The sequence below is a fragment of the Choloepus didactylus genome, chromosome 15, assembly GCF_015220235.1.
Source record: "Choloepus didactylus isolate mChoDid1 chromosome 15, mChoDid1.pri, whole genome shotgun sequence".
In the NCBI taxonomy this organism is placed as follows: Eukaryota; Metazoa; Chordata; class Mammalia; order Pilosa; family Megalonychidae; genus Choloepus; species Choloepus didactylus.
This window is the reverse complement of record NC_051321.1, coordinates 353,198-422,015: the sequence shown is the minus strand read 5'-3', so window position 1 is coordinate 422,015 and position 68,818 is coordinate 353,198. Positions and strand designations below refer to the sequence as shown.

Genomic DNA, 68,818 nt, shown 5'->3' with positions numbered 1-68,818 from the left:
ACAGCACCCCAGCCCCTTGAGGTCACCCGAGCTGTGGCTCCAGGCCTTAAGGGCCCTGCTTCAGCAGCGGGTCAGAGACCACAGGCAGAGAGAGACCCCAAAATCTCGAGACAGCCCTCGACCTCAGGACTCGCCAGGGCCTTGCCCCAGGTGCCACCAGCCAGGGCACTGGGCCAGGGACTGCACTGTCTCCCAAAGAAGGGGCGAGGCAGCCCCTCGAGCCCTGCTCACGGCAAGTGAAAAGGATTGATGCAGCAGGGAAGATTATTGATTTCTTTATCGACACTGGGGCCACCTGCTCTGTCCTGAACTGACACCCTGGGCTCCCTCCACTCAGACTTGCCCAGTTATGGGAGTTGATGGTAAAGCCAAAACCAGGACCCTCACAACCCCTCTCCTTGGTAGGCTCGAGGATATTCTGGTGTCCCATCAGCTCCTCACTGCCCCTGAATGCCCACCCCCTCCTAAGGGGGGATCCTCCTCACTCCCTGGGGCCACCTCAGGACTAGCAGTCCTGGCTGGTGTTCACCCCTTGTTTGCCCCAAGGCCCTGCTGGGTTGAGGCCTCTCGGCACCCAAAGGAGATCCTCTGTGCAGACAGATGCGTCTGTGTGGGACGACGGCATTCAGCAGCCCCTGTCTGCCCTCAGGCTCTCAGTCCTAGATCCTAGAGACACATTTCCCACACCCTTCCCGTCCCGACTCTCAATACTTGTTTGCATTTGAATGGCAGGGACTTAAGGCCGGGACTCCCGCCCTGCTCGCTTAGCGCTGCCCCTAGGTCTTTAAGCCCCAGGCCTCACTGTCTCCCAACTGCCTCAGAGCACAGCCTGGCGAGGTGTTAATTTTGTGAACTAACATATTCCTAGTACGAAACTGAATCTTGTTTGTAGTCATTGCTGACTACAAGCCCTGGATGGAAATAGAAAGTTATAAAAGGTTTGTGAAAGTGAATTTTGCTTATTGTAGTCAAGGCTGACTAAAATTCAATAAGCTTGTCTAAGGGAGTATAGTTTTGCCCTAAAATAAAATGGTTAGACAAGACCTGAATGAATATATTTTCTCTCTGCTCTTAATGAAAGGTTATAAAAAGTTTTTCTTAACCACCTGAGTACTCTGTCTAAAAGATTTTATATCAAATCAGAATAATGTCCTTCTGTTTTTTTTTTTTTTTTTTGGAAAGCAACTTCTGCTTTATTACAGGTCTCAGGAAAACAGGATTCCTCGTTAGGTACATACGTGTGGAAGGCCAACTGGATGGTTTAAAGTGATTGAAGCTGAAATTTGATGCGTTGGAGGCACTATAATTTCAAGGTTGATTTTTAAATATCCATTTATGAGAGATGATTATTCCAGAGGCACACGTGAATGTAGATAACAGTCGGGAAGGTTGACAGCTTCGCTAATCTTTTTTTTTTTTTCTTTTTAATCTTCATTTTATTGAGATATATTCACATACCACGCAGTCATACAAAACAAATCGTACATTCGATTGTTCACAGTACCATTACATAGTTGTACACTCATCACCTAAATCAATCCCTGACACCTTCATTAGCACACACACAAAAATAACAAGAATAATAATTAAAGTGAAAAAGAGCAATTAAAGTTAAAAAGAACACTGGGTACCTTTGTCTGTTTGTTTGTTTCCTTCCCCTATTTTTCTACTTATCCATCCATAAACTAGACAAAGGGGAGTGTGGTCCTTATGGCTTTCCCAATCCCATTGTCCCCCCTCATAAGCTACATTTTTATACAATTGTCTTCGAGATTCATGGGTTCTGGGTTGTAGTTTGATAGTTTCAGGTATCCACCACCAGCCACCCCAATTCTTTAGAACCTAAAAAGGGTTGTCTGTATTGTGCATAAGAGTGCCCACCAGAGTGACCTCTCGGCTCCTTTTGAAAGAATGATGTCCTTCCTGATGTTTATGCTGACTTCATCATCCTTTATTCCAGGACACAAGTCTTCTCACTCTCAGAACAGTTGCAAAAAATTTGTTCTTTCACCATGTAAAAGTGAGGTACTAAATAGTTAGTATATTACATAGGAAGTGTTTAGGAAGTATTGCAATAATTAAAAGAGATTTTCCGTCCTTCTGTTAAGTTAAATTTGTATAGGTGCAGTTTATTTAAACAACCTAATTCAGCTTTATTTCGCATAGGACCTAGAATAAAGAATAAAATCTTAATATTATGTACAAGTTAATGCAATAAACTATTAAACTTCCCCATCTGGGAATTCCTGCTATTCTCATAAGCAATAGGGGCTCCCAATTTAATAAGCCAAGCCCTCGATCCTGAGGCTTGCCCTTACGGAACATATCTCTATAATGGCAAAGCTAAGCCCACTTATAACTAATGCCCAGAGAACCTCTTTTGTTGCTCAGATGTGGCCTCTCTCTCTAAGCCAAACTACAAATAAACTCACTGCTCTCCCCCCAGTGTGGGACATGACTCCCAGGGGTGTAAGTCTCCCTGGCTACAAGGGACATGACCCCCAAAGATGAGCCTGGCCCTGGCATCGTGGGATCGGTTGACCAAAAATGGGAAATAAAGTTTGAGTAGCTAAGAGATTTCAAATATAGTAAAGACATCATACTAGAAGCTACTGTTATGTAAATTTCAGGCAGACATTGCAAACTGCCACAGTGTGCCGAGCCCCAACCAGCAGTCTTCCTGAAAACTCTAGAGAACACGCCGCGCTCCTTCCTGCTCCTGCTTCTGCTCAGACCGTGCGTACAATCCCCTCCCAGTTTGCTTCCTCCAGATGAGAAGCCTCTTGCGACAAACCCCTCCTCACTGGAGGCCGCGTGCCATTCCCCAGCCTCACCAGCCACCTTCCACAGCTCAGCCAGAGGCTCTGAGCTCCCCCAAGTCGGGCTGTGACCCACCGACAGCCTGAAGCAGGCACAGAAGATGGACCATCGGCCCAAATTCCCTAAGACTAAGGGAGCTGGAGGTCTCTGGGGGGAAAGGAGGCCGGGTTAGGATCAGGGCAGTGGCTGGCTGCTGAGCAAAGGGCAGATTCCAGAGAGCAGTCAGGCCTTGAGGACAGAGAAGAGCAGTGAGCAGCGCCTGGGGGCCAACGACCCCCTTGAGTGAGTCAACTATGCCCAAGCATCACAGAGGAGGGAGAGGGGGAAGGTAGTAAAACAGCAGTAAAAATCACAAAAGGGACAAAAATCTACGGAAGCACATGCCCCACAGAGCCGGGGCCTCTCACCTCCCTGCTCTTGCCCTCTCACACATGTACTTAATAAATTTTCTGCCTGCTTAAAAAAGAAGAAAAAAAGAAACGAGCTATAGAGCCATGAAAAAACCTAGAGGAACTTTAAATTGCATAGTGCCGAGTGCAGGAAGCCAGTCGGAAAAGCTACAGACTGTGTGAACGCAACTGCAGGACATCCTGGAACGGGGAAAGCCACAGAGGGTCGCGAGGGATGAGGGGAGGAGGAGGATGGACAGGGGGACACGAGGCATGTTTAGGGCAGCGAAGTTCCTCTGCATGATCCTGAAGTGGTGGGTCCTGACACGACACGTGTGCCAAGGCACAGAGCTGCGGGGCCCAGCGAAGACCTGGATGCAAACTGGGCTCGAGGCTCTGAAAGACTCAACCTCCTCCGTCACCGGCACCGCATGTACCCGCTGCTGGGAGATGGTCCTAACAGGGGAAGTGGGAGGGACGGATGAGCATTCTGTGTTTCTATGAAATAAAAAATTAAAAAGATGCTATGAGCCCCGAAGTTGGAAAGCAGAGTGGCGTGGGCGTGTGGCCGCTGGGCACCCAGCTGAGAACGTGCCCTGGAGCTCAGCAGTAGGAGCCGCTGCACACGTCTGGCGAGCTCTCCAGGGGGACGGAGGCTGGGTCCCGTCCACCCTGGCTCTCCAAGGTGCCTCTCACAGCATCCTCTCCCCGTAGAAGGGTCTTCCAGACCCCCATCTGCACCGCTCCCCCATTATCCAAGTGCCCAGGAGGGTGAGCTCTTTAACCGAAACTCTCCCTGAAGGTGAACAGCACAGAGAACGCATGGCACTGGGCCCACTTCCGAGTCCTCCGAGGGCCGACGGTGGAGACCCCATAGCCGGCTCTGCCCGCTGGGCCCCAGAGACCTGCTGAAGGGGGGGCAGGTGATGTGCACAGGTGTGCAGTTCACATGTGCCCACATGCAGGAGCATAGCAGGTAAGCAGGAGTGCATGTATGTGAGCTCTCGGGAGTGCATGTGCACATGTGCAGGAGAGTGTACGCCCACACGTGCAGGCGTCTGTACCTGTGTGCAGGAGTTTGTGTGTGTGCATGTACAGGTGTGTGCACGCATGTGCTGGTGTATGTTCACATGCACAGTGTGTGTCTTCTCTCCACCCCGAGACAGGGGTCCTGCAGACCCACCATGACTCCTGCCCCCGCCCACCTGGGGGCTGCACTGGAGTCCGCACCCAGTGGGCGCTCACTTCCAGGAGCCACCTGAGCCCCCCACCCACAGCTCTGGACACCCTGGTTCTCCCCTCCGGGGCTCGGTGACTGGAAAAGCACAAAAGGAAGGAAACACCAGGGCGCAGCTGCCGTTGCCGTTCTTTTAGCAGCGGAGGCTTTCCCTGAGCGCGTTTAAGGCGGGCAAGTGGGTGGTCACAGGCCACACTGGGTGTCCGTCTGTCCATCGTCAGGCTCTGTGGCTTGTGGAAGCTTCCCTGACTTCTGAGTCCTCCGGCCTTGAGGGTCAGAACAGACATGTGCGTTTCCACCCCCTTCTGCCCCGAGGCTTCCCTTGCCGGCCCCCAGGCCTGGGGTCAACTGTCTGTCCGCCCAGGCAGCCACCGTGAGGCCGAGAGGGAAACGCTGTGGCAACACCACGCTTGGCAGCCACTCACTCGAGGTGTCCCCGGCTCCAGCAGCAGCGAGCCCCTCCTGGAGACATCGCTTCTTTCACCACCCGCCCCAAACTGCAGGCGTGAATGTCGCCCATGGGGTCCCTGGGACCCTCCCCTGAGACAACACTGCCTCCCTGTCAGGCCCCGTCGCCGCCAGGGTCTGCCCAGGTGCAGCTGAGCCGGGCTGGGGCGGAGGCCCGCTCCCGATGTCCACTGCTGGCAATACACCATCGCCGGGCACTGAAACAGTCCGGGAAAGGCTGGAGCGTTCCAGAGCCGCTAAAGCCGGTGGGCAAATATCTCACTTCTGAATTATGGGACCTGCGCGCTGAGAGGCCAACGAGCAGGCGGGAGGGAGCAGGGCCGGGCGCCAGGTGCCGGTGCCGTGTCCGGACTGCGCTGCGCCCACAGGGGCGTTAGAACCGGCCGTGGCCCCCAGTGGGCAGTGCCCACCCTCCACCCACCCAGGACGGTGCGGCTCGGGGATGCTCCTGCCCAGGCCTGGCAGCGGCAGGCACAGTTGTCCACAGAACGTGGGGATGGACGGAGGCTTCTGGGAGCACGCCGCTGTCGGGGCAGGAGTCTGCGGACGGCCCTGACATGGAACCAAGGCCAGCCCCACTCCCCAGGCCTCCCCAGACCCCATGTCCCAGACCTGAAGGAGAGGAGAGAGTGCCTTTGCCTTAATTCTCACCCTGTGTGTGAGACATTTCAGGACGGTTGTGAGCAGTTAATTGAATCTGCTCCGAAACTGCGAGCCAAATGCACACTAATTAAATTTCCCACTGAAGCAGAGAAAGGGCTCTGTGTAAGGAGACTCCTCGGTGCACAGGCGAGTCCGCTTCCCAAACCGGGGCTGGGGGCTCCGTGCCGCCTCCCCTCCCACTGCCTCCTGCCTCCGGCAGAAAGCCAATTCCCAGCACATCGATGTTGCAGCGTTTTTTAAATTTTGGTTTGGCATTTTTGATGGGAAGAGTGTCTTCAAATGAAAACTGCTTTAGCAAATTAAGTCCAAATCAAGGAATAAAACTTGAAATGAATTTTTAAAGTCTTCTGTGTATAATTTTTCTGTACTCAGACTGACGGGAAGCAGCAAAGCAGGAAAAGATTCTGATTGGGAGCCGCTCGTCTGCGTGACAGAAAGCAGCCGCCGGGGCGCCGACTTGCGCTTCTCCATCCCCCAGGGTCAACTCAGCTCTCCTGAGAGGTCAGCTCAGCTCACCTGGGGGGCCGTCCGGGAGCTCGGCTCACCTGGGGGCCGTCCGGGAGGTTGGCTCACCTGGGGGCCGTCCATGGGGAGGTGGCCTTGGCATGGTTCCAACTGTTGCAGGCACTGCAGAGCATGGAGGGGCTTTTGCTCTGAGGTCGCTCCGGTGCCCCCACCGAGGGACCTCCCTCCAGGTGTGTCCTCCAGGTGACCCCGAGGCCACTCTCTGAACACACCTTGATTTACTGTCCGCCTGTGTGTAAGTGTGGAAAACATTTCAAGTTACTTTAATTACTGTGACAGTCACGTTACTAGGTGCCGGGCGCAGCCACTCCTCAGCGGGGCCCTGGGATCTTCAGGCAGAGAGCGGCGTCCAGCTCCCAGCTCTGCCTGTGGCGAGAGCCGAGGCCTGCGGACGCGTTTTGCTGATAAAATGGGAGATTTCACCTCTGCACACCTTGAGACACATTTGAAGCCACAGCTGGAGATGAGAGAGCCCCGTGCCGGCCTCTGCCTCCCACCCCCAGTCCTCGGCCTTCCCTGGAGCTGACAGCCGGCCTAGCCATGGACAGCTCGTGGCGTCTCCGTGCCTGCCGCTGTCCAGAGTTTTCTCATTTGCAGGGAGGTGATCTAGAGGCCACCGGCCCAGGGTTGACAGGCGGGAGGAGGAGGGTGGTTTCATGGCTTAGGGCCAATCTGGGGGTCCTCTCATCTACATTCTGCAAATGGGTTTGCACAATTTCCACCCCACTCAGGTTCCAGCTCAGAGACCTGCGGCCTTTGTCTCCCTGTTCCTGCTCAGGGCGCAGGTCACCTCCGGGTAAACCACCTGAGGCTTCCCGGGGCGCCGCGCAGCTGCTCAGGAGTCTGGAACGCGCGCCCCGCGCCCCCCCCCGCGGCCCGCTTGTGCACCTACGCCGAACCCCCTCGGTCCCCGCACCCCCCGTGCCCCCGTGCCTGTACCCGCGCCTGGCCCCTCCTTCCCTGCACCCCCCATGCGCCCCACCAAGTTCCCTCGGTCCAGGTGACCCCCCCAAGCCCCGCCCCTGCGCCTGGCCCCCTCCCTCCCCGCGCCTCCTCCGGGCTCTGCACATGACTCCGCCCCATGCACTGCCCCGTGCACCGCCCCCGCACCTCGCCCCGCCCCCGAGCCCCTCCCCAGAGGCGCTGGTGGTGCTGGCTGGGTGGGCAGCAGAGAGGACCCTCTCTCAGAGGGCTCCTGGGCCTGGGGTCGAAGGCCCACAGGCCCAGCACTGCCTCCCCGGTCGTGGCCGCTGGCAGGGGGTGCCCAGGACCAGGCCCGGAGCCCGCCGCCCCTCGCTGGGACCCCCGGTGTCAGAGCGCACCTTCCACTGCTGATTTTCTGACTTAGTTCTTGGTTATGTTGATGCATCATAAAAGTATAAATAGCTTTTAGGCTCTCCGTCTTCCCACCGGCCCAAATACTTTCTGAAAAGTTATTTATTGGGCCTTTTTTATCATTCCTTAATGTCGTGGTCGTTGCCAGTTCGGAAAGCCAAGAAATAGGGCTTTTTCCAAGACACTTACTTTACCAGAAAGTTGCACTCGGGCGACGAGAGCCTGCGCCCCTCGCAGGCACTTTTCCTACCCTCCGGGCGCCGCCCCGGTTTGCTGGGTCTGAGCCCAAACACAGGGCGGGGCCGGGCAGGCGAGGGGCTTCTGGCCGATACCATCCCCCAAACGCCCTCCGCAGACCCCCGCCGACCCCTCGGGCCCCAGCCTTCCTGCCGCCTCGCTCCTGCCCACACCCCACTTCCCGAGACCTGAACAGCCGCTAGGAGCCCCGGCCCTCCCCGGCTGCTGTGGGCCCCGCTGGGACCCCTCCTCCCGTGCGAGTCCGCGGGGGGGGGGCGGCACCTGCCCAGGCAGAGGCGCACACTAGGGGGTCCACTTCGGCCCCTCCCCCTGTGTGAACCGAAACCTGCTCTTGGGTGAGGATCATCCCACGGCACCTCAGGCTGTGCTGGGCCTGCCAGGCGCCCTGCCCACGGGGGAGCACACAATAGCACACCTGGGTGCACGGGGCCCAAGGCAGGTGGGACGGGTGCTGTGGACCCGGAGGCCTCCCCCGGGGGACACTGGCTTTGGGGCTGAGGGCTGGCCTGCCCCTTTTCCTTCCACCCTGGTACCCCACCCCCACCCCCTACCCAGGCTGCCCTGCGTACCCCTCTGCCCTCCGGGTCCTGAGAGCTGCAGGCCAGGTGGGTGAGCTCTGTGCTGGCCTCAGCAGGTCTGTGGGGTGAGAACTAGGAGGAGCAGGAGCGAGGGGAACCCCCGGGCATCCCCTGCCCTCTCGGGGACCTGCCCTCCCAGCTAAAGTGGGCTCAGTGGGCACCCCAAAGCCCCCCAGACAGGTGAGGCATGTTAGTATGAGTGGATCCCAGCTTCCCACTGGCCTTTGTCCATCACTGGCCTTTGTCACGAGTCTCCTCGCCCTGTCACAGTAAACAGCCCTGTCTCCAGCTGGCAGCGATGAACCAGGGAGAGAGGAATGACAGCTCCTGGCCACGTGTGGCAGGCCCCTTAGAACCAAGCTTTCAGGAACGGCATTTATAAAGACCCCCAGGCCAGCCGGGGCAGGACCCTCCGTCAGCTGAAGATTCACGTCCACCCAGGCGCAGGGGACGAGGGAGGGCTCGGCAGGTTCCCTTCCCTCCGGGAGCCCTGCCAGAAAATTCCCCGACACCTCCGCCCCCAGTGAGGGTCATCTGATGTGCTCCCAGCCTCCTGGAAGGGGCGGCCCCTCTAAGGAGGAGGGGCCCGAGGTGGATCCCCCTAGGCTCAGTGCAGGTGGCAGGGGGGCTGGGGACCACGTGGACCCCCCTTTCTGCTCCCACTCCCTCCCTCTCGAGGTGGCTGTCTGAAGCCTGATGCTTTCTGATAAGGCCAGGAGGCCCCAGCAGGCAGCTATTTAGCGCTGGAAAATGCAAACAGCATTAGCAGGTCTGAGGTTATTTGTGGATGCTTTTAGCAGTGTAGGACAGTAATTACGCCTTTGCTCCCAGCTCCTGGGTTTGGCTGGTTCTGGGTTGGCCTGTTCCTACCCCTCGTGCTTTGCTGGGAGAGGCCTGCAGTGCTCGGTCCCTCACCCTTCTCACTGCCTGTCCTTAGCAGCACCCCGCCACGCCTCCCCTGAGCCCCTCCAGCCCGGGAGAGGGTTCCCCGGCCACCAGGCAGGACAGGGGCAGAGCCGCACCGGGTCTGCTCTGCTTCCACAAGCCTCTGTGGCCCAGTGTCCGGACTTCTGAAAAGCCCATTGGCAGGGATTCCTGTGGCCTCAGGGTCTGTGGATTCCCGAAATGCCCCCTGACATGGAGTCCTGTGGTCCCGGGATCTGTGGATTTCCTGAAATGCCCCCCAACATGGGGTCCCATGGCCTCAGGGTCTGTGGATTCCTGAAATGCACCCCAACATGGGCTCCCGGGGGCCCAGGGTCTGTGGACTTCTGGGGCAGCCCACTGTGGGGCTCCATGGTCCATGGCAGGGGTGGAGAGCGGGGTCCCCATCCTGAGGCTCGCTGGCTTGTCCCGGTTACTCAGAGCCCAGCCCCTCCCCTCATGTCCTCTACTTCTCAGCGGAAAACCTGCCTCTGTGTGTGCCTCTCACCGTGCAAGTCCCGAGGCTTAGAAACAGGCCTGGGCCTGGAGCTTCCCCTGGAACGTCGGAGGGTGACCAGGTGTCTGCATTCAGCATCACCCTGAGCGTGGCTGGATTCACTGATCCCAGCACTGAGGTTGGCTTGAATTATACCTTCATTTAAATGCAGATTTTGGATGGCAACCAAATCGTTTTTCCCTTAAGAAAATGCCACATAAGAGCTCATGTTAGATTACAGCGGAATCATCCACTTTATCTGAAATCCCTGTCTCCAGCGTGTCTTCCTGTGGAAGATGTATTAGTTAGGGTTCTCCTTGGAAACAGAATCAATGAGAGGTGTCTCTGATTATCAAATTGTAAAAGTGACTTACGCAACTGCGGGCACGCACAAGTCCAAATTCTGCAGAGCCGTCAACAAACTGTCAACTCCAAGGAAGACGTCCGACAAACTCCTCGGGAAACGAACCTGCAACTTTGACGAGCTCCCCAGGAAATGCTTCACTGAGCAGCCAAAGAAGAAGTGAAGGTTCTCCAACCGTCCAGTTTATAAGCCTCCAACTGATCACCCGGACCAAATCCAGCCAATTGCATTCTCTCATTGTGGAAGGCACGCCCCTTGATGAGTCATCAGTTAGCCGCAGTCAATTGACTGATGATCCGACAAACCAGCCAGTTGGTTTATTAACCAGCCTCAAATATCCTCACAGCAATTGTCAGGCCAGTGCCCGCTTGACCAGACAGCTAGGCCACCTAGCCAAGTTGACACATGAACCCAACCATCACAGAAGATGAGCGCATTCTGCTCAGACGCCGCGATGGGCTCCTGTGCCAGAGGCCACGTAGTTAGTCCTCGACTGTGAGGCCCCCCGGTTGGGGGCTGCATCCCGGTTCACAGTCGCTAGAGGGGTTGTGTCTGTTTTGGGCTGTGGGGGACACGCTGCACAACCGAGCCCTCTGGTTGTGCCCACCTGGGGCCCACGTGGGGCTTGGGGAGGCCCGGGGCAGCTGCCAGGGATCCAGTGTGGGCGCTGACCGAGGCCCCCAGCCTGTCCAGGCTGCTGTCCAGGCTCACCCATCACCTTGGCTCTCTGGGCACCGAGCCCTGGACTGGCCCTTGGGAAGGGGGACTGCAGCCAGACCTCAGACAGCGGAGGCCCCACAGCTTACGGATGGGGAGGCCACACCGCCTGGGCCGCTCTCCCCGTGCCTGCCAGGTCTGAGTCTCCGTGGGCACCTGGAGCACCCCCTCGGATCTTCCCCTGGGGACCCTCCCAGAATCCCCCCTGGAGACCCTCTGGAGACCCCCCAGAACTTCCCTTGGAGCCTGTGCTCCCTGGAGGCTGGTGGCGTGTCCAGTTCCACCATCGAGCCAAGAAGGCGCGCGGGGGTCAGGACCAAGGACAGCGTCCGGCAGGGGCGGCGGGTGGGACTGGGCTCCGGGGGTCCCATGTGTCTGTAAACAGCAAAGGTTGAGAAAGCCATCACCCTCTGTGTTCTCAAAAAGGCTGACTGCGGAGGGCCGCGGAGACCCTCTCCATGGCGCCGGGCGCCTCCACCTTGCAGTACCCCCCACCCGCTCCCTGCAGGAACCTTCCAGTAAAGTCTCCCCTGACAGGCCCGGACTCGCCTTTTACTGGAGAGTTAGTGGTGCCGGGCCGCAGACGGGATCAGATTCAGGGAGCTTCTGGAAGCAGCGTTGATCCTGCCCCTTTTGCCAGGCTGGCGAGCTCAGCAGCCCCTCCGGCTGCCCGAGAGAGCCGAGGCCACACCAAGTCAAAGCCCTTGGGTGTCAGGGAGACCCCTGGGCTGCCTGAGCACCCCTCACAGACTGGGAGGGGGAGCACTGGAGGCCAGGGGGCCGGTGGACACGGGCCCAGAAGCCTGAGGTCAGGGGAACCACCCAGCCTAGAGAAGGCAGGGCCCAGGCCCCCGTCCAGCACGGAGGGTGGACACGGGCGGTGGGAAAGGGTGCGTGGGGGGTGCAGCAGCAGGAGGCAGAGGGTGAGCAGCCTCTCGGTGCCGTCAGACCGCAGTCATCCGGAAGGTCCTTGCAAAATGCCTCCGGCTGGGAAGGCCAGTTAAAAAGAATAAAGTAAATGAGGTCAACCTTGGTGAAACCTTGTCCAAAAGCATTTCCTTGTCCAGGCACGGCTCTTGGAGACTCCGAGGCTGTGACGGAGGGAGTGGGCAGCTTTAGGCTCCCGTAGCCTCTGGACAGTGCACCCCCAGGAGCCCCCGGAGCAGTTAGGTGGGAGACGCCTGCGGGTGCCCATGCCCCGGGACAGAATGGTCTCCCAGTGGCCCTGCTTCCCACACAGGGCAGGAGAGTGGTCCCCCCGGCCTGCCTCGTCTGGGGCCCTCTGGGGTGGGGCAGGTGCGGGGAGCTGGGAGCCCCTTATGAGTGGATCCAGGCTTCCAGGGCTGCCATGGCTCAGCCTGTGCGAGGCCAGAGGCCAGAGGTCAGAGGCCGGAGTAGAGCGCCAGATGCCGCGCTCTCCACACCCGGGCCAGGCCGCAATGGTGCTGCAGCGGGCAGCAGAGGTGGATGCAGCGGGAGAGGGTGGGGGTCCGTGGCTCCGGACGGTGTGTCCAGGCAGGAGTGGAGCCCAGCTCCGACCAGTGCCTGGCATGAGACAGTCGGACGAGGGACAAGGGGCCTCAGGTGGCCACAGCCCTTCTGGGAGCTGCTTCAATCCTCCCGTCCTTTGAGGGGCCTTGACATGCTTCCCAAACATGACGGGGACAAGCAGGCTGGCCAGGGCGCGGACCCGGTGCCACCTCGCAGGGAGAAGGGGGGTCACCTGAGGGACCTGGGACGGGGGGGAGGTCGGGGAGGTGGAGGCAAAGGTTTTCTTCCCCGAGGCGAAGCCCCATGAACGGAAAAACCCTGGAGCTGCGGCCAAGCCGTGGCAAGAGGCAGTGCCACCCAGCGGGAGCCCACACGAGACGGGATGTGGCGAGGCCTGGCCCAGGGGGCAGGACCTGGTGTAAGCAGATCTGCCCGGCCCCTGCAACTCAGTGTCCCTGCCTGCTCTGGGCGAGGGGTCTGGGGGCTGGGTGCCCACCTGACCCTGTCTGGCAGCCTCAGGAGAGACAGGGCTTCGGGCTTCAGTTCAGTGCCGCCCCCACTGCCAGCCCCTGGCAGGCTCCGTTCCCTCCTGTGGCCCCGGGTCCGAGGGCGGTGGTCACTGGCCCTCCCTCGGCGGTGAGGGTCGAGCCTTGACTCCCGCCCCCCATGCTAGTCAGGGGTCTCAGAGAAACAGGGCCAGGGGTGGGCACCCACCTGTGGCCGGACTCATGTGAGGAATCAGCTCCTGTGAGTGGGGCGGGCACATCTGAGACCCCACAGGCCGGACTCCTGGGCGGGAGTGGCCGCTGCAGGCCCGAGGCAGGGTCTCTCCTCCAGGAAACCTCGGGTTCTGTTCTTAAGGCTTCGGGATAGGAGAGGCCCCCGTCTCACCGAGGGCAACAGTCTGCGGCACCTGAAGCCCCTGCATGTGGGGCTAAGCCCACCTCCAAGCGGCTCAGGCCGGCCTTTGAGAGCTGACCCAGCCCGGTCCAGCCCCCATCGAACCGACCCACACACACCCAGAGGGAGGAGCGTCCCCCTCCTCCTCCCCCTCCTCCCTCCCCCATCCCCATCCCCATCCCCTCCTCCCTCCCCCTCCCCCCCTTCCTCCGCGTTTTCAGGGTCAGTAAAGAGCTGCATTTGCTCTGTAGCTGCAGCGTCCTGGGCCCCCCCGAGAAACGGTTACAGGAGCGAGCGTCCCCATGGCCTGCGGAAGCCCCCCTGTCTCCCCACACGCTCAGCCAACGGCTCGATCATCTTTCCAGCCCCTCGGAGAACTGCACTGCCTGGGGCTTTCGAAGGCCAGTCCCCGGGAGAGCCCTCGTTCCTCTTGTCTCTGGAAGCGTCTGGGATCGCACCCCTCAGGCCAGCGACTTTGGGGGCGCCTGTCTCCTGGGGGTCTCGGGCTCCTCGCCTCCTGCTCCAGTGGTGCCGCCCGGCCCCGCGGCTCCTCCTTCTTCTCGCCACCTCGCTCCAGCCCTTCTGCTGCGATCTCGCTCCAGAAATTGCATTTTTAATTTCAGAAAGCTGCTTCTGAGTCTCTGGTTTCTCTTTCTTGTCTAAAATCTGGTTTTCTTTCATGGTTATAATGTCTTGAATCTTGAGTGCTCTAGTGAGTTGGGTTTTGATTGGCTTTAGTTCTGCTTTCTTTTGGGGCAAACTTGCCTTTGCTCCACGGGCCAGTTTCCTGGTTTTCCCTGGCGGCCCTTTCCATCTGTCCAGGCCCTTTCCGTCTGTCCAGCCGTCCTCCAGGGAGAAGCCGGAGGGGCCCAGGGCAGGGCGTGTAGCCGGCGGCCTTGAGCAGAGAACCCCAGCCTCCCGGGGTGCAGCACCCACGCTGGGGGCTTAAAGCAACAAACACTCATTCTCCCCCAGGCAGGGGGCAGAAGCCCCAAGTCCGAGTGTAAGGAGAGCTGCCCCTCCCGGCTCCTGGGGTCCTGCCCCTGTCCCTGGACCGTGTCCCCTCTCCTGAGCTCACAGTCATTGACATGCTGGGGCCTGGGGCCTTGGCGCACGTTTTGGGGGGACACGATTCAACCCGCGCCCACTGGGGAAGGGCCTGGCTCTCGCTGGGGCTGGGAAGCCGGGGAGCAGAAGGCCTTTCTGTTACCGTTTTTAGAGTGGGGTCTGCCCGTTTTTCACCAAAGTTTGGGGACCGGCCATCCAGGGTCTCTTATGCCCTGGAGGTGTGGGGAAGGGGCTGGAATGCAGCACACTTTGGGGTCACCGAGGCCTGCACTCTGGTGTCCACGGGGAGGTGGGGAGGTGGGAGGTGGGAGGTGGGGAGGTGGGGCAGCGGGGAGGCGGGGAGGCGGGAGGTGGGAGTGGGGAGTGGGGAGGCGGGAGTTGGGGAGGTGGGGAGGTGGGAGTGGGGAGGTGGGAGGTGGGCCTCCTCAGCCTGTCCCCAGACCCCCCCGGGCTGGGCTTCCTGCCCCTCTGCTCCCACAACGGGGGTCTCACGTGGATTTTCACCTCTTCACTCCCCCCGCACTCTGGAGACCGGCCGTGGGTGCGTCTGCGATCAGCCTCCTGCTCCGAACGCAGCTGACGTGGGCGCGCGCCCGGCACTTCTTCCGTAAGGACCGGCTGTCCGGCCCCCCTGCCCACCAGCCCTGGGTGCGCGGACTGCTCGGTGTTTCCTGCATATTCGAACCAGGCACAGGACAGCGAGGGCCCGTCAGAAAACAGCAGCATCTGCTTGTCTTTGTTTCCATTCCCATTTCTTTTCTTTCCGTTTCTCCCAGAATAGTGGGATTTGGAGCGTTCTACCTTTTCTCTGAGAAACAGAGAGCTCACCGTAAGGGTAAAGCAGTGATTCTGAATAATCTGAGTGGTGAGTCGGGGCCCCTAGTCAGCGTGTGTGCGCCCGGGGGTGGGCGCGGTGGGTGACGGGGCGAGAGTGTCGGGTGCTCCTTGGACACCCGTGCTCAAGCGCGTCCTCGCAGCCGGCGAATGGAAAGCACATTCTGGGGGAACTCGGGTTTGGTGGGGTCTTGGGAGCTCCAGGTCTTTACAGAAGAATCAAAGGCAGTCATTTAATTCCTTTATTTCCTCATTTATTCAGTAACATTTATGGAGCGCCTGCCGCAAGGCCGGCCTGCAAACCTTCTGCAAAGGGGCTGCCGGCAAGCGCTGCCGGCTCTGCGAGTCTGACCGTCTCGTAGCAGCTTCTCCATCTGCAGCAGCACAAAAGCAGCCGAGGGGACACACACAAACGGGCGACTGCGCCACAGCGGAAGTTGTCGACACAGCAGGTGGCGGCAGGAGTGGGCCGCCGGCCAGCCCCAGGCCTCCTGGGTGCCAAGTGGCAAAGGGACAAATGACAAACCAGCCCCTGGCCTCTTCCCAGCCGTGGAGTGTGTGCGTGTGCAGGTGTGGGTGTCTGCCCATGCGCGTTTGTGTGTGTGTTTGTGCACGTGTCTGTGAGTGTTGGTGAGTGTTCGTGTCTGTGTGGACACATAAAACAATTAAGTGTTTGTTGTCTGTCAACCCATAGTGTGGCGTTTGTCATAGCAGCCCCGGCAGACTGAGAAGTTCCCCCAGAGCACACCTGCCTGGTCCGTAAGGACCCACGAGGCTGACATGCGGGGCAGGGTCTGGTGATGCAGATGGCGGCTCCTCTGGAGGCTGGGCCGGTCAGCAGGGACGCTGGGAGCTTCCTGACACTGTCAGTGGATGGAGCTCACCCCAGGCCAGCAGGGGCGTCAGGCTGATGCTGGGGCCACTTCCGTCTTTCGGCTGCTGACAGGGTCCAGGGTACACCTGGGACCTCCTGGGATGTCCTCACTGATGAGCAGCATGTGGGAGGCGCACAGCTGGGCTGACCTGGCCCCGCACCCGGCATGGGGGCGGCTGCTTCCCCCGGGCACGGGGCCGGCTCTGCCCTTGGACCCAGGCACCGCGTTGGCGTCAACCAGAGCAGCCGGGAAAGGGCTGGTCTTTGAAAGAAACTGCTAGGGTAATAAATGTTCCAGAGAGAAGCAAATGAACGCATGCTCGCTCTCCACCTTTTACCAATCTACAATGGGGTCAAGAATCCCCAAATGTGAGTGAGCCACCAGGAAAACAGGGCCTGCAGCAAGCCTTCAAGGTCACCCCACTCGCTAGGCCCCCCAGCAGCTGTCACCTCCCCCTGCCCTCGGCGGCTCCCCGCTGCTCACCAGGCAGGAGGCCGGAGGCAAGGCAAGGCCAGCGGTCGTGTCCATCAGCCGAGGCTGGACAGCGATGGGGTGGGCGCCACCCCGGGGGCAGAGCTCAGAGCAAAGCAGCCTATGGGAAGGCAGCACAGAGGGGGCTCCCTCGGTGAGCGGGGCTTGCGCCTGCCGAGAAGACAGTCCCCACACCCAGGGGGTCAGGGTGGAACTGGGCCACCAGATGAGGGGCCTGCAGGTTAGCGGACACCCCACGCCACGCAGCCCCGGCCATGGGCAGGAGAAGAGGTCAGCACGGGGCTCCAACCTCAGGGTTCAGGGCTGGCAGGGCCTGGAGCCGGCAGAAGACGGGGCTGGGGTCCCACCCCCCACTCGGCCCAGAAGCCTGGGCACAGGATTGGAGGCGGCTTTGTCCTGTGGCCAGGACATTGGAGGTTCCCCTAAACCTTATCCAAGCCCCTGAGATGGACAGATGGACACCCCTGTGCAGCCACCAGGACGGGGGTCTAGGGGGACACGGGAGAGCCTTAGGGACACGAACCGCAGCAACTGGGAGAGGCCCCTCAATGTCGAGGGGTGAAGTTAGGATCTCCCAGAGGAAAAATAGTTTTTAAAAACGCTGAGTGATGAAGATGGGTTAGAAAAGGCTCCCCCAAAACCCCAAGACTCACCCTGGAGGGACACTGTCCAGGCCAGAGAATAGCAGTCCCGGGAGGAAAGGAAGATGGGGGGGTCGCCAAGTCGGGGTCCCAGAAAGTTCCCAGAACCAGAGACCCTGCTCTCCGACCCGAGTGGGCCTGAGGACTGACCACAACAAGGGACGAAACTCAAGCCCCGGGAGGCTCCACCAGATGCCGCAACACTGAGTGGTGGGAGCAGAGGGCCCGTGGGAGCTGGGGGGGGGACAGTGTGAACCAGAGTGGGGGGAGAGGGCCCGTGGGAGCTGGGGGGGGGGACAGTGTGAACCAGAGTGGGGGGAGAGGGCCCGTGGGAGCTGGGGGGGGGACAGTGTGAACCAGAGTTGGGGGAGAGGGCCCGTGGGAGCTGGGGGGGGACAGTGTGAACCAGAGTGGGGGGAGAGGGCCCGTGGGAGCTGGGGGGGGACAGTGTGAACTAGAGTGGGGGGAGAGGGACCGTGGGAGCCTGGGGGAAGGCGGGGGTGCAGAGATGCAGAGGGAAGAGCCGAGAGCCTGGCAGGGGGAGGCAAGCGGGCACCGGGCAGGTGTCTGGGCACCAGACGCTGAGTGTGATGGGAGGCCTGTGTGGGCTCCGGAGCCTGCGTCCCTGCAGACTCTGAACAGGGCAGGAGCTCCTTCTGTTTGCAGGGCAGGGGGTCACCGCAACCCTGGAAGTACATGCCTCCCCCCACCCCGGCAGGGGCAGGACGAAGCAGAAGCTCACGGGGTGAGGAGGTGGGTGCTCATTGACAGCAAACCTCTGGGGGAGACAGGTGTGGACCCTGCCTGGGGTCGCCGGCTTTCTCTGCCTCCTGCACGCTCTCATCCCCCATGTGGGGTTTTGCTCCTCCTGCCCTAAAGCGGACAGAGCTGAACCTTGGCCAGTGTAGCCCGGGTGTGGCCCAGGTGTGGCCCAGGTGTGGCCCAGGTGTGGCCCAGGTGTGCTTCAGGCCCGGACAGGTATGCCCCAGGTTCTGGGTGTTAGAGCACCAGGACCTGATTCAGGGAAGCTCCAGCAACCTGACTTGTCGCCGCCGATGAAAGGTCAAGATCAGAAACGGCCAGAGCCGCCTCCGCCTCGCCGTGGACTTGACCTCCAGGCGGCTCCAATTCCAGCTCCCGCCCCTGTGCACGCCGGGCTGGGCCCCGAGCTCCAGATCTGCGCGCACGCCGGGTGTTCCCAAGTTCTCCGAGGCTCACGGAGTTTCCAGGAGCTTTATTTTTTTTAATTAGTGCACCGAGGTTCTCGCCTTCCTGTCACTTCTCCGAAACCAGGCTTTGGGGCTCCATCGAGGGACAGGGAGAGATTTTCTCCACCGTTCAAGCACTGCCTGCAGTCGGCTTGGCCGATTTTTAATTATTGCAAAATTCTTTGGTGACTTTTCTTCTGTTTCAGACCCAAACCAATAAGCTGATGTGTCTGTGCCTGAGGGAGGCCCCACGCTCACGGCAGTAACGGTGCCGGAGGACCCTGGGGGGAGATCGCTGGCACCCCTCACGGGCCTCGGCCCTGGGCTGAGCCTCAGTGACCTCCTCAGCCTGGCCCGGACTCCAGCTCCCAGGGGTGGTGCACTGGGCCTGGGAACCCCGTTTGCACGGCGGGGAAGGGGGAGCAGGAGCGCTGCCCGTGGCCCACTGTGCGGGAAACGGAACGAGAGGTGTCCGTGAGCAGAGGTGCCGGGTGAGCCCCACTGACCCCCGAGTCTGGCCCGCACTTGCCACGTGGAGGCCTTCAACCAACGTTGGATGAACCGCAAATGAATGAACGCGTGGAGGAACGAGCAAATGACGAATGAAGGGAGGGGTGAACAAATGAACAAATGAATGAATGAGCAAACAGAAAACTGTCTTTTGAGGAATCAGTTGATGAATTTTGCGTTTGCCTTGCTGTGGGATGTTTAAACGGCCCTGGGGCAGCCCAAGAAAATCTGCCCGATCAGCACCTGGGGACGTGGACTCTTGGAAGCAGAAGACGGTGTGGCCCCTTCTCACCGTGTGGGGCAGGGGCCTGGGCAGACGGGCTCACCCCCCAGGCCCCTCGGCAGGCAGCGCTGGCTGTGCTGTCTTCTGGCCCTCGGAGCCCCGTGGAAGGAGGAGCTCGGGCAACACGGCAAGAGGGAGGGAGGGAGGGGAGGAGGGAGGAAGGGGAGGAGGGAGGGAGGGGGAGTGAGGAGGAGGAGGGAGAGGAGAGGGGAGGGGAGAGGAGGGGGGAGGAGGGAGGGAGGGGGAGGGGGGAGAGGAGGGAGGGGAGGAGGGAGGGAGGAGGGAGGGGGAGGAGGGAGGAGAGGAGGAAGGGAGGGGAGGAGGGGGAGGAGGGAGGGGGAGGAGGGAGGGGAGGAGGGGGCTCTCCCTGAGTCCCGGCTCCCACTGTGAGGACGACACAGCCCCCGGGGGTGACCGTAGAGAATCCGGCTTCCCTCTTGCTCTCGCCGACCGAGGACACCCTGCCCGCCTGCCGGGATGCGACCACCTCCATGGAGACCCCGCAGCGGAGACCCAGGTGTGCACGTTTGGGTGACATCCGTCACTGTGAACAGTGTCGCCGTGCACGTGACCCCTGTGAGGATGCAGGGCCGCGGGGTGGGGGGCGCCCAGGAGGGCTTCCGTGTGCCCCAAGTCCCGTCCACCAGCCTTGTGAGGCCCCCCACTGTCCTCAGACTGACACTCCAGGCGGGGGGCTGCGTCCCCTGCCCCAGGGTCTGTCCCGGCCTCATGCTCTGGATGCAGCAGGTGCTCCCTGAAGGCCGGTCCTCTTTTTAATTATTATGATTGCATTTCACGTTTCCAGGGCGGACACTCTGCCCACCAAGCAACAACCCCCCCGGCCCCGGCGACCTCTGACCTGGTCCCCGTCCCTGTGATTTTCCTCCTCTGGATCCCGCACGTCACTGCGACCACGCAGCGTTCACCCTTCCGGCTGCTCCCCTCGCCCCCTGGCGCCTTCCAGCTCCCCGGGCACCTCTCCCGGCGCCTCAGTCTGTCTCACGGCGAACAGCGCACCCCAGGGTGGGACTGCTCAGCTTTTAGAGGAGCTGCCGTGTTGCCTTCACTGTGGCCGCGCATTTCCCGTCCCCCCCTTTCCCGTCTGGTTCCCACGAACCCCTGTTGACTCACTGCCCAGGGACCCCTGAGGAGCCTTCTCCCGCCCACCCTGGGGGTCGGGGTCTCACTCGCTGAGCGCCCTCTGGGTCTCCCCGCTCCCCTGTCCTCCCCTGGCTGCCGGGGGATGGCGAGGCCCTCGGACGGGGCTGCAGCTGCAGAGGTGGACGGAGCCCGGGCCCCGGGCGGCAGGTGTCACCAACACACACGTTTGCTCTTTACTGCGACGTTTCCAGGCACGGCCGAGGCCCAGCCAAGGGCGTGAGGAGACCCCGGCCCCTCCCCGCCTGCGCAGCTTCTCTCCGCTCTCAACGCCAGTCCTCTGCCACTGGGTTATTTCAGGGCAAATCCAGCCATTTTGTGATTCCATCTCAAGTATTTCATGATGCGTGGCTGAACGACAGTGATTTTTGAAAATTTAACCCTGGTACTGGTCTCGTACCTCAGGAAACTAACAGTGCGGTTCCTTTACCTAATCAAACGCTAAGCGCAGGCTCACGTTCGCGCTTGTCTCCGTGGTTCAGTCTGTTTCTTGCCGGGTCCCGTGGAGGTCTGTCCCCTGCGTCCGGTGGCCGTCTGCATCCTCCAACGTGCAGCTCCTCCTCAGTCCTCCTCCCTTCTCCTTGCAGATGCTTTGTGGGGAGCCCGGCGTCTCCCCGGTCTTGGGGGCCCACGGTGGGGGCCAGTGTGGTCCCGAGGCCCCTGTGCCAGGCAAGCTGGTCGCTGTGCTGGGTTTTGACAGATTCCAAAATGCTTTCCAGCACAGACGGTGCCGCGTGTGTCTCAGGAGGTGCGAGTGCTCCGGCCGCCTGTCTTGGGCAGTGTTGGTGACGTGAGTGAGTGTCGCCGGCATCAGCCGACCTGCTGGTGGCCACACAAAACGAGGCTCCCATCTCCCTGGTGCGGGCTGCAGTCCTCGGCAGCGAGAACCCCCCAAGGTGGCTCTGGGTCCACACAGGTGGGAGAGGCTGGCTCCACCTCCCTCTGCCCACTTTCAGGTTGGGAGTTTGTTCCTCGAGTCCGGGAGGGGCGACCACGGCATTGGGTGACTGTGGCATTAGGTGACCGTGGCATCGGGTGACCATGGCATCTTGCTCAACCGGCCGCAGCCTTGTCCGTGTCCTTACGGCAAGAGCCCCTTGGGGCGGGCCCAGGTCCTCCTGCAACGACCCCACAGGCTCTGGTGTGACGAGAGGTCTGGCTCCTCTTGGTGGAAGATGGTGCTTGGGGCCAACGTTGGGGGCACTGGGGGTGTCCCTGGCACTGGGCTGGCCACAGCCTCTTGGCTTTTTCACGGGGCAACCAGGGAACGTCGAGGCCACCGAGGCCCGGGGATTGCCAGATGGGCAGGAGGCAGGGACCACGGAGACAGCCTCCTGTTGAGAGTGCAGTGGTGCCTCCATGATGAGGCTGCTGTCATGGAGAAAGGGGACTTGGGGGGCCAGAGAACACCCCAGAAGGGTGAGGCCAGGCCAAGAACCCGTCTCCCAGGAAGTGCCCTGGGGGCAGGCTCTGAGTGGGTCAGCCCTTCGCCCTATGGGGCAAGTTTTGTGTGAACCCACAGGTGGCAATCTCCAACCCGGGCATAGGTGAGTGCCCAGGTGAGTGCCCAGGTGTGTGCACAGGTGACAGCACAAGTGGTAGTCTCCATCCCAGGGCACAGGTGAGTGCACAGGTGACAGTCTCCAACCTGGGGCACAGTGCCAGCACAGGTAACGTTCTCTAACCCAGGGCACAGGTGGGCGCACAGGTGACAGTGCCAGCTCAGGTGCCCCTCCCTGGTCACCGAGAGCCTTGAAACGTCCAGGAAGGCCACAGTCCACACCAAGTCCTCATCCTTAAAGCCTGCCCCAGAACATTTTCTCAGTAATATTCATTTCTAATGAAACATCCTGAAAACAGGGTCTGAGGACAGGCCTCGGGGGGCTGCTTGTGTTTTCCAGGGGACCTCGTTTTCTTCGGGACCCATTGGGTTTCAGGGTGAATATGCAAATCAACCTGCAGGTGATGATTCCTCCCCCAGGGACTGAGCTGAGCATCCAGAAGCAGGGGCCCCCTGGTCTCCAGCTCCCGGGAGAATGGGGGGCCTTTGGGGAGCAGCCCGCCAGCTGGAGGGGCGAGCAGGTCCACAGCGAGGCACCTGCCACTCAGGCTGTCACGGAAGCCCCAGGCCCAGCCCTGGCCCCACATACCTCTTGCCCCCTCATCCTCATTGTAGAGCAGGGTCAGCGGCCACCCCTGAGCCCCGGCTGCACCAATGTGTCAAGTCCACTGAGGCGCCAGCCCCGACAGATTTCCACCCATCTGCACACTCCAGATGGAAGCAAATGTTCCAGACATAACTTAACCTGTTCTTTCCAAAAGCTCTTGGCCCCACTGTCTCCAGCACAGCAAATAAATTAAGGCAGGGGTTAAAATCCAAGGCCTCCAGATCATCCCTTCCTCACCGTGGAGACACACGGCCACAGGTCACAGCCCAGCCAGGGGCTGGCACCAGCGTCCTGCCCGCCCTCCCCACGCGGTGGGGTCTCTGGATGGCCTCTGATGGCCCGTGGGCAGGGCGTGGACATCCCAGGTGCCCCCAGGCCCCAGGGGTCTGGTCCAGGAGGCGGCTGATTGGGGGCTGTGAGGCGGCCCTGCCCCGGGCTCCTGTTGAACTTCCCACACGGTGAGCCCCTCCGCCCGGGTCTGGGGCCTTCGGGGCCCCTCCGGGTGTGGCCGGTGTGGAGTGGCCTCCACAGGCACATGGGCCTGCTCCGCCTCATCTGGAATGAAACGGGGGGCTGGGAATTTGAGGGAGAGATTTGAAGGTCGCTTTGGAAGCCTGACCTGATGGGTCCGACGGTGCCCAAACTGCATTTGGAGAAAATTGCTTAATCAGGAAACTTTTTTTAACCAGAGGCTTGAGACGCTTGTTTTGTCGGTAGTTGGGAGTGATTGCAGGTGGAAAGGGCCCCGGGGCGTGATTCCGGTTAGAAGCCGGAAGGCTGACTCCCTCGCTGAGCGGCTGCATGGGGGTCCCGGGTCCCCTGAGGCCCGTGGCCCGGCCGAGATGCAGCCCAGCCCCTGCCGCTCCAAGAAACCACCTCAGCGTCGCTCTCGTGCCGCTTCTGCCGAGCGTGTGCTGCACGGAGGGTCCCCACGTTCCCAGCTGGGAGGACGTGGACACGGAGTCGTCCGGCCACAGGAGGCCGGCCCTGGCCTGGGCACGATTCCCCCCTGCAGGGTGACCGAGGGCCCGTCCCCCTCGCCATTTAACAGGGGGCCGGCCAGGGCCCCAAGGCTCAGCTCTGACATCCGGGCCCCCATAGATGCCACGCGGGCCTGAGCCACGTGCCTCCCCAGCACCCCAGACTAGGGGTGGCCTCTCGGCATCTCAGGGTGCCGGGATGCCTCCCTCAAGCCTGGAGAGCAGCTCCCCAGAGTCCAGCCAGCCTCGGGGGGCTGTGGTCCCCGGTGGGGGAGGTGACGGTGCCCTCCCCAGCCTTGAGTCCTCCTGCTTGTCCCATGGCCCATTTGTGCACAGCCGTCTCCCATGACGGTGGCCCTGGTGGTGCCTGGGTTTTCACACCAAGGCAGGGGTGAGATGTGCATTCGGGGCCCCGCGATGGGGACAGCTTCAGCCGGCCTGTGGGATGTGAGGGAGATGGAGCGATGGCCTAGTTAGACTCTGGGAGGTCGGCAGCCTCGGCCCTCGGGGCCTCCCGTCAGCAGTGCCGGCTCCGGAGCCACTGGGACCAAACCTGTGCACAGGTGTGCCGTGCACCTCAGAGGCCAGGTGGGGCTCCCCCGCCTCTCAACCCCCCCCACCACGCCGCCCGCACCGTGGTCGGAGCTGCCACGAGGCCTCCAGGTGTACAGCCCCCCAGGGTCACCAGCAGGGAGCACCCGCTGCCTTCTCAGGGGCAGCTGGGGGTGGGTCAGCGGCCACCCTCCTCAGCCAAAGCCGACTCCTGCTTTGAGGAGCTGACGGTGCCAGCTCCAGCATCAAGGCCAAATGTGAAGGCAGCGGGTAAGGACGAGATGCTCCCTGCATGCAGGCACAGGGCCACAGTGTACACGGCACAGGGCTACCTTCTGGGGTAGAGTCTACATGGGCACAGGGCCTCTTACCAGGACACAGTCTACACGGGCACAGGGCCACCTCCTGGGTAGAGTCTACACGGGCACAGGGCTTCCTCCTGGGTAGAGTCTACACAGGCACAGCGGGGCACAGGCCAGCAGCGGCCCCTGGCGTGGGGCCCGTGTGGGGAGTGGAGTGGTGCTGGCAGGGGCTGGGCCCCCTCACAGACAGTCCCGAGGAGAGGCAAGTGTGCCCAGGGCTCCTTGCTCCCCTCCACCCGCTGGGCCCCCTCTGCCAGGCATGAGGACAGGCCCCGCCGAGCCCTCGGGGTGCAGTGCCACAGGGAACCCTGGCGGCACAGGAAGGAGCCACGTGTCTCGTCGAGCACCCCCCACCAGCCCCCTCCTCCCACACAGCCACGTCCTCCTCAGAGCCTCTCCTTTGCCTGCTGCTCCAAGCTGAAAACAAGTGCTGAACATATGGACATACTGGTCAAATATTTGGAGTTTGTAAACGGTACTTTGAAATTAATGAGGGTTTTAGACTTTTATAGAATTCTAAAATACATAAACATGCCAACTTATGACAGAAAACTCAAATTTCAGTGTAAGGCTAATTTAGCCTTCGCCCGACTATTTTCTGTCTTGGTGGAGTCGGGGGTCGGCCTTGGTGGAAGCCCTCCTTGTTCCCCAGCGCTGGGCCACGAGTGTGCATGTGAGGGTGTGTGCGTGCGTGAGTGCAGGTGAGGGCGTGTGGGTGCATGTGTGTATGTGTGTGTGAGTGTGTGTGAGAGTGTGCAGGTGAGTGTGTGTACATGCACGTGCGTGTGAGGGCGTGTGTGTGCATGAGTGCAGGTGAGGGCGTGTGGGAGTGTGCAGGTGAGTGTGTGTGTAAATGCACGTGCGTGAGGGTGTGTGTGCATGAGTGCAGGTGAGGGCGTGTGGGTGCATGTGAGTGCATGTGTGTGTGCGCGTGTGTGTGAGTGTGCATGAGTGCAGGTGAGGGCGTGTGGGTGCATGTGTGTATGTGTGTGTGTGTGAGTGTGCAGGTGAGTGTGTGTGTACGTGCACGTGCATGTGAGGGCATGTGTGTGCATGAGTGCAGGTGAGGGTGTGTGGGTGCATGTGAGTGCATGTGTGAGTGTGTGAGTGCGTGTGAGGGTGTGTGTGTGCATGGGTGCAGGTGAGGGCCTGTGGGTGCATGTGTGTGTGAGTGCGTGTGTGCACGTGAGTGTGAGGGCGTGTGCATGCATGTGTGCCGACAGGTTCGTGGGTCCTGGTGTCCGTCTGTCCTTGTTCTCTGGAGGGCCATCATTGCCTCCTTCACCCTGAGGGGCTCCCCCTCACCGAGCACTTCTTCGTGCGGACGTTCCCACGAGGACCCTCTCACTGCGGTGTCTGCCCCTGTCCCCGGGGCCCTCTCCAGGGCACCCTCCCTGCCCAGCCCGCCCACCCCTAACTGCCGAGTCCTTCTTCCTACCTGGAAAGGAACTACTCATTTGCGTGTGCATCGCACCTACCACTGTGTGCATGCACTGAGCGGGCGGCAGCTCCTCTGTTGCACCCACGCGTGCCCTGCCCGGCTTGGCCTCACGCCCACACGTGTGCCAGGAGCGAGCGTCCGGCCGCAGCTTCTCACAGGATCAGACATTTTGGTTTTGAAAATTTTTATTTGCATTCACAAGTTGTGTCCCTTTTTCAGAATTTGAGGGTTTTTCTACTTTTGTTTCTGTTTATCACAATGTTTGCTTTTTCCTTGTTTCTTGATTTTTGGCTTTTGCAGTTAACTTTAGTTATTTTTGCTGCCTGCCTTGAGACGTAGGCAGATATTGGAACAAATCAAATAACCGCAATGAAGGAATTAGCTGAAACAAGCCTACATGTCACAACCATAAACAGCTCATATCTTCTTTTATTGTGGAATTTTATTTTATAGGTTTTTTTTTAATAACAAAATAATACATAGTCAAGAAAGTAACACCTGGGACTATGGAGACGGGAACCTGCTGTCACACCCAGCCAGAGTCACCAGTCCTGACCCCTCACCTCATCCTCGCAGAGCCTTTCACACACACCAGAAACACACTCACAGAAACCCACACATGCACACATGCTCACACTCACATTCCCACAAAAACAAGCTCACACACCCACTAACACTCACAGTCTCACGCACTCACTGACGTAGACACGCTCATCTACACGCTCACACACGCTCACATGAACATTACGCCGCACCTGGAATGGGGGTGATCGGGGGACTGCGTGCACTGCCCGTCGGGACCTGCTCGCCCAGCCCTCTGCCTGACGGAGGGGTGTCTGCTGCAACCCAGCCCCTGCCTTTAGATACGTAGATTGTTCCAAACTTCTGCCTTTACCAACAGCTCAAAGCTGAAATGACTGGCTCCAAATGATTAGAAATTTAAAAATAAAAATACAATTTTAGGCCAAAAGATATTTTGAAGGAAGGAGAAAGAAACTTTTAAAGATATAAAGAATTGCAAAACTGTCCTGTGGTGTCCCAGAATTGCTAAAACTAGAAAAACCCATGACTCACGAAAATCAATTTCAAACAAATAATTTTTTAACAAAATCGCCAGGTGGAGCGACTTGCCTTAAGCCACAGTTAATTCGGTAAAACTGCTCTGGCGGCTGGCTGGGAGCCTCGGTAGGGACCCCCCAGGGCAGTGTGGCCGGTGGTGAGGGGCGAGGAGCGGACGAGCCAGGCTGAGCAGGGGGAGCCAGACGGGTCGGCGCCGGGCAGGTTCCGGGTCGGGTGATGGAGCCACAGGCTGGAGCTGGCCAGGGGGCCTGTTCCGCCGGGTGGGTGGGCTCGGGAGGCCGGGAGGCTGTCGGGGTGGCGCCGCCCCCCAGGCTTAGCGCTGAGGCAGCACCGGGGACGGCTCCCGCCCCAGCCGCCAGCTCCGGCCCCTTCAGGGCTACACAGGAGGCTAGTCTGGGAGGAGGCTGGCCCGGGGGTCCCACAGCGACTTCTGAGTCCAGGAGACATTATCTCCACGACACTGAAGCATTTAGCCGTCTGCCTCGCATCTTTGCAAAGCAAGCGTCTCGTGGCTGTAGGTGGCCGCCTGACTTTCCGGGCCATCACCGGGAGGGCACGCTTGCCGCCACCTGGCCAGGACAGGCCTTCCTCGGCTCACTTTCCTTCTGACGACCCCTGATGAACAGTCTGTGCTGCACGGGAAGGCTTTCTGCAGCGGGATCACACGTGTGTCCAGCGTCTGGACCCACTCCAGCCCTGGGGCGGTGGAGACAGGGACGTGCACTGGCCACAGCTGGCGCAGCCAGCGTCAGCCTGACCCGAGTGGACACACCCCGAGCGGGTGCTCAGCTGGGAGCTGCACCTGAGGACCGTCCCCTCCCAGCTCTGACTGGGTTCCCCGTGGCGCCCCTGGAAGCCGGCTCCGTGCCGAGTGACGGGCCTCCCAGGCCGGGGCCTGAGCATCATCCTTGCAGAGCCCGGTTCTCGGAGGGGGCGGTGGGTGGAGGGGACCTGGTCCTGCCCCAGGCTGAGAACAGCGTCCGAAGGTCCGCGTGCAGGTTTGCTGGCGCCCTGTCAATCAGAAAGCGCTTGGTGTTACAATTAACAGGCAAAAGTCAAACACAGACTTACCTGACCGACCCCTGGGAAGCCGGCACTGCCGCCACACGGCAAACGCACGTCCAGGCCGGCTGCACTGCCCTCCAGGAATGAGACCAGGGTCTTCCAGGGTCATCGGCTGTGTGGACACCCCCACAGCGCCTCCGTTTTTCTCTCGAGCACAGTCTTCCACCATTTTGGAAACAAGCTGTGGATTCTGCTTTCTCAGGGTCAGGCCTTGAGGCAGCATTTGCTCCCAAGTCCACACCCCTCAGGGAAGCTCAGGCAGGGGGACCAGAGTGGAGTCCCACTGGCTGACTGAGGACACCTGAAGGCCATCTTCTGGGTGGAGGGAGTGGTGTGGGGGCCCCAGGAAGAGGGACTGTGGAAGCCGGGGGGGGCAGGCTGGTCCCGGGGGTCTGAGCAAAGCCAGAGCACGTCAACACCATCCTGAGGGCAAAGGCAGACCTGCCTCGCTCTCCCTCCAACACCCGCCGTGACTCCCCAGTGCCCCCAGAATGAGCACCCACTCTCCCCACACTGGCCTAACAGCGTCCCCAAGTCCAGACACCTCCAGGAGGGCAGGGCCCTGGGTGAGCCTCTGCTCTAGTCCTCACCACACCAGCTGAGGCTCAGAGCCCCCCAGCCCCACCCGGGCCCCCCGCCCAAGCCTGGAGCCCCCAGCCTGTTTCCTGGCTCCCAGGCTCTTTCCCAAGAAGGCAGGAGGCTGAGGATCTGGGTTCTCCCCACGTCGGAACCAAGAAGGAGAAAAGAGAATGCGGTTTTGAGGAGAGAAGGGAATGAAAACTCGGAAACGAAAGAGAGAAAGGGGTCGTGCGTTTTAACATTTAAAGCATTTTCCTTCTTCAGCTTTCCTCCTCCTCTCTCTCTCTCTTTCAATATCTCTCTCTCTCTCTCAGCTTGTTCTCCTCAAAGGCCCCCTCGCCCCTGGCCCTGCAGCAGCGGGTCCCACAGTTGAGCAGCCCAGCAGGAGGGGGCTGGGGGCCGCTCACTCCCACCCCCTCTGTGAAATGGGGATGACACCCCCGGCACCCCTTCTCTCCACCCCGGGGATGAAGCGGGCTGGGGGTTCTCGGCCTCAGGGGCTCCTCAGCCCCCTGGGCACTGCCTGCCCCCTCGGTGCTGAGGGAGGGGCTTGCTGCCCTCCCCTCTGCCCGGGGCAGGGGCACCCATCCCTGGCAGCCCCCTCCGCAAACTTCCCTCCTCTCCAGCTCTCGGTCCCTGAGGGACTGAGCGGCTCGGCCCTTCCAAGCAGCGCAGCGTGGAGCTCCAGCGGGGCCGGCGAGCTGGGCGACCCCGGGCCCAAGGACGAAGGGCACCGAGTTTCCAGCCACCTCCCAGACCTCCGCTCGCCGCCCGCCCCACCGCACCCGCTGCCCTGCGAGACAGGACGGCCGGGGCCCACGCCTGGCAGAGGACATCGGGGGGCACACTGGACGCCGGCCCCACGAGCCCGGCCTCGGAACCCCGCTGTGCCAGGCCCCGCAAGCACCACCCGGAGGCATCGCCCGCGCAGACGGTGGTTGGCTCTGGACTGGCGGGTGCCTGACGGGACTGGCATCCCCGGAAACGTTTTTAGTTTGCTAATTTTATTACTTCGCTCTTGAACCAGGCTGTATCTCAGGGTAAGAATGAATTTGTTGGCTTAAATCTTTGTTAGAAATGGTCTGTACAAATTCAAACGGATGCCGTGGGTGGGAGACAGCTGGTTGTCATGGCAACCGGGGAGCCGTTTTTAATTCTGCTCCCTGAGCAGCGTGGCTGTGGCTGCACTCAGAAGGCCCGGGCATCAGGGGCCCCCGGGTGGGCTGCACGCCCCCCACACGCCCCCTGCCAGTTCACCCCACCTCACGCCCCAGCATCCTCATGAGATGGCTGGACACTGACTCACTCCAAAGGCCTCTGAAGGTTCTGGGAAGAGGCAAGTCCAGCCTGAGCCCACAGCGGCTGATCTGTGGCTGCTCTTGCTCCAGAGCCACAGAATTTTCAGGAAGCCCCGAGGCCGCGTGTCCCGGGGTGCCACTGCCCCTCTAGATGTGGGGTGGCCGTGTCCTCAGGGAGGGAGGATGGTGCTTCGCTGTGTCGGACTGGCCCGTCCTGGCCTCGACTCCCCCAGAAGACCCGGGGCTTCTTCGGCATCCCCCCTGTCTTGCGAGAACCCCAGCTTCGTCTTCGCACCGTGTCCTGTCTCCCACAAACAGCCCGAGGCTTGTGAAGCCGGAGGTGCAAGGAGAGCCTGGACCCTGTGCGGCTGAGCCCGGGATGCGACAGGAGCTAGGCCCAGCCCAGCATGAGCCCCTGCCTGAGCGTGGCCCTCGCCACGGGGCCTCCCCAGGGAGGACGTGCCGACAGCCAACTGAGCCCTGACCTGCACCCCAACAGGCTCCCCAAACCCCAGGGGGAAAGAGACACACATCAGTGTTCAACAGGAGACCCAAAGGGATGACCACCACCACTGCAGAGCCTGACGCAAGGCGGGCAAGGTTAGGGCGAGGCGGGCACAGCTGGGGCGAGGCGAGCATGGTTAGGCCAAGGTGGGCACAGTTAGGGCGAGGCGGGCACGGTTAGGGCGAGGCGGGCACGGTTAGGGCGAGGCGGTGGGCAAACCCTGTGCACAGTGAGGAGCCTGTGGAGGGACACTGCACTCACTACGCGGGGCCGGGCACCGAGGGGCACTGCTGGGTTCCTGCTGATCCTGCCAGGTGCCACGTCCACACCTCACGGGTCTCAGAAGACGCCTCTCCGTGCTCTCGGGGCCTGTGCCTAACAAATAGATTTGTCTCTGACGCACTCAACTCTCAAACTCCTGCTAATCCTGAAGTCGGGAGGAAACCCAGGAGGTGGCTCAGGGAGGGGCTGAGCCTTGGGGAAACCTCCAGCCTTTGCTCAAGAGCATCCCCTCCCGCACCGGGTCCCGCGCCAGGGGCCAGCCAGAGCTGAATGCTTTTCAGTCTTTAGATGATAGAAAAAAATAAAAAGAATATTTCAAGACACACAAGAGCTGTGCAAAGCTCCAACCTCGGGCCTGTAGGCGCAGCCGTGCTGGACGCAGCCTCCGTGTCCCCGTGCGCAGCGGCGAAGTCGGGCCGGCGGCTCCCAGGCAGCTGCTCCCTGCCCTCCGGGAACACAGGCCGACCTCCGTTCCCCGTGTGGCGTCAGTTTCATGAGTCCGAGGGGCTGGGCCGCAGCCCCCAGCCATTTGGCCTGTGCCCCCGGGGGTGCCACCAAGGCTCCTTTAGACGTGGTCAGCGTCTACAACCAGCTGACGTATGTCCCTCACGGCAAGGAGGTCATCCCGGGAAATCCGGGTGGGCTGAACCGGGGCTGGAAGGCGTCGGGAGCGGAACTGAGGATGCTGCGAAGAAGAAATTCCACGCCAGCCCCTCCCGAGACCCGCCTGGCCCCCCACGGCTGCCTGAGCCAATCCCTCGCCCTCTCTCCACGTACGCACACGGTCCGCGCGGGTTCTGCTCCCGGGGGTCCCTCTGGACAGCTGATAACAGGTGCAGCTCCCCGGGGGTCAGTCCCCGCGCTGGACGGCAGACAGCGGCTTTGCCCGGCCCAAGAATTTCTTCTTCTCCAAGGTGAGGACCCTTGTTGACTTGTATTTTGAAACAGCTTTAAGCTTCGGTTTTGTTTTGTTTTGCTTTTTGTTATTGTCCTAATGTTTTCAGTCTTTTCTCCTTTTGCTTTTCTCTTTTTGTTCGGGGTGGAGGAAGCCAGAGAGATCCCTCAGACACGTACCTGTGTGACCAGCGGAGGTCGAGCAAGTGGGTAGAACTGCCCCCGAGGAGATCTGGGTTCCGGAAAGCAGAGTCTTCTTGACAAACCACTGGCTACTGGGCAGACGGAAGGCCCTGGACGGGCACCGCCGTTTCCGTGCTCTGTCTGGAAGTGGCAGGGCCCGGGTGCAGCGGCGGGCTGGCCTGTGTTGGCCTGTGCACCCCGTACCTGGAGCAGACAGAGGAGCACCCCATCTCCTGATGAGGCGGTGCATATTAAGGGCGGAGGGGCCGTGAAGGGGTCGCCCGATTCGGGTCAGGGCAGCCGGCTCAGGACCCAGCGCCCCCACTCCGGAGCCGTTCCACCTGGCTGCGACACTCAGCCGTCACCTCACCTGCAAACGGAAACCAGATCCCCCTTCCTTCCATGGAACAGGCTTCACAGCAGGGTCTCCGAGCCTCTGGGTGCCCCTTTTGGGGGGTGGGGAGGGGTCCTGCCAGACATCAGATGCTGACAGCCCCACTGAGGGTGAGCCCTTCTGGCCTGCAGGCCAGAGCATGCAAGAGGGGCCTTGTCAGGAGGGGGAGGGGCCTTATCCAGTGGGGGTGGGGTCTTATCCAGAAGGGGTGGGGCCTTATCAGGAGGGGGTGGGGCCTTATCAGGAGGGGTGGAGCCTTGTCAGTAGAGGTGGGGCCTTGCCAGACAGGGGCGGGGTCCACTGCAGGTGGGGGGGCAGCTCACGTGACCAGGCTGTCCTCCCCTGGCCCAGAGCCCAGGTGTGCAACCCCTCAGGGCTCCTTGCTCCCTAGCACACGCGTGTTGTCGTCTTCTCTCTCCTTCCTCCGCCACACCAAGCTCTGACTCGAGCCTCTGTCCTCCCAAAGGCCAAGCAGACAGGTCACTGCTCTGCTCTGTGCAGCCAGCAACGGGGGCAGCCCCCCTCAGGCATCAGGTCTTGAGGTGTTGACCCCACATGCTTCACGCACCTGCACACGCTTCTTGCAGGGGGCCAGCTCCGGAGACCACCTGCCCTTCTGTCGGGGGCAGGAATGGGTGGGCTCCTTGATAGACAAGAGGGTGGAGCTGACTCAGGGGGTCTGGGGGTGAGTGGACCTGCCAGGCAGCGCCCACCCCCCGGACCCCTGCAGCAAGGACACCGCGTGCCTCACTCACCCACTCCCCTTGGCCGCTCCCCAGGGTCTCGGCACCCCCTTCTCCCAGCCGGGCCACGGCGGGGCTGCCACCCCCGACACCCCTTCCCCCGAGGCCTGCCCTGCAGGTTCCGGAGGCCTCACCTCCACTCCGACACATTGGACCTGTTGGACTCAAGAAGATTTTAACCAAGAAAATAGAATTTCTCCAAAACCAGTCTCCTTTCCCTGTTTCTGTTCTTGGGGCTCTCAGCAGCAGGGGTCTCCGTGGAGACTAAAGGAGCCCCCAAGCTTGCTCCGGCCGGCCGGGAAGCGCCCTCGGTGCGCGGCCGCCTCACGGGAAGCGGGTCCTCCCGCCGGGTGTGTCTTTAAATCGTGGCCGCGGCGGGCAGCGCCTCCCCCCGCGCCCGGCCGCGCCGCCGCCGCGCTCCTCCCTTCCCGGTGGCTCCGCTCCCGCCTCGGCCGCGCGTCCTCGGCCGGAGGGGCCGGGCTCGCCTCCCGCCCTGAGCCCCGGAGCGCCGCGGATTCGCCTTTGACTTTCTGCTCCTCCGGGCAGAGCCGCGCCCCGGCCCCCGGCGACCCCCGGCCCCGCCGCCGCCCGGCCTCTGTCGCCAGTTCCTGCCGCCGCGATCGCCGCCCCCGGAATGGAGAACTCTGCCCGAGCGCCAGGGACGCGCCGCAGCGCGCCGACGCCGCTCCAGCTGCTGGTGCCGGAATAGGTGAGGAGAGGGGCTGCGGGGCGCGCGGGGGGCCGCCTCGGGGCTCCACAGGCCGGCGGTTCTCGGCGCCCTGCGAGGACGCGAAGGCTGGAATCGCTGGGCGCGAAGCCGGGGGCACCGGGCGGCCTGGGGGGCGGACTGGGGGGCGGCCTCGGGGCCGGGGCTCTGCCTGCGGGGCAGCTGTTGGAGGCTCGGTCACGGTTGCTTGGATTCTCTTGGTTTCTGCGACTGGGGCTGGACAGCTGTGTTGGTTTGGCTCCGTGCAGCCTGAGGCGGTTGTGTTAGTTCCTCTGGCTGCCCTGGTGATCGCTGATTGATTTTAAATATGGGGAAGGCAGGGTGGGGGCTGCCGGTCCCGAGCTAAGCCCTGGCTGTCGCCCTGAACCCTGGCATGCCCCAGACAGAGCCCAGGGTCACGGATGCCAACCAGCTGGCCTGGGCTGAGATGGACCAAGAAGGGGACACATCTCGGGGGCAGCCGGCCACTCCTCAGAGGGGCTCTGCCGGCAGGGGCCGGGGACTGACCCACGGCCAGCCCAGGACACCGCCCTGCGCCTCTGACCCTGCGCTGTCTTCGCAGATGGGTGCAGCCTGGAGACCCTCGTCCGCCCCGCCCCAGCCGAGGTACAGTGCCGGGGCACGACCCCGTGACGGCCGCCTGGGGTTTGACCTTCCGGAGGGTCGTGGAGGCTGGCGGGGAGAAGGGTGCCACCTGATGGGCTCGCCGGCCACACCGCCTCCTTTGGCGCCCCCGCTTCGGTAACTTGGCAGTGCTCATGGTGAGTAGCCGCACGCCCACCCCCACGGGAGGGGACGTCGCCGAGGGGTCGCGGTGGGAGGCAGGACGCCGGAGTCCATCGGGGGCAGGGGCAGAGGGCCCCCGGGCCGGGGAGGGGGCGCCCGGGGTCCCGCGGTGTCTGCTTCCGTTCCTCGCTGGCTCACTCGGTGCCGATCATACTAATTAGGTGCAGACGCGCCGCAACGTTGAATCATTTAATAAACGGAGGAAGCAGCGGCTCCTGGGGCCGGGCGGGAGCTCCACCCCGCAGCCTCCCTGGGCTCCGGCGGTGACCCGTGAGAACCCGAGAACCTGCTCCACTTTTGCAGGCAGGGTCTGTCCGGGCTGGGGTCCCTCCCGCCCCAGGGGCTCCGGCAGCCCCGCTCACCCCAGCCCCTCCCGCCCCAGCCCCTTGGCGTCAGAAAGTTGGCCGGACGGCATGGGGGTCTCGGGGGCTTTGGTGGCTGGAAGCCAAGAGGGGCGGGAGGGCAGCGTGGGGGCGGCACACGGCAGGTGCAGGAGAGCCCTTTTCCCTCCTTGGAAGAGGGGCCGGTGTTGTCAGCCTGGAGCCGCGGGCAGGGCCACGCAGGGGGTTGACTGGAGGCTTGGGCCGCCTTTCTTCCGGGGGCGCTGGTGCACGCGCCAGGAAGGTTGATGCCGAGGAAAGAGTGCCGTGTGTGTGTATGTGCGTGCGTGTGTGTGTGTGTGTGTGTGTGTGTGTGTGTGTGTGTGTGAGAGAGAGAGAGAGAGAGAGGACGGCCGGCAGAGGCAGCAGGGCATCCAGCGCACGTGCGGGAAATGCTGATGGCCCCAGCAGACCCAGGGTGGCCACAGTGGGCGCCTAACTGCGGGCATCACTGTCCGCTTCCTGAGGCCGCGCCATCTGAGTCACCCGCTCATTATCTTCTTGCTCCATTCAAAGCGTCCAAACAGGAGAGAGGCTGTTTGCCAAGAGCCAGCCTCTCACGCGGCCGCTGCGAGCCCCCGAGGCTGGGAGGACGTCAGCGAGCCTGCCTTTCAGTGGTCTGACAGGACTGCGTGTTCTCGGCACAGCGGCTCCCGGGAGAGGGCTGGGGGGGGTCCTGGGGTCTCTCCTCCAGCCTTTGAGCCCATCACCTGTCACTCCCGCAGGGACCAGGCCAACGTGGCCGCAGGCTCCAGGGGGTCACTGTCCCCGGCTTTCCACCCTCCAGTTTAGGTCCTTATTTCAATCCGGAAGTGGTCATGGCAAACGCAGGGCGACTCGGTTTCCCGCCGCTCTGAGGCGCTCCAGGACTGTGGCCACCAGCTCGCAGGGTCCAGCCGGGTGGCCCATCTGCTGTGTCCAGCCCCCACGCCCCCTGCCCTGTGTGAGCCCTGTGCTTGTGCCCTCTCCTCGCAGCTCAGACCCCGGTGTCGCGTTCGTGCTCCGGGGCCTGCCCCAGGCTCCCTGGGTCCCCGCCAGGCGATGCCACCTCCAGGCATCCTGCTCACCCCAGGCTTTGCAACCTGCGTGGAGCATCAGAATTTCAGCTGCTTGTGTGGCTTTTTATTTCTTAACAAACAACACTTACACTTGAGAGAATCTCTGGAAGGAATGGAGAGAGGATTCTCTGGAGGTGCACCCTGGAGTGAGCACTTGGCTGCGTCCATCTCTGAGTCTGTGGTCTGGACAGCCGGTCACCCTGGGGCAGGCCGGAGCCCGTGGCCAGGCCCGGGGCCCCTGACGGCCTCTCCCCGACACGCCTGGGCAGGACTGTCCCGACTGCGGGGGCCGGAGGCAGCTCTGCCGGCCACACTGCAGCTTAAAGCAGCGCCGACCACTGGCCTCCCCCAGCCGGCTGTGCTTTTCCCCAGGCCTTGTTTCCCGGTGCCCCTTGATTCCCTTGTGACACTCCAGAGGCCCAGGAATGGGCCGGAGACGCTGTCCACCCCTCCGGGGTCGTGGCCCTCAGGCGAGGCCCTGGCAGTCAGAAGCCAGGGTGCCACCTCCCGCCCCGCGAGCCAACTCCCCCCCCAGCTCTTCATGGACGGGAGCCAACGTGCGCTTGGTCATTTCTGCAAGGGCTGCTGTTAGCATTTGAGCGCAAGCAGGGAGCAAGTTTGACATGATTTTGTGCCCTGCACTCTGCTCGGAGAATGTTCATTCGGCAGAAAGGGAGACAAAATGACAGTCTTTGAAGTTAGAGTAAAATATCGTGCAAAACTTGGAGCTTTCTCCTGTTTCCCTTCACGGTGTTGGAGTGTTGCGGCTCGACTGAGAGGCAGCTCTGTCCTGGGGCAGGGGCCAGCCTTCCGCCTTCCGGGACGCTGTGGTTCTCCAGCAGTGACGTGAGATAACATGACCGACGTGGTGTGGTGTGCGGGCCGTGGCGGGTGAAGCACCTCGGTGAGGCATGACAGTGTGAGGTGGGGTGGGTGACGTGACACGACGCAGCATGCCACAGGGTGACGTGACGTGGTGCGATATGACGTGGTCCGATGCGGTACACAGCATGGGATGATGATGTGGGATGACGTGATGGGACATTAGAAGGTGAGGTGGTGCATATGATGTGGTGTGAGACGTGATGACGTGACACATTAGGAGAGGTTGGGGGTTGATGTGTACAGACTGTGCGATGGGATGTGACGGCGTGATGTGACATGACATGGCGTGATGTGACATGAGGTGTCGTGACGTGCCATGACAGACGTGGTGGGGTGCAATGGGCATGGGGTGATGTGGTGTGGCGTGACGTGTCCCCCACTCCCCTGGGGTGAGAGCCTAGCTGGGGGATGAGCTCCCTCACAGGGCTGAGGTGCAGGGTGGGTGGCGCTCGGCCCCTGTCCCGGTGGTTCAACTTCGGGGCAGCCGCCAGCAGCAGTGGGGCTGGGGTCACCCCAGGCGCCTGGCAGGGCCATGCTCACTTCCGGGCTGACATCAGGTCATAGGGCCCCGAAGCCAGGGGAGGGTGCGAGGCCCGGGCTGGCCCAACCCGCCTTGGAGCAGAGGCTTCCGGAGCCACAGCGGGTCTGGAACCCTCCGGGGCTGTTGTTTCCTTCTCCACACGTAAGTGCCCCACATTCAAGTCGGACTTGGTGAAACCCAGACCCCAGAGAGCCCGGCGGGGACGGGGACAGGGGGTGGGGACCTGGGACGCTGGAGCTGCCCCCCGGGATGCAGACAGGCCCGAGGGAAACGCCACCTCAGCGCTGTGCCCCTGACGGGGGTCAGAGCTCACAGGGGTTCCCTGGAGCTCCCAGGTGAGGCTCACTCTGGAAAGAACCACAGTCAGAACCTGCACCAAAAGTGCTTTGTGCAGTGTTCCTGTATCTGAGCTATTAAAAATAAAGCCCTGGAGGCACAGGTTTATTTCCATCCTAAACACACACTGCGGCCCCTGAGCATGGAGGATTGGGTGCGGGCAGCTGGCGAAGGCCACGCACCCGTCAGGACTTTCCTAAGGGCTCAGCAAGTATTGTGTTGGTTGATTCTTATGTGGTCTAATGTTTAGGTTGCTAAAAATTTGTAAAATTTTCCTCGGTCTCACAAGTGGAGAGCTTCTCGTTCCACCTGTTTTTCATTAAATGAAGAACTTGAAACAAGTAACAGCCCACCTGGAAGGGACGTCCCTGTGATATTTCACGTGTATTTTTCTCCAAATCTTTTCATAATTTTATGAGTCCTTGTGGCCCTCCAGAAGAGAACCGTAACGACCTAGATTAATTAGGGTCAGTCGTCTTCCAGGGGATGAAGTGCGTCCCGGTGCCTTCCTCCTCCCCCAGAAGCGCATTCGTGGATGGTTGACAGATCAGTAAGGTGTAATTATCATTAAAAAGCAGATGGGCGGACTCTCCGGGGGGCTAATGAAATCTGTCTTTGCTGGCGCAGAACCACCCAGAAGGTCTTTTCCTCGGCCGTCTGGGGCCTGGGGGACGGCCAGGGACCCCCAGTGTGGGGAGGTGCCTGCTGGGACCAACGCAGCTGTGGGTTTGGGGAGGGGGCTGCTGAAGCATGATGCACAGTGGGCAGAGGGGCTCCATGTTGATGGACAGATGACAGAGAACTCGCCAGGCCTCTTCCTTCCCAGCTTTCCTCGTCTTTCTTGACACCCTGCCCCGTGTGCTGCAGCGTCTGTGAGAAGGGACACGTGGAGACGTGATGGCTCGAGAGGACAGGAGCAGACAGGAAGACACGTCCTCTGTGCATGGCCGGGGCCGGGGACGGCGGGCACTGAGCTCCCAGCTCTGCAGGGCGAGGGAACGGCCATCGGGGGTGATGCTCAATTCCAGGGGCAGGAGCCACAGAGTCTGGTGGGGCCTAAAGGCCTGTCCCATGGAGCTGCGGGGTCGGACACGTGGGCCAAGCCCTAGGGCCGCCTGTCCTCCGCGTCAGGCCCGGGTTCTCTGTGCTCCCCGCAGCCCCGTGGCGAGGGCTCACGCCTGGAGGCCGCCGCCGTCTCGGGGAAGCACCCGTGGCCTCCGGGGAGCACATCTGCCGAAGCTCATCGTGCTTTCCCAGGGAATGTCTGCCGGGCAGATCCCCGGAGAAGGGTGGATGCGTGTAACTGTAAAGGTGTGAATGGCTCCCTACTTAGAATTTTAACTGTCACCCTAAGGGCGTTCAGGGTCTGTTGGTGACTGTTCTAATTTGCTGATGCTGCCAGAATGCAAAACACCAGAGATGGATTGGCTTTTATAAAGGGGGTTTATTTGGTTACACAGTTACAGTCTTAAGGCCATAAAGTGTCCAAGGTAACACATCAGCAATCGGGTACCTTCACTGGAGGATGGCCAAGGGTGTCTGGAAAACCTCTGTTAGCTGGTTAGGCACGTGGCTGGCGTCTGCTCCAAAGTTCTGGTTCCAAAATGGCTTTCTCCCAGGACGTTCCTCTCTAGGCTGCAGTTCCTCAAAAATGTCACTCTCAGTTGCACTTGGGGTATTTGTCCTCTCTCAGCTTCTCCGGAGCAAGAGTCTGCTTTCAACAGCCGTTTTCAAACTGTCTCTCATCTGCAGCTCCTGTGCTTTCTTCAGAGTGTCCCTCTTGGCTGTAGCAAGCTCGCTCCTTCCATCTAATTTTATATAGTGCAGCAGTAATTTAATTCAGACCCAGCCCATGGGTGGGCCAACACCCCCATGGAAATTATCCAGAGTCATCACCCACAGTTGGGTGGGGCATATCTCCATGGAAACATTCAAAGAATTACAATCTAATCAACACTGATAGGTCTGCCCACACAAGATTACATCAAAGATGATGGCGTTTGGGAGACACAATATATTCAAACTGGCACGGTGACCTATTGGGGGACGTAAAAGCAGGGCTGCCAGTGGAGGCTCGCTGGTGTGAGGTCCCTGCCCGTGGTCGCCAACGGCCTGTCCCAGGAGCCCCCCTTGGGGACACTCTGGCCACTGAGACCCCTGCCGCCTCGCCCGGGCGCAGCTGCCAGCCTGGGGTGGGATGGGAGCCCACGCAGGGGGCCACTGGGATCGTCGCAGGGCCCGGCCCCTGCCGGCTGCCCCTCTGGGACGTTATCCCCCCGCCGCAGGAGCAGCTGTGCCTCCTCACTCAGCCTTCGGTTTGGGTTTTGCCCACAGGGCAGTGTTTTGAGCGTCAGTGCCCCTCGCGGCCCCGGCGAGGGCGGGAGTGACCCTGACTCCCAGGTGGATGTGCTGGGGACGGGGGCGGCTGGGGAGGGCGAGGGGTGGCGTGCTGGGGGGCTCTCAGGGGCACACGTGTACGCTGAGCCAGGGCGCCCTGCGGTGTTGGGGGTGCAGCTTCAGGAGGCCCCGCCATGCTCAGCGTCCCCCAGCCCCGTCCTCGCTTCTTCAGCCCAGCAAAGCGTCACGGGTTAGAAATCGGCATGAGAGGCGCGGGGCTTCAGGGTCCCCCCAGAACACTTGCGGCGGCTCTGCGTGGGCACCCCGAAAGGCCGCCGGGAACGGACTGAGGGAGCCTCGAGGAGCAGACTCCAGCCCCACGCTGACCCCGAGGGACGCGCCGTGCGGACTCAGCGAGGAGCAGGCGCAGCCGGGGCCCGACGGGGTGTCAGCTGGGGGCCTGAAGCAGACCGGGGGTGGGAAGGGGGGCTGGCTGTGGACCCCCGGCAGCTCCCCACACAGGCCCGCTGCGACACGCCTGGGCAAACCCTGGCTTCTAGAACGTCTGGGCACTTCCTCCACCCCCCAGAGGAACCTCGCCGGAGGCGGGGGCGGGTGGGAGAGCCCGGCCTGGGGCTGTGCACAGGGAGCCTGGCTTCCCGCGCTGTGTGGGCGGTTTGCGTCAGCAGGCGGCCGGCACTTCCCAAGCAGGCAGGTGTCAGGGGACCCCCAGGCCCGCAGCCACCCGTGGTCCACGGCTCCAAGGGCCCGCTGGAGGCGGACACCCCTCCCGGCAGCCGCCCCAGGAACCCGCCGCCCGGCTCGCTGCAGCCGGGAGCTGTGGCCGGGCCCCTCGCAGGGCTGCCCTGCGCATCAAACCCCTCCAGGGCCAAGGCTGACCTGTGACCTCCCAGCTCCGCCCCGGAGCCTGCGGCTCCCTCTTTCCTACAAAATGCTTGTACTCTGCCAGCGGGCAGCTTTGCCCCCGGTCCCAGCAGCTGCCCCTGCCGGCCGGTGCAGCACAGCAGGGTCAGCTTTGGGAGGGACCCCCACGCCTTCCTTGTACGGCCAGCGGGTCGGGGGTCCAGACCACAGGCCCCTCCTTGGGCCTGGGCCGAGGCTCCGCTCTCAGGCGGGGGGCCCCGGGCCATTGCCTTGGAGTTTGCTGCCCCAGGGGGCTTTCTGGCCAGATGTGTGAGCAGCCCCCCACGGCCGCCCCAACTCCCTGGACACGGCGGCTCAGCTCCCAGCGCTGCTCCCACGGTCTCTTCCGGAGCGGCCCCGGCCACTCCATGTTGCTTTCCTGGTGACAAGAGCCCCCCTAGCCTGGCCGGGTCCTAGGGGGAGCTCCCCACTGAGGGGCAGCGAGGCCGTGGGCAGGAGGGTCCAGGGCTGGTGGGCAGCTCTCGGCTCTCCCTGGAGGCCCCTGGAGGGCGTCCGGCGCTCCCCGGCTTGGCGGGTCTGAAAGGAGCCGGCTGGAAGCACCTGAGCCGTGACCACTCACTTCCCGTCTCCCGCCGTGACCGGGTCAGGCACCCACACCCCTGGTCCTTCGGGGGCTGCTCCTCCACCCACTCCCGGGATGCGGCCCCCAGCCCCGTCCTGTCGGAGCGGCCACTGCCTCCTGCTGCTCGGGCTGCCCACAGCCAGGCAGGGGTCTCCTGTGGTACCGGCTCGGCTGCCGCCCCCGACTGTCCCCCTTCATCGCAGACGCGGCAGCCCAGCCTGAACTCCCAGGGCCCCCGGCCACCCAGGGCAGTCACGGCTCGGGGGGCCCCTCCTGGGCTGAGCGTGACTGGCCCAGCGCTTGTGGGGTGAGCGTTTAGAACGGGCCTGACGCGTGGCTGAAGCTGCTGCCCCCTCCACAGTCTTCTCCGAGGCCAGAGGTCTCCTGTGGGTCTGGGGGTCTCCTGGGCCAGGGTCTCCGGCCGCCTCCTTGCAATGCCGGTCCTGGCACGGGAATGGGGCTGCTGGGGTTTGCTCTCTGCATTCCGGTGCCTGACACACAGCGGCCCTCTCGTCTGTGGGATGGAACGACAAAAACTTCCCTCAGTACCGAACGTTTGAGACCTGGGGCGTTCTCCCCTCGATGTGACCCTACCACAGGGAAGACAGGGCTCTCCTTTGAACTCTGCCTTCTGACCCTTTACGTGCCGTGGTGGACCGTGGAGTCGGACGGGGCCCGGCACTGCCCTCTGCTCGTAGTGGCCGCAGCTCCTTCTCTGCCGAGCGGGTCTACTCAGGGGGACCTCGGTGGGCGCGAAGCTGGGCCAGGTGCGGGTGTCTCCGTCTGCTCCTGCCTGCAGGCTCCACGCCCACACAAACATGGTCGGGGTCTGGGGCCAACGTCGGGGTGCACGGAGCCACCCCTGAGCACCCACCTGGGGAGGGTCTTTTGTAGCCTCCACTTCCCAGGCCGAGCGTCCGTGTCTATAAGGACGGAGGTCACAGTCAGCGCATCGCTGGCCACGTGCATATGGGGTGGGGGGCTCAGACGTACGGTGGGGAACTCGGGGCCACCTGTGTGGAGGACAGGGGCCGAGACAGAGGGTGGGGGCTCGGGGCGCCCTGTGTGGGGTTAGGGGCTGAGACAGAGGGCGGGGGCTCAGGGCACCCTACGTGGAGGTGGGGGGCTGAGACAGGAGGTGGGGACTTGGGGCACCCCGGGAGGTCCCTGGCCGCGCGGGTCACCACGGCCTCGTCTGCTCTCCCCCCAGGATCTGAAGACGGTGCTGTCCCTGCCCCAGCTCCCGGGGGCACCCCTGCACCCCGTCGTGTACGCCTGCACGGCCGTGATGCTGCTCTGCCTGCTGGCCTCCATCCTCACCTACCTCGTGCACCAGAGGTGAGGCTGCGCCCCTCACGGGCCCACGGGGGAGGCCGCGACCCCACCAGGGGCCTCAGGGTGCTTCACAGCCCTGCTCGAGCCCCCCGACAGCGGCCTGGAAGGCGTCTGTGTCCTGCTGGGGCAGGCGAGGCTGTCCCCCCATGGGCAGTGTCCACTGTGCATCCTCAGACCACGTCCAAACGGCTCCGAGGGGAAGGACTCGGTCCCGGGGCCATGGACGTGACGCAACAAGCCACAGAGCCTCACAGCCTCGGTGTCCTGTCCGCAGAGCGACCAGGTCTCCCTTCCGGGTTTCGACCACAGTCCTTCCCATCGAACCTGCCGTGGGCAGCCGGGTGCTTCGGTTGTGTCCGTCCGTCCCTCCTCCGGCCAGCCCTCCCTGTGTCCCTCCCAAGCCCACTCCCCGGGGTGGGGGAGCCTGGCGCTCGGGGAAAGGGCTCGCGTCCCTCCTGCCCTCCGCGTGCCACTTCCTAAGGCAAACTCTCTTCCCGCAGTGCCATCCGGATCAGCCGGAGGGGCCGGCACACGCTGCTCAACTTCTGCTTCCACGCGGCGCTCACGTTCGCCGTCTTCGCCGGCGGGGTCAACCGCACCAAGCACCCAGTCCTGTGCCAGGCGGTGAGTGCCCACAGCTCCGGCTCCGACAGGCATCGGGCTGCGCTCGTCCGCTTCCCGCCGAGGGGAAGCACGTGTGAGACAACCACTTAGCAAGTCTCCAGATGTCCCCAGTGGAGGGGGTCGGGGGTCCAGGGGTCTCCTACGGCCTTGCCCACGTGAGGCTCGTCGTCCACTCAGCATCGGATCATATAACAAGTTTATTTTTACACCGAGCCACGTGCGCTGAGGCTGGGGATGTGGCAGCTGGACTCCAACTGCCCAGCAAATGTGCTTCTCCGGAAGACAGTGGGCACGGGGTGGGAGGGACCCTCCGTCCTCCTGTCCCAGGTAGGAATCTGCGGGTGCTGGTGCGTCTCACAAGCAGGGGACGGTGCTGTCGCCCACACATCACCAGGCCATGCAGGCCCCAGGAAATAGACGTGGGGGCCCACCCACTCCCCCCGTGGGACCGGAGCTGCCTGAGCTGCAGGGGGGGCTGTGGCCAGAGGCTCCTTCTCCCACCTCGGGGAGAAGCCAGGCGGCTCAGAGCTTCGAGGAAAACCTCAAAAAGCTGCCAGAGCAGGTCTCTCTCCCTCCCTGGGGCTGCCTGGAGGAGAAGGTATAAATTAGCCTTCAGTTCCCCTTGTCCGTGCTTTCCCGGGGACGCTGGGCCCCCAGCACACTCACCTCGCCCCGTTTCCTCCCTGAGGCCGCCCCGATCCGATCTGGCTGCTCCTCCTCCTAAGGCGCATCTGCAGCGGGTTCCCGCCCATGGGGGCACGGATCGAGACTGGAGCGTGCTTTGGGGGCATGAGTCAGCCCTAACACCCACCCCCAGAAGAAGAGGCTGCCTCCTTCCCTTTGGGGTGGCGAGAGGCCAGCGAGCAGGGGCTCAGCTGCCCCGTCCTGCGGCACCTCACGGGCCCCGGGCCCCAGGGCAGCCCCTGCACCGCCAAGTCCTCGCTCTCCTCCCTCCAGCGCCCCCAGCCGGCAGCACCCCCGACACAGGGTCAGGTGAGGGGTGTGCCGTGGACCCCAAACAGCCTCCGAGGACCCACCGCCTGTCCTTCTCTCAATGTGCGTCTGTCCAGCGGCCGGGAAGCCACTCTCAGCCGGGCTTCAACAGGGTGTCGAGCTTCAGGATCATGAATCCAGCAAAGATGAACTCAGGGTTCTGGGGACATCGCTGCCTCGTTACCTGGGCCTGAGCCTCCCACCAGGTGCTGCATCTGCCCAGGTGACGCCGAGGGCCAGGCCAGCTCTGGAGGGTCCGTTTGTACAGATGCGTGCCGACGCCCAGCAGGGCCTGCAGCTCACACAGGGGCTCGGTGGCACTGTGGATCGGACTGCGCCCCCAAAAAGGTGTGCAGGGGTTCCGCCCTTGTGGGGTTGTGACAGGCGGAATCGGGCAGGTTAAGATCTATGGTGCTGTCATTGCAAGAAGGGGGACTTGGCCACAGGCAGACGGAAGGGAGGTGCCACATGACGATGGGGACACAGAGCGCCGCCTCCAGAGCTGGGAGTGGGGCGTGGACGGAGCCCCATGACTTCCCGGGGAGTGCGGCCTCCAGGACTGGGAGAGGACAGGGTCCGATGTTCCAAGCCACCTGCTTTGTTAACAGCTGCCCTGAGAAGCTACAGCCCAGGTGAGAGTCTATGCCCGCAGTGGCGCCCAGGGCACGCCCACGAGACAGAGCCGCAGCTCCAGAACCTTCCGTGGCCCACACACGTGTTCTGGGCCCTGGCGTGGCCCGGCAGGAAGGTCCCTGGGACACACGTGACAATGATGTCAACATGCAGAGGCGCTTCCCGGGTGCGTGACAGGCTGGAGGCAGGCCGCTGGCTCTGCGGGAAATCCGATTTACGTGCTGCCTGTGGGCGCCTGCCCGGCCGGGCCACGGGAATGAGCTGGAAAGCAGTAAACCAGGTTGTTAGCTTTGCGTCCACACTTGGCAGCTGAGTGCATCCCCTGTGAGGACCTGTTGGTGACAAGCCCGCCGGAACCATGGGTCAGAGCCACCGCAGCAGCCCCTGCGCCTCAGGAAGACGCAGCCCCCACGGCCCTTTGAGCCGGAGCCTCGTGGAAAACCTGGAGCTGTCCCTGCCCCCAGGACCCCCCCAGAAAAAGGCTCCCGGGGACTTCCTGCTGATGGAGGAAAAACTTTTCGTGCAAGGCAGGATCTCGCCACTTTGTCAGCTGATTTGACGCGGGTGCAGCCCGTCCACAAGGGGGTGGGAAGGGGAGGCTCAAGGAGGGGCAGCGCGGAGACCGCAAGGACATGTGCCAATGCTGACGGGACGTTTCCGCTTTGCTTCGGGGGCCTCACGGGGTGCGGAGCGGGCGGCTGGTCGGAACGAGGAAGTTGGCTGGAGATGGCTGAGGAGGCCCCGGCTGAACGGCGAGCCTGGCACTGCCGGAAACAGAAACTGCCGCGTGAACAGCGCGGGCGCCTCAGCGTTGGACCGTCTAGATCTCACTGGTCACCACTGAGCCCAAGGGTCCGGCCAGCATCAGCCCGGGGACCCCTGAGAGGTGCCTGGTGCCCCCAGTGTGGCCACCCTGAGGCCCCAGACGAGGGGAGCATTTGGTCCCGAGGTGGGAAGGATGGTGTCCTGTTTCCAGAAGCCGTCCCGGCCTCCCTGACTCCATCCGCAGAAGGAGGCTGCAGGATTGTCTGTCCATCTGTCCATCCATCCATCCATCCGTCCACTCAGCCACGCACACTGGGAGCTGGCCCAGTGCCAGCTGTGTGGGCACCGCCGGGGTTGCATTTGGGAACAAAATGGACACTCCCTGCAGTGGTGCCAGGAGCATCCCGGGGGGTGGGGCGCAGACAGCGGACCCTCGCCCGGAAGCCTCAGGGTGTTCCGGGGGACTGTGGGCACCAGAGGGAAGTGGGGAGCCGGGGGGCACGGTCAGCACCAGCCCACAGTGACATCTTCCTGTGACACCGGGGGTGTCTTTAGCCCCGGCCTGTGCTGGACACTGCAGGTATTTACAGTGCACCCCCAAAAGCCAAGGCCCGGCCAGGTCCTGTGTCAGTGGCCTCACGGGAAAGGGGGAGCCCCGTCCAGGATGCCTGGGCAGGTTCAAAGAGGCACGAGGCCGGCCCCTGCCGGACCCTGGTGACCAGATGTGGGGCAACGCGGGGCTGCCTCCCCTCCCCGGTTCCGCTCAGCGTCCCAGCAGCACGGCCTCGGGAGGGCCGCAGAGCGCAGCCGGTTGCCATGGCAGCAAAGGATAACCGAGAGATTCATTCAGTGTTGAGTGACATCACGGGCGTGCGTGACAGCTGGCCTCATCCCGCAGGACACACGAGCATGTCGTCAGCACTGGCCATCTGCTGCCTGCCTGGGGGCTGGATGCGCTGGAAGCTGCAGCCACTGGTCACCCACGCCATGTCACCTCCACACTCGGCGTCGGGTGACAGCATCCTGCTCTTGGTCCCTTCCAGGGACCCCCAAGTGGGCACGTCCAGAGGCCTGAGGCAGACAGACAGACAGACAGTGGGCCAGCTCCCCCGTGCATGCTCTGTGCCCCGCTCCAGGCCCGTCAGCCCTGCGTGGGGCCGGACTCCCCCCAGGACGCAGCTCGAGGCCACGAGCGTCGCCGGGAGGAGCCTGGGGGAGAGACAAGGGGCCAGCTCCTGGGGTCCCTCTTCCTCCATCCTCGGGGACAGAGAGTTCCCACAGCCCCGGCCGGGCCCAGGGCGAAGACCGCTGCTCAGGCCGGGGTCGGAGCCGCCGCCAGGGGGCAGGTATGGCCGGGAGCCCCAGGCAGGGCACGCGGATGAGCATGTCCAGCCCCCGCCCCGGCCCCGTAGATCCTGGGCTCTGGGCCTGCTGGGTGGCGGCGAGGCCGTGGCAGGTCTGTCGGGAGAACCTCGGAATTCCTCGAGCCTTCATGTCCTTTCCAACCACGACGAAGCTCCATTTGTCCTTGCAAAATGTCAGGTTATCATGCAAAAGATAACCTCTTCTGGGGTCACACGGAGACGGAGAAGCGATGGGCGGCTCCGGCTTGCGCGGCCGCCGGGCAGGCATCTGCTCACTCGCAGCGTCTGATCTTGCTCACAGCACCACGAACGATGACATATCAGGCGCTCCTGCTTGGACTCGCACCCGCTTCACTAGGTGGGCCTGGGTGCGGCCCCCAGCTCAGGGCAGTGCCCATCTTTCCAGCCCACAGGGGAGCTGCCTGAGCCCCCAGGGCAGGTGTGTGCAGACCCACCCGTGTGCTGGGGACGTGGGTGCCCCCAGGGAAGAGTGCCTGCCTGTGCCGGTCCCAGGGACGCAGCACCCCCACCCCTCTGACACCCCCCTCCCAGGCACCCCAGAAACACAGCCCCCCAAACCTCCAGGACCCAGCCCCCCAGCCCCCTAGGAACCCCCTCCCCCAGGACCCCCACCCCCACCACTCTGCTGGGAGAAGCCCCGGGTTGCAGGGCTGCAGCTTGGCGTCTGCGAGCTCGGAGCCTGGGAGTGGGCCGGCCCTGCCCACGGCCCCTGCCCTCCCGTGGCCTCACCACTGCCCGTGAAGCTGCGGAGGGAGCCGGGCGCTTGGCCGTGGGGAGCCCCAGGGGCCGGCCCGGCTGATGGCCCTCCCTACCCCTCCTCCCGCAGGTGGGCCTCGTGCTGCACTACTCCACGCTCTCCGCCATGCTGTGGCTCGGTGTCACCGCCAGGAACATCTACAAGCAGGTGACCAAGAAGGCCCCGCCCTGCCCGGGCACAGACCCGCTGCCCAGCCCCAAGCAGTCGCTGCTCAGGTACCAGCTGGCCGCCCCGAGGACCCCGGGGCCGAGCGTGGCGGGGTCGGTGTGGGTGGTGGGGTGGCAGCTCCGAGCTCCAGGCAGGGTCTCCCTCCCGGGCACTGGGCCTCACCCATGGGACCTTGCCGGGCCCTGGCGGTGGACGGCTGGAATCAGAACCAGCTGGAGCCTCTGACCCCACGCTGACCCCAGGCTGGCTGTGCCCTGGCCCCTTGGCGGGGGCAGTGGTGGCAGCAGAGACCCAGCAGCCTGGGAGCAGTTTCTCCCTTTCCTGAGTCCTGGGCCTGGAAATGCTGGGTTAGCTGGCTGGGAAGCGGCGAAAAATCGTTTCACTTCACTTAGAAAGTAACCGCGTTAAGGAGCAATCGAAAGTTCTTTTTACAAGAGCACAGCGCACGCTCGACTGGGCCGTCACGAACGGTGGAGTCAGTGGAGTGGCGGCAGTGTCGCGTTTGCTTGCCCCGAGCCGAGCCGTCCGAGTGTCCGTGACCCCGGGTGTGGGCGAGCTCTGGCCGCCCTCTCACTGCCCTGGGGGGCCTCGAGCCTTGAGGGTCCTCAGCCATTTGCTGCATGTCCCAGGGACGCCCCCGTCGTGGGGCCACAGCCAGAGGCCGCCCGGACCCCGTGGGGTTCCTTGTGGGACGTTCATTGGGGGTCCCCGTGACTGCCCCTGCCCAGGTGGCCCCACTGGAGGCAGCTGCTGCCGGGCTGGGTGAGGGGTGGTCCGGAGCCCGGGGACGTGGCGCCCAGGCCCTTAGACTCGGCTCGTCCGGCTCCAGGTTCGGAGGGCTCTCCGGCGATACCACCCCCTTCTGGAACTGTTGGAGGGGCGGATGAAACAGTGCGCTGTGTCGCGGAGTTCAAGGTTTGCTGACACGGTTTGATGTCCAGATCCGAGCAGACACGGTCCACGTAGCACCCAAGGCCTGGGGCCATCAGGAGGGCTGGGTAGAGAACTCCGTTGTCTGTCCTGCGGGACACCCCAGGTCCCAAGTTTAAAATTCCCTCTCGTCTGTAGTTGATGGAAGAGCTGTCTGGCTTTTTGACAGATGCCACGGGCCCCTGGCACTTTCCAAATCGCTCTGTACAGCCGGGCGTCCCTGCTGGGGTCGGCTCGGCCACGGGTCCAGGGGGCCTCACGTCGGCAGTGCACGGATAGGGTTCTGGCTGGGGGGCTCGGAGAAGCAGGGGTCCACACGGGCTGCCCGCTCGGAAGACACTCACTCCCCCCCGGCACACTTGGAGACCCCCACCCTCCCCCTTGCTCCCCTTCCTTCGGTACCAAAGGCCCCGGCATCATGGGCTGCTCACACGGACAGTGACCCCTAGAGTCTCCCCACCATCCTGGGTCAGCTGAGGGTGAGGACAGCGGTGGGGAGCGCGTGTGATCCATCAGGTGCGGTGCCGGGGGTGGGGGCTTTGGGCCCCGCTGTTGGCCGGCTCTCCTGCTGAGCGTCGGTGACGGCCGACAGGTAGGTGGGCATGTCTGGAGGCGAGCACGAGCCTGACGGAGGCTGCGGAGCAGGCACTCGGGTGCGGCTGTGCCTCCTGCCCTCGGGCGGGGGTCCCACCGGGACGGGGCTCCGGTCCTTCGGGTCTTCCCGGCAGTGGCACGGGGAAGGGCACAGGTGGCCTGATGCCAAGCCCACCCCTGCCTCGCCCTCCGTCCGCTGCCGGCCTCTGTGCGAAGGAGCCGGTGCACGTGAGACACTCAGAGCAGCTGGTGGAGGCCTGCTGGGGGCGGGTCCTGGCGGAAGACGCTGGGCTCCTGCCTGGGGGCTCTCGCTCACGGCCGGCCCACGGAAGGCTCTGGAAGGCCCACGGAAGGTTCACGAAAGGCCCACAGAAGGCTCACGAACGTTCACGGAAGGCCCATGGAAGGTTCACAGAAGGTTCACGGAAGGCCCATGGAAGGCTCTGGAAGGCCCAGAAGGTTCACAGAAGGCTCTGGAAGGCCCATCAAAGGCCCATGGAAGGTTCACGGAAGTCTCTGGAAGGCCCACAGAAGACCCATGGAAGGTTCACGGAAGGCTCTGGAAGGTTCACAGAAGGCCCATGGAAGGTTCACGGAAGGCTCTGGAAGGCCCACAGAAGGCCCGGTGCATACTGGCTTGCCAGGAGGAGCCCAGCTCAAGGGCAGGGGTCTGGATTCTCACGGGTCCCCCCGAGCTCCAGTGCCAACACTCCCCCACAATCATGTCCAAGCAAGGCCTTGGGGGGCCGTCAGACCTCCAGAAACGCAGACCCCATAACTGCTCCTGGCAGCTGGGCCTCCATACGGTACAACCTGCCCCGAATCCCACTGCTGCCTGTACCCCGTGGTGGCCTTGTGAAGGGGCCCCAGGGCCCGCCTGTCTCCACCTGGGGGCCACGGGTCACTCTGAGGGCGGCTCTGCCCTGCGCGCTCTCAGCCTGGCCGGAGTTTTCACCGGCACCGAGCCTCCTGCCAGCTCCTCGCCTGCCCCTGCGGCTCCCTTCAACCTGCCTTGTCCAGTCAAGGGGCTTGGAGACTGACCGGATGGTGGCCGGCCCTGCCCACCTCCATGGGGGCTGCCCATCCACAGAGGGTGACGGCACCTGGGCTCCGTGGTTGGAGTCCCCGGGACCCCCACACCCCTCCTACCGATCCCCCCTGGGTCTTTACCGCATTGCGAGGAGCTCCTTCCTGCCTCGTGGCCAGTTCCCCTCCTCACGGACCCCCACCCGCCCACCCCTCAGTCCTGGGCACCCGCCTGGGCTGTGGCCTCGGCCCCCTCCCCCCAGCTGCTCTCCCAGGGACCTGTGGTAGGCGACCCGTCTGCTGCTCCCCAGCCCCTTCCCAAGGCTCGTCAGGAGCCTGCGCGTCATCAGCACCCTCAGTGAGGTCCCAGGTCCAAGCACTGCACATCCCGGGGGGACCCCCAAGGCCTCACGGCCCGTCTCCCACCGTGGCAGGGGGCGGCGACCGTCTGCGGAACGTGGGGTCCTTGTTCGTGGCGAAGGCAGCCCCGGCCCCCCAGACGAGGGCTGGAAAGAAATCAGTTGCCAAAGAGACGCTTCTGCATGGACTGATGGTCGTGCGGTGTTCGATATTTGAGACATGGAATTGGCTAAATGTCGACTCCTACACGCGTCCGGGATTCCGGAAGCCCTGGGGTCTGCTCAGGAGGAAGGCGGTGCCTGGGGGCTCAACCTGAGGCTCTGTTCTGATTCGCTGAAGCTGCCAGAAATGGACTGGCTTTACAACAGGGATTTATTAGCTTACAAGAGACAATTCTAAGGCCATGAAAATGTCCAGCTCAAGGCATCAGCAGGACGATACCTTCTCTGAAGACGGGAAGGCACCTGGCACGTCTGCTGGGCCTTCGCTCCCGGGTTTTGCTGCTTTCAGCTTCTGGCTCCAGCGGCCTCCTCTCTCGGCTCCTTCGGGGGCTTTCTCTCTGAGCTCTCGGGGCATTGTGTCTTTTATCCTCATAACGGACTCAAGTAAAAGTATTAAGCCCACCTTGAATGGGGGGGTCACTCTCGATTGAAACAACCAATCAAAAGGTCCCGCCCACCACAGGGCTGCCCCACAGGAGAGGATTAAAATAACGTGGCTTTTCTGGGGTGCGTGGCAGCCCCGAACCAGCACAGGGACCACAGGGGCCTGCTCTCTCCTCAACACAGTTCTCTGCTCTGACCCTCTTCTCGGCTTCAGGAAAACCAAGCCCATTTCAAAGAAAATACAGCAAAATAAATCTCGCAGGACTCTGGAGTGGGTGGACACGACGAGCACAAACCTCCCATCTGAGCAAAGCTTTCCCGCAGCCGGGCTGGAGAGGATGGATGGACTCCACTCCCCGTAAAGGGAGCCTGGCACAGTCAGGCCCCAGGTGCTGGAGGTGGGCCTCGGGGCGCGGGGCAGGAGCGCCACTGTACCTCAGGCTCACCCACGGGGCACGGAGGACAGGGGTCGCACCCCCAGCCTGCCCCGCTCAGTGGCGTCCCTGGCCCCCGCCCCAGGAGGGAGACCTTCGGAGACGCGGAACTCTCCAGATGAATTGGCCTTGTAGCCGAGCTAGAAGTCGTCATCCCACACAGAGAGAGCTGGGACCTGGGGTTCCCATGATGATGGACCGCCCAGGCCCTCGGGAAACCAGAGCTCCCCCTCACTGCCCAGACGACAGGCTGCGTCTGCCACAGTCTCCAGCGCCCCAGGCGCGGCCCCACAGGGGTGCACAGGGAATCGCATGCTCCTGTCCCAGAACTCGGGGGCCTCTCTCAGCAGGCTATGCAGAGATCTGGTGGCGTTCACAGGCCTGATGCTGGGGCACGTGCATACACACGCACACCTGTATGCACGTACACACACAGTGCGCACACGCACACACTTGTACACACACAGTGTGCACACGCACATGCACGCACACGCACACCTGTATGCACGCACACACATGCACACACAGTGCGCACACGCATATGCACACACGTGTACACACAGTGCACACATGCACATGCACGCACACGCACACCTGTATGCACTCACACACATGCACACACACGCACATGCACACACGTGTATACACACAGTGTACACACGCACATGCACACACATGCACACATGCATATACACAGGAGGCTTCTGTCTCCTTTTTAAGCTGGGTGTTTGCTTCTTGCTAAAAGTACAAGGCAACTGCATATGGTTTGAGGTCAGATGTTTCTTGGCTATTTGTTCATTTTCAAGTCAACTGGTTAGAGAAAAGGAGCATTGGGTTTCCAGGGACAGACATCTTCTTTAGAACAGTGCTGACAGTTTTAGTACGATCTGAATGAAGGGAATTTGGGGTCAGTTGAAGTGTGGCACGTGGGCTTAGCCGGATCATCGCTGCACAGGGGTCCCCTTATGAGGACAGAACCTGTGTTCCCTCTTTCCTTCTCTGTGTTCAGAAATCAGCATCTGCAGCTCTGTGGCCGGGGCCCAGGCCCGGGGGAGGGAGCGGGGAGGGGAAGTGGGGACCCGAGTGAGAGAGGGAGCAGGGAGGGGAAGCAAGGCCCCGCTGCCCACGGGACCCTGCAGCCTGAGAGGACCCTGCTGTCAGGGCCCAGTCCCGTGCCGTTGGGGCCCTTCGCCCCTGACTCGCGGAAGCTGGCGCCCTCGGCTGCCCCGGACCCCTCAGCAGTGCACCCACAGTGGAGCTTCCGCGGCTTCCCAGCTCGGGGACCGGCACCAGTAGCCCTGGTCATCCTCGCCAGGAAGCCCCCTCCCCAAATCACTCTGTAGCCCACCCTCTCCCTCCACCCTGACCCTCCCCCGGCCGAGACAAGTCCCCGTCCCCCAGTGGGCTCAACGAGCCCCAGGCTCAGCAGCCTCTGTGCAGCCAGCCCCCCGCTCCAGAACTTCCCTCTAAAATGGACCCCCAGGCACCCCCCATGCCCGCCGCCCTGCCACAGGGATGCCCACCCCTCACCACCGCGCTCGTGCCTTCCCGACGAGCCCAGATCCTGGGGTCTGTGCACTCACCCGAATCCCCAGGCCCCACAGACCCTGTCAGCCCCCAACCCAGGGGCCCCCCACAGGCGCCGTCCCACAGCCATCGGCTTCCTCCCTCTGGAGGCTTCTGCTGTGCTCTCCCCCAGGCTGAGGGAGGCTGTGTCTTCCCTTTCTCCTACTCTCAGGGCTTATCGGCAGCTCCTGCTCGTTAAAGGTTGAAACAGTGAACAGTTAAATGACTGGTTAACTCGACATCTGCACAACTGGCCCCGAGCGAGTACAAATAACCTCATTGCCAACCGGAGGCTGAAGGAAAGTGACCTGACTAAAGGCCTCGTTCTGCAGTGGGGGCAGCCGGCAGGCTCAACCCTGCTGCGGTGCTTCGGGCTCCTCGTGAGCACCCCACGTGCAGTCCCCGGGAGGACGGACAGGGCTGAGGCAGCTGATGTCACAGCTGTGGTTTCTCTCAGCAAAGGGTCAGCAAGGGGGAAGGGCCCAGGTGCAGTGTCCGGAGGGGCCCAGGTGCAGCGTCCGGAAGACCCAGGTGCAACATCTGGAAGATCCCAGGTGCAGGGTGCGGAAAATCTGAGGTACAGCGTCCAGAGGGGCCCAGGTGCAGCGTCCAGAGGGGCCCAGGTGCAGGGTCCAGAAGGGCCCGGGTGCAGTGTCTAGAAGATCCCAGGTGCAGCGTCCAGAGCGGCCCAGGTGCAGCGTCCAGAGGGGCCCAGGTGCAGCGTCCGGAAGATCCCAGGTGCAGCCTCCAGAAGATCCCAGGTGCAGGCTTCCAAAGTCCCCTGGGGGCAGGGGAAGGGAGGAGACACGCACTGCAGGCTCCTGCTCCAGGAACAAAGTGCCGCGACACGTGTGTAGTGCTTCTGCCAGGGAAGCCACTGAGTCTCAGACCCCGGGACCCAGCTGGGGCCGGCCACGAGGCACTCACTGGATTCCAGACTCCGAGGAGGAAAGCAGTGGGTGCCACGAATCGCGGTGTCTGCCGGGCAGTCCTGGCGAGCTGGTCCCGCAGGGGCCGGAGCCCCAGGCAGGCGAGAGCCTGATCGGTGAGTGACGTGGGGAAGGGGCCGAGCCCGGGTCCCACCTCCGGGGGAGGCCGGTGGCCCTGCCCTGGGAACCCTCTCCTGACCGTTCCGGAGAAGCTGCTGAATCTCTGTTCGTACCTGACTACACGGGTGAGAGAAGAGAGAGAAATAGAGACTGGGTAAGAAACTCTGGGAAAGACTGAAATAAAGAGAGCAAGAACGGATGACACCTACCTTGGGGGATACCCACCCCCCAAAGAAGAGTGAACAGCTTGGCACTGCTTCCAGAAGATGACAAACTTGCTTAGGACTTTACATCAAAATTTACGGTCTGGCGTTGTCATTTCCCCGAATTCCCTTTTCACCTCTGTTCGCTCCACGTCCCTGCCCAGGATTTCGGGTTGACGGCCTGATCTCACTGCCATAGTCGATGGTGCAGCAAAATTTAATAATCACATGTTGCCGAGCGCGCAGCTCGGGTTTTTAAGCTTAGCTCCCCGCCCGCCCCTTGTCAGCCTCCATTAGACGAACTCCCTGGGAACGCGGCAGAAATGGCCAGGTCACCCAGGACGGGGGGTTCAGAGGCTCCGGGGGCTCCGACGACCCCACACCCTGCCGGCCAGCGGCTCCCAGGAGGGCACTGGACAGCGAGCTCTTCCCACGTCCTCTGCACTCTGCATCAAAGGGAAACCTCTCCAGAAGCAAACAGGCCTCCTCACTGCCTTTCCTAGATGTTCAGCGGCCAGTTCGTCCCTGGAATTTTGCCGTCTGTCTTGCCCTTTCTAATAAGGTGCACCTAAGTGTTTCCTACTGTTCGAGGTCTGCTGCTGCTTTTTCTTTCTGAAGAATAGAACTGCACCAAGTCGTGCGAAGGAGGGACGTCAGGAATCTGGCCCTGGTAAAACCCGTTCGTTCATTCATCTAATATTCAGCAGGTGCCAGCTCTGGTCCCTGGGGGGCTCCCTAGCCAGGCACACCTTCTCAGGCCACAGAGACAAATTTTGAACCTGCCTCAGGCTTGGTTTGCTCCAGGATCACGGGTCTTCTGTGAGCTCATGGCCAGGAGGGGGGCTGGCCTGGCCGTCGTGCAGAGCTGGGGGACCCCGGACACTCCAGCCTCAGAACAGCCAACAGGACAAGTCCACTCGCACAGGACAAGGAAAGCCGCCCTCCGAGCCAGCTGGGGTCACTGCGGGAAGGAGGTGGTCGGAGCCGCCCAGCCTCTTGGCCGTGCCCCGGGAACAGGGCATTCACCACACTTGGGTGCCGGGTCTCATGGGCCCTGCAGCAGCTTCATAATCCCGTCACAGAACCCTGAAAGATGACCCGGTCCAGCCCCCAGGTGCAGGCAGGTGAGGTATACCTGCTCCTGTGTGCCCCTCCCTGCCACTCCTCACCCCGCAGACCCCGGGCACCCAAGTACCCGGGGACAGAGCCTGGACCCTGGGGGAGAGACCCTTTGGGGCTCAGGGGCCCCAGGAATGAGTCCTGCTGCTCCGGCTGCCTGCAGCCCCGAGGGGGCCCCTGGGAGGTGCCTACTGGGGTGCTGTGGGCTCAGGCCCTGCCTGCAGGAAGCCCCCAGCCTGGGCCTGCCCACCCCACCCTCGTCGTGCCCTTCCGCAGCCCCTGGGCAAGGTGATAGGGAGGTCACTGCCCGCTCTCCATTGCCCCGTGTCCCAACCCCCTGCTTTCTTCCTTCTCTCCTGGAATTCTGGCAGTTATTCATTTGGGAGATTATCTCAGCCCCCAGGGGAAACCAAATGCCCAGGCATACCCCCTCTCCCCAGACTGCCAGGCCTTGCCCTTGGGCTGGGGATCAAGAGGGCATCTGGCACTTCTCCAAGATGGTCTGAGAGCAGGGAGGGACAGGGGTCCCTGTGGGGGGGGTTCACGGGGCTGCAGGGGGACGGGCAGAGGTGTGCAGCCATGGCCTTGAAGCCCCCCGACGCGTCCCGGCCCCCATCCGTCGGGCCACCTGACCTTCACACATTGCAAAGTCACCTGCAGATGTCAGGACTCATCCCCACAAACGCTTCAGCTGCAAAATAGTTCAGTATTCGCTTACAGTTTTGTGTATTATTTAACATTTACGTACAATGAAACACACAAAGCACATGTGTACTTAACGCAAACTGTTACTGAGAGAGACAACGCGACCGTCCGTCAGTCCAGAAGCTTCCTTCGTGCCCCTCCTTCGGGTCTCACGTCTCCGACTCGGCGTCAAGTCTTTGGGATTCGGCCTCCGTCGTCCTGGCGTAGCCGAGCCCCCCTCGGTGACGTGGCCCCGTTCCTTTATCCGTTTTCCTGCGACTGCACCCTGAGGCTGAGTCCGGCTGGGGCCGGAGTTACACACAGACCTGCTGTCGACATTCTCATTCAAGCCTTTTTTTACTGTGGAAAACGTAGATGGCATCGTACTTGCCGTTTTAACCGTGTTCGCTCTGGCAGCAATAATGAGCCACGATGTTGTCTCGCCTTCCCCTGGCTCCCGGGTCGGGACCTTCCAGCCCCCCAAGCAGAAACCGCCCTGGAGCGCACGCCCACTGCCCGCCGGGTCTCCTCGTGGACGTGGCTGCCAGGCCCCTGGTGAGCACGTCCAACCGCGATGTCCGGGTTACAGGGCAGCCATGTCTTTCATTTTCTAAGAAACTGCCATCCTTGGTCCAAACCGTCTGCACCGTTCTGCACCCCGCAACAGGGGGCAAGAGCCAGGGGTCGGTGTCCTCGCCAAGACTGGTGGGGTGTCTTCTGAACCCCAGTGATTCTGGCACTGGCGGCGGCAATGCGCCTGATTTTCTTTGCGTTTCCCTGATGACCAATGACATCACTTCATGCGTTTGTGTCATTTGGATATCGTATTTTTTGAAATGACTATTCAAACCTTTTGCCCACTTTCATTGGATTTTTAAAAATTATTTTTTAGTCGGTTCATTCTTTATAAGCTCAGGATACCATTCCCTTGCCAGAAATAGGATCCACAGCCTTTCCCCAGCCCCCAGCTGTCTCATTTTCCCAGCGGTGTCTCTGGGGAGAGCAGAAGCCGTGGATGTGGACGGCGCCTAGCGTAACCGTCTTTTCTCTTTTCTGGTTATTGCTTTCTGTGACTTGCCTAAGAAACCTTTGCCTACTGCCAAGTCATGAAAATATTCTCCTGTTTTCCCCTGAACACTCTATGGCTGTGACTTTTACTCTAGGTCTAGGATCCATCCCAAATCCATTTTCTCCCCAAGGCCTTCCATGCCGGCTCCTGTTTGGCTGGATCTCGCCACTTGGCTGCTTACCTCGAGACACTGAAAATGCTCTCGGTCCCCATGAGCTGAAAGCTTCACTTTTCCTTGAATAGCAAGTGCGATATGATTCCCAGAGCCCGGAATTGCAAGGAGTACGCTCCCCGGCATCCACGTTCCCATCCTGCAGGCTCCAGAGAGGGCAGTGGGACCCCCAGCACGAGCCGGGTCCAAGGGGGACACCCCCATTCCCGGGCCCAGGGCAGGACTCGGTCAGGCTCGCTGAGTGAAGAGCCGACACTTGTCAGTTTTCAACATGGCAGGTGCTGGGACTCCCCGTGGGATCAGAATCGACTCAGGGAGGACGCTGGGGACGGGAAGTGGGAAAAATAGTGGGGGCCCATCGCCGCCCTGGGATCCTGCTCACCGTGCAGCCATCCGGCCTGACTCCAGAGAGTTGCATGCCCCCAAGTGACACCCCTCAGGTGAGGCCTCCAGGTGAGGCCCCCAGGTGACACCCCTCAGGTGAGGCCTCCAGGTGAGGCCCCAGGTGGACCGGCAGCCTCTCAGCACGTGGGGATTCCCGAGTCCCGGCTGGGCCTCTTCTCTCCTCACAGGGGCCGGGGCGCTTCTGTTCCAGCCCCCAGGGCAGCTGAGGCCCGAGTTCGGTTCTCCCACCCGCCTGCTCCGTGTAGCCGCCGCCCAGGGCACCTGCGGCACCTGACGGGCACCCAAATCTAGACTGTTTCCTTCGCTAAACAGGCTGAGATCTCCACCAGGCGGTCCTGCAAGTTAAGAACGCAGATGCGGGAGTAACCTCGGGCCCCCGTCCTGCCCCTCGAGCCTGCCTCCCCACGCCGTCCACGCTGCCGCCGACAGAGCCTTTCCTCACTGGCCGGGCCCCCTGCCCTGCCGATCTCCCTGCCCCGGGCCCCTGCCCCGGGCCCCCTGCCCATCTGCAAATGAGGGCGGCAGTGTGACCTTGGCTTCCCCTGGCCCCGGTGGTGACCCATGTTCCAGTCTCGGGGGATCCCTCTTCCTGCAGATCGTCAGCTGCTCATAGCCATCTCTTGGGGGTCCCCAGATGAGGGGTGCTGTCCCCCCACCAGACTGCATGTCCCTCCTTCCCTTCCGTATCATCTCCATCCTCGTCTTTTCACTCGGAGCACCTAGCCCAGGGCTGGCAAAGAGTAAGATGCAGGAAACGTGGGACGGCCACGGGAGGGTGGGCAGACAGCCGGCGGGTGGGCGCTGTGGAGGCCCCCCAGCTCCCTGCTCTGGGCCTCACCCTGCACCCCGCCTCGCGCTCCTCTCTGGTTCTTTCTCACGCTTCCGGGGGCAGCAGGGCATGGAGACTGGGACGGGCAAGGAAGGTGGTGCACTGTGGGGCTCTCACAGGCAAGGCCCCAGCTGAGCCCCAGGGTCTGTGGGGCTGGAGGGGGCTCCAGAGCTGCCCATCCGAGATGAGGGGCCACAACTCCATACGCCCCATTTTGAGCAGTCGCTGCTGGCAGCCCCGGGAGGCAGCGGGGTCCTGGGTGAGCAGCTCTCGGGGTGGAGACCCCCCCAGGACCAGGTGCAGTGCAGTCAGCAGCCGGCACACCACAGCGTCCCCACCACCCCACTTGCTGGTCCACCCCACCCAGGGGCCTTTGTCCTGCGCGGGTTATGTCATGGGGGAACCCAGAGCCCCGGCCCCCCGGCCTTTGCCCCACTGGGGGTCTTCTCTGGGTGTGGGGTGCAGAGTGAGGGGAGGGAGGGCCTTGGGGAGACCTGGGGGGGCTTCCTTGGTCAGGGCACGTGTGTTCCTGAGCTGCTGCGCCAGCCGGAACCTGTGTGCAGCTGCGCTCCTGGCAGGCACGGAAAGATGGAAATAGGCGCGTTCTCTGCAGAGGTGCCAGGCCGCATCCCGTCACGGGCAGTGAGTGTGCGAGTGTGCCTCTGCTCTTCGGCAGGTTCTACCTGATCAGTGGAGGGGTCCCCTTCATCATCTGTGGGGTCACGGCAGCCACGAACATCCGGAATTACGGGACGGAGGACGAAGGTGTTGCCTAGTGAGTAGCTGGCAGGGCGGGGAGCGCGCAGCCTGGGAGTGCGGGGCGGGGGTCAGCGGGGTGCTGTCAGAGCCCCTGCACGGGAGAGGCCCCGCCAGCCGCCTGGCCCTGGCCTCCCCGGGCCCGCAGCACCTCACTGCAGGTGGCAAAGCCAAGGAAGGCGGGGGGCCTGCAGGCGTCCGAGCGGGCACCAGCGGGCACCACAGTCTGCGTAAATCACTAGCTCTAGAACGAGATAGGACACAGACTCGGGGTCACCCAGGTGGGGCTCTGGGGAGCCCGAGAACCATCCCCACTCGGTCCACGAGGACACAGAGCCCAAAGCCCCGGTGCCTAGAGCCTGGTGGTGCCCACACAGTCACCCGGTCCTTCCCCCTCCCCGCCTTGGACCCGCCCCTGTGCCTTCCGAGCAGACCCAGGCCCTGCCTGCACCCTGCCCTGATGCCACGGGCCAGCTGGGGAGGACTGGGGGGGCAGCAGGAGCCACAGCACCCCCACCCGGGGTGGGGATGGCCGACCCTCTGCGTGCCCCCACCTGCCCCCGTGCCTCTTCCTGTGCTCCAGCCTCCTCCCACCCGGCCCGGCCTCCCTGCCCTCGAGGACATTCTGCCTCCTCGGACCCTCCTCAGCCTCCAGCAACCACGTCCCGAGGCGGGTCCCGTGGGGATGGGGGAGCGGCACCCCCACCCCTGTGCTAGGGCCCTTTGCCCTTTGCCCTTTGCCCATCCTCCTGTCGCTGAGGGCGGCTGTAACTGACCCCATAGGCACCGGCAGCTGCAGGACACCCTGGCCACACCTGTTGCTGGATCTTGTGGGCCCCTCTAGGCGGTGGCTCCAGGGGCTTCTCGGGCTCGGCAGGTCCACCCTGAACAGCTGACACCCCCAGAAATGGGAGTCCCTTATTTTAATCTTATGTTCATGTCCTTATATTAAGCTAACTCACTGTAGAAAATTCTGTTAATCCAGATGAGCCCAGGAAAACACAACGACCCCAAGAAAATCAAGGCAGTCACTCTGCCAGGAGGTGTGCACCAGGGGTGTACATCTGTGTGCAACTGGGTGTGTGTGCCAGGAGTGCATGTGTGTGCAACTGGAGAGTTGAGCACCAGGGTTGTGTGTGTGCAAATAGGGTGGGAAAGTGTGTGATGGGGTACATATGTGTGTGCTGGGGTGCGTGGGTGTGCAAGTGTGCAACTGGTTGCATGTGTGTAGCAGGGGTGTGCACTGGGGGTGGTGCATGTGTGCACCAGGTGGTCTGTGTCCATGTTCACCTGGGGGGCACCGCTGAGCCCTGGTTCACAGACAAGTGTGCATGTGCACTGGGAGGCACTGAGTCCTGGCACATGACTGGGGGTGCATGAGCAACAGAGGGCGTGCAACTAGCGTGTGTATGTGTGCACCAGTGGGTGTATGAGCACACAACTGGGGAGTGTGAATGTGCACCAGGGTGCATGTGTGTATACCTGAGAGTGTGTATATGCAACTGTGGGTGTACATGTGAATAATAGGATGCATACATTTGCATTGAGAGTGTGAGTGTGCACCAGCGGTGTGTGCGTGTGCAGTGGGGTGGATGAGTGTGCATCAGGGGTGAGGGAGTGTGCAATGGGGTGGGGCATGTGTGCACCAGGTGGTCTGTGTGCATGTGTACCTGGGGGGCCCTGAGCCCTGGCACATGGCTGGGTGTGTGTGTACAGGGCTGCGTGTCACCTGGGGGGCTCACGGCCAGGGGTCCGTCGCTGACCCGCTCTCCTCCCCACAGCTGCTGGATGGCCTGGGAGCCCAGCCTGGGCGCCTTCTATGGGCCGGCTGCCTTCATCGCCCTGGTCACCTGTGGGTACTTCCTGGGCACCTACATCCAGCTGCGGCGCCACCCCGAGCGCAGGTACGAGCTCAGGGCCTGGACGGAGGAGCAGCAGCGCCTGGCGGTGCCGGACGTGGGCCACAGCCCTGGGGCCGGGCCTGTCCTGCCACCTGCTGGCAACGCGCTGGTGGCCTCGCTGCTGCAGAACGAGCACTCGTTCAGGGCACAGCTCCGGGCGGCCGCCTTCACCCTGCTCCTCTTCGCGGCCACGTGGGCCTTCGGGGCGCTGGCCGTGTCACAGGGCCACTTCCTGGACATGGTCTTCAGCTGCCTGTACGGGGCCTTCTGCGTGACGCTGGGGCTCTTTGTGCTCATCCACCACTGCGCCAAGCGGGACGACGTGTGGCGCTGCTGGTGGGCCCACTGCCCCTCCGGCCGGGACACCCACCCCAAGGCCGCCGCCAACGGGGACGCGCGGGGCCACGCGGCCTGCCTGCAAGACTCCCCGTGCCCCGGGAGGCAGAGGGGCTTCAGCCCCCCACCCGCCGGCCACCGCAAGATGACCAGCCTGCAGGCCGCGCAGGGCCACGTCCGCTGCCTGTCGCCGGCCACACCCTGCTGCGCCAAGATGCACTGCGAGCAGCTGATGGAGGACGAGCCCCCCGTGCACCAGCAGGACGCCTTTGCACACGACCTGCACCTGCACACGTGCCTCCAGGCCAGAACTACGCCTCCCTACTTCAGCCAGCCCCGCGCGGCGGCCGAGCGCGAGTACGCCTACCACGTCCCCTCGAGCCCGGACGGCAGCCCCCCAAGCTCGCGCTCGGACAGCGCCCCGAGCTCACTGGAGGGCCCGGCGGATGCGGCCCACACGCCGGCGTGCTGCGCGCAGGGCGGGCCCTTCCCCCTGGCAGGGCCGCCCGAGGGCGACGACGCCAGCCCCGGGCTCTACGGCTGCGCCCACTTCGAGATGCACCGCAGGACCCAGGCGCTGCCCGCGGGCGGCCCCGGCCAGAATGGTCCCCTGGTGGGGGAGGCGCAGGGGGGCGGGCCCTACGGCCCCGACCTGGCGGGCAACATCCGCACGGGGCCCTGGAGAAACGAGACGACCGTGTAGCCGCGGCAGGGGCGCCCCCGCGTCGCCTTCCTGGGAGGGGCTGGGGGGGCTGGGAGGGGCCGGGGGCGGCCTCTCCCCGGAAGGTCGCGCCGCGCCGCCCTCGACGGAACGGAGCTCCTGAGCGGCGCGCGGGGTCCCCCAGCCGCCCCTGCCTTGCGCGGACCAGGGCGGGGAGCCCCTCGGGTCTCTCCTGCCAGGCTGGACGCGGCCTTGCCACCGGTACCTTCTCGCCCTCCGTTCCCGCCAGCAGTCCCCGGGGCAGCTGGGGGCGCAGGACCGCATCAAAGGGGCCCCGCCCCATCCCGAGACCCCTCGCTGTCCCACGTGGATGCCCGTGACCAGGGCGGGCTACTTCATTGGTGTTTTCTAAGTGCTCTGTTCCGAGGGGCTGTGCCCGCCCCTCTCCATCCAGGATGCCGTGGTCCTCCTCCTCGTCCGTCTCTGGGACCCTCCTGCATCTCCGCTACGAGCCTCCCCCCCGGCGCCCACCTGGCTCCATCTCCCCACCTTCTGGCACCCTGCGGTGGGCAGTGGCCTTGTCCACCGTCGGCCCACTACCTCACGACCGCTCGAGGACACGGCCACCCCCTGGCAGGTGGCAGCCCTCCAAACACCCTTCAGCAGAGGCCACCTTCTGGTCCCACCTGGGTGCCTGGGAACAGGGTCTCGTCAAAAAGCCAGAGGGGCTGGCGGGAGGGCAAGGGTCGTGTACGGATCCACTTTTCCTGTTTTGCGTTTTCATGGATGGCCAGGCCCAGGGCCTTGACCCCAAGGACACAAGTCGACAAGAGACGTGCGTGGCCCCATTCCACAGCGGGGGGGGGGGGGTTGTGGGTCCCCTTAGCAGAGCCCACGTGTCCACAGGAGCGTCCCCAGGAGAGCCATGACTGGCCCCTCCCCCCAGCCCAGGTCTGTGGCACACACACGTGCACACACGTGTACACACACTGAGGTCTGTTTTTAAGCCATGCCAAGCGCCAGGTTTAGGTTCCGCTGTGCACTCTGCAACGGCCTCCATCACGCTATTTGTCAAAGTGGTTCTGACGCCCGGCGGGGGGCTCGCCAGGAGCCCATCCTTCCCGTGCCGGAGCACAGGTGGTGAGGGATGCTGTGAGCACCTCCCATGTGAAGCGGGTCTCGGGGGTGCGTGGCCTCTGGGCACAGGAGCGTGCGTTCCGCCTTCTGTAGGCGTGCATGCCGCGTGTGCCCTGACCGCTGTGGCCTCTGCGGAGCTCCCTGTGCGTGCGGCTTGAAGGGCCTCGAGAAGGCGCCCGACGGTCTCCATCCCCTCGCCATCCGCATCTCGTACCCAGGTCGGCAGCCGATGCACACACTGCTGGTAGACGCTGTAGAGCTGTAGACGCTGTAGGCACCGAGCCCCCGGACCAAGTACAGTTCCGCGTTGTCTGCCCTTCGCGGGGCTGGTCGGTGCATCATGTGTCTCTCTCACCCTGCCAGGGACACGCCCAGATTGGCGGGTGCCCCGGCTTCTGTGCGCCTGGGGGCGGGGGTGTCCCGCCAGTCCCCCAGACCTTCCGCCCCCTCGCAGGTGGGCCTCCAGCACCCGCGTGCCCCTAGCACCCCTGGCAGAACGGAGAGGACCCTCCATCACTCAGACCAAAGAAAGTTAGCATTAATCATTAAAGCTCCTGTGCTTCGGTCTTGATTTAGCCTTGTGAGTCCACGTGGGAACAGTGTTGTGACATCTTCCATTTGCATGTTATAAAAACTCACAGCGCAACCAGCAGGAAGGAGAGCGGGACGTGCAATAAGCTCCCAAGAGGAAGTGAAGTGGAGGTCAGGGCCAAATTCTGTTGTCTGAGAAGTAACATTTGTGTGCCTTCTTTGTGTGTGTGTAGTGTGTGTGTGTGCATGTGAGTGTATAAGTGTGTGTGCCTCTGCATGTGGGGGTTGTGTGGTGTCTGTACGTGTCTGCACATCTGTGTGCATGTGTACGTGTGTGATCCGTGTGTCACTGTGTGGACGTGCATGTACACACGTGTTTGTGAGCATGTGCACAGTGTGTGAATGTTTCCGTTTCCTAGGCTGCTCAAGCAAATACCGTGCAGTGGGCAGGCTTAAACAGTGGGAATTTGTTCACGGTTCGGAGGCCAAGAGAACATCCAAATCGGGGCGCCATCGAGACGACACTCTCTCCCCAAAGCCGATGGTATTCCAGGGCTGCTGCCCACGATCCTTGGTCCTGGCTTGTCACGGGGCAAGACATGTGGCAGCATCTCCTGGTCACTCCCTTCTCTTCCAGGAGCCCTCTGAGGCCCGCTCTCTCCGTGCGTCTCAATTTCATTCCACTTGGAAAGGACTCCAGTAATAGGAGTGAGACCACCCTGAACGAGGGGGCCACCCTAACCAGAGCACGCTCACAGAGGGGTCCTGCCCATGATGGGGTCACACCCACAGGAATGTTTCTCTGGGCAAGCACAGCTGCAGACCACCACAGTGAGGACATTGTGTGTCTGTGTGTGCATGTGTGTGTGAGCACGCAAGTGCATGTGTGTCTGTCGGCCTGTGTGTGCATGCGTGTGGTGCTCCAGGGAGAACTTGTGAAGCGCCCCCTGCCTTCTGCCGGCTGCCTCCTTCCTGCTCTGTGACTGGGACAGTCTCTCGGCCTCTCTGGGCTTCTCTCTGCCTCACCAGGGTGGTCCCGCAGGGGCTGTGAGGACTCGAGCAATCCCAGAGCCTTGGGGACATGAGGCCCAGGGCGTGTGGCAGCCTGACACGTCTGCACAGCCCTCTTTGCACTCAAGAGCTCTGGAATTACAGCAGCAGAGTGAATCGGAGAGCCTCGTGCACACCAGGGTGCCCCCAGCAGCCTCGAGCTCCAGCCCTTCCAGAGCAAACCCGGGCAGCACGGCCGTGTGTGACCCGCGCTGCAGAGCACACAGGCTCCGGTGGAGCTGGCGCCTTAGCTCAGCGGGGTGGCCTGGTGTGGACGTCCTCTTCCTCCAAGGAGCCTGCTGGAGTGACTGCACAAGGTCCTCCCAGTGGGGGCCGCGGGCTGCCGAGGACCCCTGCCATCAGCCCCTCACCCAGCCACCCCAGGCCCCAGCAGCCCGGGGCTCCACTGTCCCCTTCACAGGTGGGCAGAGGGCCTGCGGGTGCCCATGCTGGAGCCAGGCCACGGCTGCAGCTGGGACAGTATCGTCTGTCGTCACAGACACCTTTGGGTTAAAATGTTGCCTTCTCGAGCCAAGATCAAAGGAGCTTCTGAAGCCTTGGGTGGGGGCAGCAGCCAGGATGGAGGGGCGGCTCCACACCTGGGGAGGGGGTGTGTCTGGAAAGAGGGGATCAGCGGTGGGAGGGAGGGAGCAGGACGCAGCGCCACGGGGGCCAGGCCAGCGGCAGGGTGGGGGGAGGCTGGGGGGGTGCAGAAGGGTCCAAGTGGGTGACCTCTGCCACCAGCTGAGGACAGTGTGGCCCCCAGGAGGGGCCAGGGAGAGTGAGAAGGGCCCCATGAGGCCCTCGGCAGGAGTGAGATGTGCAGCCCTGGACATGACCAGAGCCAGCAGCGGCCACTTCTGGGACCCAGGCAGCAATGGGGAGACCCCTGTGGCTGGCAGGTCCCCACAAGCAGCACCCGTCACTGTCCAGCAGCAGGGGCCACCCCATGGCTCAGACACATGGCCTCAGACTGTCCTCTGTCCCTCCAACAAACGCAGACCTCGCCCCACGCCCGCCCTCCCTGCTGCCCTCAGTCCACGGGGCCGGGTGGGGAGCCCTCCTGGGCGCTGGGCTCACAGGGCTCAGGCCAGGGCTGGCTGTGGACCCTTCCTGGGTGCCCCGGGGTTTGCCCCCGGCCAGTGCCCGGCGGGGGGAGGGGCTGCTGCTCCCTCAACCCCCTTCCCCAGGACGGGACACAAGTGCCAAGAGCACGCAGTTGCAAAGGCGGTTTCAAGTGCCCTCTAATTATGCTTAAATGTCAATGCTTTGACATCAGTGGCAAATAACTAACTCCCCACCTTGCAGCTGCTGGCCACACCCCAACCTGCCCCCGCAAGGAGGAGACCCTCCAGGGCGGCCTGTGTGACCCCACCTCCCATGGGGGGAGACCCCGGGGGCGGAGCTCACACGGGCCTTCCTTGAGGCCACGCCTGCTCTGAGCTTTGGACAGAAGAACGTGGCTGTGTTAAAAGGATCCTGGAGCTGGGGAAGGAAGGCAAAATTAGCATCATCTTAGAAAAAGTCCTGAGGCGGAAATGAAAGCCCCCCTCCCGGGCCTTGGGAAGCCCCCCACCCCCACCCAGGGAGCCGAGGAGAAGCCGGGCTGGGCCGCGGTCAGGAGCGGACACCACGAGCCAGTCGGAGGCGGAGGGCAGGGGTCACCCGGGACAGGTCGAGGATGGGGGGCACGGACTCAAGAAACGAGAAGGTTCTAGACAAAAGGGCTCAGGTCTTGGTTGGATGTGGGTGGTGATGACCGAGTCCGGCTCTGGAGCACACAACCCCCAGTAGGCCCACCTCCCCCCAGCAGCCCCCCCCACCTCGGGCTGTCGTGCACCTCCTTGCTGCTCCCTGGGCTCCCCAGAAGTGAATAACAGGGAACATTAACGAACAGGAGCCTTCCATTCTGTAAGGAGAGCCTGAGCTGTGTTGCTGTCCTGTAACTGGCACTGGCAAGCCCGGCCTCACCACTCCAGGCCCACTGGGGGGGGGTCCCACCCAGCAGAGGGTGGCCAAGCCCAAGGTGGGCACCTGCTGGACGTGGAGGACAGACCCGCCAATGGGGGGCTGCTCCCCGACACCCAGGCATCCACCAACACACCCCGGTTGTGCAAACTGATTCTGCAGAGCTGGCCCTGGTAGGGGGACTGTAGAAGTAAGGAAGATTCTGGGCAGACAGGGAGACCCTGCAGCAGAGCAGGAGGCCCCAGGAATGTGTGGGGAGGGGCCTTTCATACCCAGCACAGAAGGCCAGGGTTGGGGTGCCAGGGAGGCTCCTGCTCGGGGCAAGGACAGCTGTGGATGGAAACTTGCTCATCTGTCACTTAGAAATCCAGGTGTCCTGGCTGAGCTTGAGAAGGAACAGGCCAGTTTCCACTCAGGCCGAGCTCTGGGTTGCTTAAGGCTTCTGGGCCAGAGGCAAAGTGGCTCCCCAGGGATGCGCGGCTGGTGAGGGTACAGTGGGGTGGGGGAGGCGTGCCCTCCACTCAGCACTCGACAGCCTGTCCCCACCCACACGCTGCCTCTCCAGCCCACAAGAGGTCCAGGAGCCAGACAGGGCCGGGACCCTGGGCTCCAGGACGCAGAGCAGCCCCAGGCCCAGCCCAGACCACCTGCCCATCCCACCTGCAGCAGCTCCTCCATTTGGCTGCAAATAGATTACACTGAGGCTCCACTACATGCTGAGGCAAATTGTGTTTTCATTTCAGTGGAGTGGAATGAGCCTCTCTCCACAATCAGCACCTGGGGTTTAGGAACAAATGCAGAAATTAAGTGGCTCTGTGTTTCAGACGCGCCTTCAATTTAATTCAAATGTAACCAGATTGAAAATTACTCTAACAAGATTGATGCAAAATGGATTTCTGCAAAATGAGTGATGTGATGATCTCATAACTCCCCAGGCCCATGGACACATTCAGGGAAGGTTTCCTTTTTGTTCTAGAAGAAGCCAGGAGGCTGTAGGATGACGCCTGAAGACCCCCCCAGCAGGCAGGACTGGAAGGGCACAGCCTCAGTGCACATAGAGAAAGCCAGTGCTCCAGCATCCTCGCCAGCATCCAGTGGCATCCTCACCTGAGGACACTGCAGAGGGCATCCTCCAAATTCACCCTCATCTTCCACTCTTGGCCTCCTGCTCAGGATGGCTGTCAGCCCAAGGTGTGGCGGTGCCTGCCCCCACCATCTGCCCGGTTGGACAGCTTCGTGCCACCCATCCCTTCCAGTGCAGTCCTTCCCCCCTTGCCACTCCTGTTCCCCAGGGGGACCCCATCCCCCAAGGCGAACGGGGGTTGACCTGGACTGCAAAGGGGCACCAGGAAATGTTGGGGTGACGGGTATGTTCATTACCCGTTTATGGAAATATATCCGTATGTATCCATAAGTCACAGTGTATGAAATAGCACACTTAAACTTGTGCAGCTTA

The 68,818-nt window shown here is 62.6% G+C and overlaps 1 protein-coding gene across 2 annotated transcripts; it reads left to right on the top strand.

Moving 5' to 3' along the window:
* Window positions 1–33,339: 33,339 nt before the first annotated feature.
* Window positions 33,340–62,732, top strand: ADGRA1 (adhesion G protein-coupled receptor A1). 2 transcript variants are annotated; one of them, XM_037804702.1, is made up of 7 exons: window positions 33,340–33,469; window positions 34,050–34,248; window positions 42,528–42,655; window positions 43,153–43,276; window positions 47,879–48,024; window positions 59,699–59,797; window positions 61,560–62,732. In XM_037804702.1, exons 2-7 carry the CDS (start codon window positions 34,246–34,248, stop codon window positions 62,716–62,718), a joined length of 1,659 nt encoding a protein of 552 aa, XP_037660630.1. In that variant the 5' UTR covers window positions 33,340–33,469; window positions 34,050–34,245; the 3' UTR covers window positions 62,719–62,732. The 2 variants fall into 2 exon arrangements, with proteins under 2 accessions (XP_037660630.1, XP_037660629.1); XM_037804701.1 differs by lacking the exons at window positions 33,340–33,469; window positions 34,050–34,248 and having other exon boundaries at window positions 42,561–42,935.
* Window positions 62,733–68,818: the final 6,086 nt, after the last annotated feature.

Bases quoted from the DNA above. Each gene is read 5' to 3' on its own strand.
- ADGRA1 (XM_037804701.1), top strand. From the start codon at position 42,799: ATGGGCAGTGTCCACTGTGCATCCTCAGACCACGTCCAAACGGCTCCG. The intron at 42,936-43,152 runs GTCTCCCTTCCG...CTCTTCCCGCAG, and splicing joins CCTGTCCGCAGAGCGACCAG to TGCCATCCGGATCAGCCGGA. The intron at 59,798-61,559 runs GTGAGTAGCTGG...TCCTCCCCACAG, and splicing joins GAGGACGAAGGTGTTGCCTA to CTGCTGGATGGCCTGGGAGC.